We start from the raw sequence: 72,089 nt of genomic DNA, 5'->3' as shown, positions 1-72,089 counted from the left end.
ACTCAGATTCAAATAAGCACAGCTTCAGATGTGCAGATCAAAAAGCTACCCCAGCTAGTGACACACAGTAGTATCAGGCCATCTGGTAACTTGCATGAACCTCAGATTGGTTTACGAACAGCAGATTGACCCCTCTGCACACATTTGGGAAGTGGGTGGACTCTGCTATTTCCCATGAATGCAACTCTTTTAATAAATCCCCTACACCAAAAGGTTTGCTGTGTTTTAACACATGCAGCTTTTCACTCAGAACAGCGCATTTGCTCCCTGCCAGCACCCAGCTCCCCTCTCCTGAGCAGGTCACGCCTTTTAAGTCCGCACAGCTCCACACAGCCAATGTACACAGGAGGAATCTCCTTTGTAGCCATTGGAAACTGTGAATTTTGTCAGTGCTACATCTGAGTGTTGCAGCAGTACCCAGAGGTCCAGCCCGGTCACCATCACGCTAAGTATAGTTGCTGCCTCCTAAGAGCTAATTCACAATGAATAATTTAGCTGACAAACTTAGTCTGCTTGAGAAATACCCAGGAGCAGATTTCAATTTCTTCAACTGTAATCATTAGTCAAAATAAGCGAGAATGAAGGCAGGCCAAAAGAGGTTGCAAGGATGAAAGAAGAGTTAAAAATAAAGGGGATCACACCTCCATTTCTGAATAGCATAGCATGACTCCATGCTCCTAATTTCTATTCCTCGCATCCAACATGTGAAATCAGTTTGGGCAGAAGAGAAAGTAAAAGCTATTCAGGTAAGTGATGCAAATTTAGATGCATGTTGAGCCAGCTACAAACTGGAGACAGCTCGCACTGGGCAAACCTGTTGACACAGCGCACCACATCCAGGCCTGGGGATGCTCAGGTGGAGCCTACCCTTATGTGCTCTGCATCCATAATGCCTCAGATTTAATGTGAAACAAGGAAAAAGTACCTGTGACGAGAGCTACCAGACCATCGGTGGAGCGGGACAGACTTTAGAAGAAGCAGAGTAGAACCAACAGATGCTGAAATACCTGCTGCACTCCCAAAATTAATATACTTTCCAAACGCATGGGACTTGTCATGTTGTAACAAATGCAAATATACATTAAGGAAGACTCGCTGATTCTGCAGAACATGAGCAGAGCTAGAACAAAACCTAACCCTGGGCTCATTCCATCTCTGTTGGAGCGACTATACGCTGACTGCCACTGGGCTAACACAGAATTACACCGATATGTTTTACAATATAATATTGCCCCAAACACTAAATGTGAAAATATTTAATTGCTGATTTATCCATCACCAGGTAACTTAAGTGCTGCAGGTTTATGGCCTTAAGAATATATATGTCACTTCTCAAGTCTAATGCCTGATCTGAAATCTGAATTTCTTTAAGAAAGCAAAAGATACTAAGCTGTATATGTTTTTACTGTTAACTGGGGGTTTGATTTGGTTCAAGTAAAGCATTGCTTTGATTAAAAATGAGCAAATGGTGCTTGCAATATTGTATGAATGAAGAGGTTCCCCAACTCGCAACGATCAGATGCACTCTTTAAGGCTGTATATTGAAGTATACAATCTCTACCTCCCCCTGAGTCCTTCAACATAGAATAGAAATTTTGAATTAAGTAAAGTCAGCCCACTTCCCTCCCTTCCTCCCATTCAGCAAGTCTGGCAGCAAGATTACTGCCACAGAAGTGAGCATGTGAGAGCTCTGTGCCATATTAGCAGATTTTTTTTGACAGGCTTCTTAATGTGGGAGATAGATATTTGTTATATTTCTCATACATTGCAGTGAATGGTGAATAGCAGACACAGCGATCGGTCAGAATTAGAAATGTAATTTACGGATTCGAATTCTACACGCTCCTTTCAGAAATATGATGTTTGGGGGTAAATAATTGCTCAGGAATGTCTAGGAGAAAGCCTATCAACCCAAGTACTTCCCAGGCAGGCAGCAGTTCGGTCTGCTATGGACAGAACTCTGCACAGAGTGACTTCAAAGACTGAAAAGATAACTAGACAGATCTGCCTTGGAGGCAGGTCATCAGCAAGGGGACGGGCTCCTAGACAGGTAGCAGCTCTCTGCCTGCCTGCAAGCGAGTTATAAGCCTTTGTACAGCACCTTTCAGGAAAGCAGCTCATTGAGGTCTGTCTAGAAGGCAGGTCGGCATGCAGATATGCCTAACAGGCACAGAACTATGCAGGCCTGCCTCTCCATACCTTCAAAGATCTCAAGACAAGTCAAGGATTTCATTTTAATGATTCCTGCAGAAGGCTTTTATTTCCTGCAAGAAATCACTGTATGAAATCCAGTATAGTTGCTGGATATGTCAGGCTGCAGTTTCTTTAACTACTCACTCTTAACGCCAGATACAAGAAAAGAATTCCTTTTTACAAGGGTCTTGTAGTATTCCTAATACAAAAGGAAATGTTTCATAGGATTTGGCAGTAGGTTACTACAGAGAGCAAAATGTCCAAAAGAACAGTCAGGTACAACAGGAAAAAGGAAAGCCGAGAAAAGCTGATTATATGTGCTGTGTCCATACAAACATGGGTGCTGGCATACTGTTTGCTCTCACAACAGCGTGAGTAACATCATCATCTGCACAGGAGGTTTAGATGGCATTGCCAAAAACAAAACAATGAACTTTAAATATCATTCATATTAAAAAGACTCTAAAAATCTCCAGTCAGCAAGGACTTGAGAAGAACCATGACTTCAATCACTCGACTTGACTGCTTTTTAATAAAGATGAAGTGCTTGCTTTGTATATAACAGGTATGGTTTCAACATAGTTTTCAATTCAAACGGCTCTCCCTTAGGTATGCTCAATTCAGGACTTCAGGTACTCATCAACACAGTGCTGTCTGCATGTTTGCTTTCCACATGAAAGCTAAGATTGAGTACAGACTGAATTGGCACCTGGAATGCTGTGACAGTACGTCCTGGCCCAATATGGACCCCAGAAATTTTGGACAGTGAACGTATTCTGAAGTAAGGATGAAAAACCTGGCATGCTGATCAGCAGCTGTTTTTTTAATGAATCTCTCTCTCAAAGAATCATTCATCAGCATCCACCGAGAAGGATGAGCACCACTATCAAATGGAGACCTGCAATGGCCATCCCAAATCTTCCAGAGCCCCACAAGGCTACTCAAAAGCTGCAGTCATTCTCAAAATAAAAGCAGAAAAGAGGAGATCCAAAGTGCTCCGAAATGTGCTCTGTAATATACATAAAGATACTGGGCACATCTGGAAGGGAAACAGCACTAGCTGTTGAACTGCAGGTTGCACAAAGACAGAAAAGGCAGCACTAACCAGTATTGCTGTTACTGAATTTAATACTCTGTTCTGACCAATACACGTAGCAATCAGTAAGCTGTAAAACACTGTGGCACTGAGTTCTCAAAATATAACATCCTAAGACATGTCATATTATTGATGGTGCCTTTGAGGATAATACCAAGCACAGCAAAGGCACCTGTCCTGCGGGGTATATTCAGGAAACATAAGGCAAACAGCAATTTTTAAGCTAAAAAAAAAGTCAGTTTGGTTTAACTCAGAGTATCAATAAGCCACTCTTCCTACCTGCACAATCTTTGAAGACTCGGGATGTGAGACCCTGCACTTGTGTTATGTGGGACCACCTGGCCTGCCGACTGCCAGCAGGAATCTTAATGAGAGTGGCTGCTTTTTTCAGAGTGATATTCCCACCAGCACCTGCAGAAAGGTCAACTCGTCTTTGTAGAGGGCTCTCTGTGTCTACACACAGAAGATCAAGCTTTCAATCTGTATCATATGTAAAAGACTTCCCACATAACCGAACCAAGAAAAAATGTCTATTGGTACAACCCCAGAAAAACATGACTCATACTTGCAGTACACAAGATCATTAGTCTACACAGCCCCCCAATAGAGATTGCTTAGCCAAATTTATATTGATAAAGCTGGAAGTTCACACTAAAAGCATAATGCTGGTATCATTTCCTACTTGTCTGGCACTACAGCACACCCTTTTAAGCCTCCAGACTGTGAACTCTTAGTTTGTCATAATTCAAGTGTTATTCAATAAACTGCACTATCCCAGCTCCACAGAACCACCAAGCAGAAATAGTCTTCCACAGCTGTGGCTTCAGCTCTCTGAAACGCTCTTCAACTGAAGGACATGTTTTTTTTAATACAAAGTTGTATTTTAATCAGACAGATCACTGTGTTTTTATTTATTTATTCCAATTTGCAAAACCTTCTGCCTTTCTGTTTAGGCAGCAATTGACTAAGGGAACTTTCTAAGAGAACTCTCCACATATCCCTACCAAAGAAAGATAAAAAGCAGTATATGCCTGAAAGCCCCACTGCCTCTAATACGAGTAGGTCAGGGATGAGAGCATTTTATTCTGAACTGCCTTTCCCACACTTCTGTTCTGAGGACCAAAGGAGATCCTAAAGCACCTCAGAGATACCCAGGGGCTGATTTGTTCAAACTGAAATAGCCCCTTAAGAGGTCCTCTCCAGCTGAGGATCAGCTGATCAATCTGTCTTGCTAGATGCTACCACACATCCTGTGCATCCTATTCTTCACTGGGATAGCCTGCTTAAATCCCTTTTAAATCTCTCCGGCTTCTTGCAGATGTTGAACTGGATTCACACATCTCAGAAGTTTAGTTTTGAATCTTACACAGCACTTTTATATCTGCTGGAGGAGAGGTGGGAGGAATGCCAGCACCGTGTGACCATGCCTGGGCACACAACCACATGTTGGCACCTCCCGAGGCTGTCGGGCTGCAACACTCATTTCTCTGCTTGGCACAGAAATACTGAACTGTCTTCCTGATAACACAGGTTGGAAATTAAAATAGTTTCACATTTCTATGTTCCTCTTCAACTTCTGTTCTGTTGAAGAACATAAAGGCATTTACCTTCGTGCCCTCAGTGTGATACTGCCAACTGCACGCTCCCAGTGATGCCAGCTTGGAACCAAAGGGATGACTAACCAGTGAGGACCAACTGTTGTAATCTGCTTTCGAAACACTGAGCAGTTATAAAATTAACCTCAAAGTTTTGCCTACAATTCAGCAGTTGGTTATCATTCTGATTATGCCATCAGTTACACTTGTGCATAGATCCACTCAAATGACAACAATGAAGTCAGCTCTGACACGAACCCGAGTCACCAATATTGAATTTGTCCCCTAATCTAATTTGAAACACAGAATCACAGTCACAGACTTCTTTATTAACTGAAGCTTAAGTGTTCAATTGAAGGACTAAGGAGAAAAAAAGTGGACTATCTGAAGAATGTCAGATTTTGAGCATCATCATAGAAGGACACTCAAGAAGCGAAGAGGAGGGAAAGAAACCATGCAAACAACTTCAGCTGAACTTACACTGCAGAAGCTCCAATAATTACACGCTGGATTATATTTCCTCCATGGGTTTGGGTTTTTTTGGTTTTGTATTTGTCAGCTCTAAGCACTTAAAAGAACTATTGAAAATGCATTCTTTAAGAAGTACCTACAAAATCTTGTGCTCATCATAAATGGAGATGGTAAAACTACAAAGTATGAGAACAAGGCTTTCTTACCAAGATCTAGCAATCGTGGGGAGTGGAGGAGAACAAATCTAAAGGCAATGAGCATTCTGAAGTGTTTGCAATAGTTGTTCCACACAAGTGGATGATTCGCATCTCACTCTCATTATTACAGCAGCCAAGTATTTATAAAAACTGAAACTCAGCTGCATTTCTACAATATCATTCTACCATTATAGCACTGTAGAATCATTAATGTTGGAAAAGCCCACTAAGATCACCAGCCAATTATTAAGAACAATCAAAATAACAACCCACCCTACTCTGTATGACAACTCTATGCCTTTCTAGTACTGTAAGTTCTACTCTTACAGGTTTGGTGACTCAGATGACTCCAGGGAAGCTAGAAAAATCTAGATTCTTTATCAGCAATGCTAACTGCTAAGGGTGGACAATAAAACACTGCAAATCACACTTAGCAAGTCATTTGCTTCTGAAGGCAAAATGGGAAACGCAGGCTAAGAGAGACAGTCCACAAACTGACCATCACTACAGATAGCACCTGAAAGTGAACTAAATGAGAAGTTGCTGGTATTTGTTCATATGAAAAGGTTGTAGGGTCTGTGGCATGTTGCTGCCCGGTGCTTAGAATCCCTTTTCTTGCAGAACACAAAGAAAACACATTCTGACAGCTGCACATTGGAGACAACACAGCAAAGTACAGGAGAGTGGAAGAACTCCCTCAGCAGCCAGGATAGGTCAAGGTGGATTTCAACAGAATCATAGAATGGCCTGGGTTGAAAAAGACCACAGTACTCATCTGGTTTCAGCCTCCTGCTATACGCAGGGTCACCAACCAGCAGACCAGGCTGCCCAGAGCCACATCCAGCCTGGCCTTGAATGTCTGCAGGGATGGGGCATCCACAGCCTCCTTGGGCAACCTGTGAACAGTGCGTCACCACCCTCTGCGTGAAAAACTTCCTCCTAAGATCCAACCTAAACCTCCTGTCTCAGTTTAAAACCATTCTCCCATTCCTATCACTGTCCACCCTTGTAAATAGTTTAATACTCGATGAAAGAAGGGAGCATGTGGGAACTGCTCCAAACACATCCAGCTTACACGGACAAAGAAAATCTCTGATTGGAAAATGCTTTGTTTCTGAGGGGAAATATACTGTCCTTACATTGTTCCAGTTTGACAGAGGAAAGAATATGCCTTGTCATCATCATTCTGCAGAATACAACCACAATCAAAAATTACTTTTGAGGCAGTTAATAACAACTTTGGGAGTATCAGCAGAATTGTGTTAAACACCTCTTAGATTTGGCAAGTTTAAATGGGTTTGAAATAACAGGTGAATAATACATTCGGATTTGCTCCGTGGGCAGACAGAGCAGAGAAAATTACTGCAAGACAAATTTTTTGACAAAAACTCGAGATAAACAACTCAGCTCTTCTTTGTCAAGAGTAACAGAGTGGGCGTATAAATAAAATGCAGTAGGCAGAATGTCTCTGGAGTTTAACAAGGCCCCTAGCAAACTACCACACAGAAAACTCATTAACACACTGGAGAATCATGGCACCGATCAATTCAGATGAAGAAGAAAGATTGCAAGTGAAGAGATTGGGAGTGAAGAGATAAGTGTCATGCTAAACCCGACTGGATGGAATATCAAGAAGGGACTGGCGAGATCCCACATTAATCAACTACCAGCAGCCCAGGGCAGAGCTGGGGCCTGCTCCTGCCCTGCCAGGGAAATGACACTGCAGAGCAGGCTTCTGCCTTCCTAAGTTCAAAATATATAGAGGATATTTATTACAATCTGCCCTCCCAAGATTCACCATCCCACCTGACATGACTTAAAACAGGGGAAGCCTCCAATCCACTTCACATTTAATCTTCCATAATTTAACATGCTCCATAGGAGTCCTCCTTCCCCCAAGAACTCTCACGTACCATTCTGTATTGACTACTTCTCCACCTTTTCTCCTGAAAAATCACTCTCTTACAGAACCTCCACAGGGTAAAAATGCCATTAAAAGACTCTTCAATCTACACTTCTCTTTTTTTTGGAAGCCACATATATTAAGAACTGCACCACAAATGACAACTCAATCATCCAGGCTGGCTGTGAAGGACAGCAGCAGTTGTCACAGCCAGACGAAGACACACAGACAGACAAGTAATGAATAGCACTTCATTCTCAGCTACGTGGACACTTCCAGCCATCAATGTCCTTTATTTGTTTCTCTTTGTTAAGATTTCTCAGGTCTCTCACCTGAATCTGTCAAATACAACTGAAATACCTCATGGGTCTGCTTTATCAAGTGCTGCATAAGGAACACCCTGGGCATTAGCATGCAAACAGGAATGTCACTGACTGTTCCACACAAACTTGCCTGCCCAGTCCCTGTGCACGTGGCAAACAGTTTAATTAAGCAGCTTCCACTTACAGCTTACAAACACACTTGCATCATCACCAAAACACAGGGCTGGTCAGTGTTGCTCACCTGGGAGCCTCCCCCAGCCACACTCACACATCTGAGACCCACAGGGCGTTTACCACCAAACCCAGAAGACCAGCGGATGGCAGAGCTCCAGTGATGCTGACATTGGTCCTAGAAGTGCACGGCAAGGCCGAGCTGGGCTTTCAGGCAGCAGTGCAGGCTGCCCAAAGGCCCCAAATGTGAAATGCATGGCAGGCATTGCCACACAGATGGCTGCTCTGTGTCCTCTGTGCTGGCCGTTCTGACACTTGCCAAGGCCAAAATGCAAAGCAGCAGGTCAGACCACTGAGTCAGTGGCTCAGAAATCTGTTCTGCAGACCTCTACCAATCTTTCCTACAGCAGGCCTTCATATAGAAATTAACATATGTGTATGTTTAATGGCTTTGGCAGAGAACACAAACAATAACAGGTATAATCCTCCAAAAACACAACAAGCAGAAATAGAAGCCACCAGAAGGAAGGCTTCCTGGCTGTGACCACAAACATCTTTAGCTACAAATTAGATTTGCCCTTTAGTTATCCTCTGATTAACTTGCTTTTTTACACAGGTGAAGCTTATTTTTTTTCACAGGTAAGCCAAATTCTTTCTGTACTTCTGTTATCACTGTTCTTCCAGTCTTTTGAATACAGATAAATGCTTGTTCTCAATGACCTTCAGATACCCTTCTCTGGGTAGCATAAATGCAAATTTCAGGCTAAATCCTACTGCCACACATAAAATACTGCCCACTGATCTGCCTGACACGCATGCAGCCCCATTCTTACCTGTTATTAGCAACTCAGCAAATTGTAAAGTAACAGCAATTCTGCCTTTCTGCACCTTCCTGGAGGAATACTCTCCTTCTACCACTTGCATAAATGTTATCCCAATCAATAACCTTGTAATTAAAGTCACCATCACTTTGGCCCTTTTGCAAGTCTCCTTACTGGGAGGGGGGGGTGGAGGGGGATGGAGAAAGGGGAAGAAACAACTCCAATTCTTGCTCTGCTCTTCCAAACTGCCTTGAAAACATCACAGGAATCATTCAGCCACCCCTTTGTCCTTAACCCTTGGATTACTTATTGCTGTGATGCCAGTGAAAATCATTTTGTTTTTGTCTGCAGACACCGCATTGTTTTCTTCCTGAGCTCTGCTTATTGCAGTCCATTCTGCCAGTTTACCAATAAGCCATACATTCTGGTTGTGTTAATATCAGCAGTAGCTTTATCTCAGGCTTCTGAAACTGCTGAGGATTTTTTTTTTTATTGTTGAGAGGTTTTCTGCATCCTTTTGTTTTACTTGCAGCAATAATAACAAAAGCAAATAAACAGATTAAAAAGAAAGAAGCAGAAATACTGAGGACAGGAAAACACCGGTAAGCAAATGTCTGAGTCTGACAAACAATCAATTACCTACACTGCTCAGCTGCAAGAACATATCAAGGGTGAAATCCTGCCTCCATTAAAGTCAATGGCAGTTTTGTCATTGAGCACAACAGAGCCAGTATTTCACTCTAGAAATACTGTATGCAACAAAACTGGAGAAACCTGTGGGGAAAACAATGCAGGCTTGAATGGGGGCATCTCTTCTATGGAAATTAACACTGCTGTTGTAAGCACTGAAAATCAGTTTCTAATATCCAAGATCGTTCACCTTGCAAAAGGTAAACTAGAGCCTGCAGTGCTATGGAAGTCCAACAGCTATATTTATGCCTCTAGGGAAAGCTTCTGCTTTTCCCAGCATCAGCTGGTGAAGGGTCTCATCCTTGCTCTGCACCCCAACACAACTCCTTTGGGTCAAGAGCACTGCAGTCCAGCTCTGCCCTTCTACACCCTGTGCTGGATGTTAAGGGAGTGTTTTATATATATGACATAAATAAAAACCTGCATTTGGTCAGTTGTGCTCATTGATACGCTATGGTAAGGCCATGGTACAACACGCTACTCATGCCCACAGCCTGTGTCCCAGGGAGGTGACACCCAGCACACAGAGCCCCTGGTGCAGCAGCTGCCTCACCCAACTGTGTGCCTGTGATTAACATCAAATGGCTGCTCATCCAGTCCTGCTTTGGGGAGGACCTGTGTTTAGACAACACCACTGCCACAAACAGGCTTATGGGACAGCATTAAGCAGTCCATTGAGGATGCTTAATCAGCTAGAGATGATTCATCCCAGCAAACCTGCAGCGTGACCTTTGCCGAGTTGGTGAGCGTAGACAGGCTTGTCAAACTTCTATGGAAAAGAGAGGTGTAATAAACTAGCGCTCACGGTGACCTTTTAATAAGTAAATGGCTGAGAGAGGCACACGTTTGGAACAGAATAAGAAATTGGATTTGCGTGTAGGCGCTGTGGCTGCTGGTGAAGGGGCCCTTTATCGGCTGTGCCTACACGTGTAATGCGGCACACGGCACGGGGCGCAGACCGGGTATCACCCCGTCGGCTCCGGGGAGCGGCGCAGTGTCGCTTTCTCAACCCGGGAGCCGCAGCCGGGTCGCGGTGACAGGTGCGGCAGCCCCCGGCCGCGGGCAGCAGTAACACGCGGGGCGAGCATAAAAGTCATGGGGCGGCAGGTTGGAGGCAGGCAGCATGAAGGCCAACGAAGGGGCGGAGGGCGCCGGGCAGCACCGGGCGAGAGACGGCGGCGGAGCAGCGGGGCGACCCCCGGCCGGTAACTGCGGGAGGCGACGGAGGCGGAGGGAGGGCGGCGGCAGGCAGCGGGCGGCGGCCAACGCTAGAGAGCGGGACCGGACCCACAGCGTCAACACCGCCTTCACGGCCCTGCGGACCCTCATCCCCACCGAACCCGTGGATCGGAAGCTGTCCAAGATCGAAACGCTGCGCCTGGCCTCCAGCTACATCTCGCACCTGGCCAACGTGCTGCGCCTGCAGAGCCCCGCCGCCCCGCAGCCCTGCCCGCAGCGCCCCATCTGCACCTTCTGTCTCAGCGAGCAGCGCAAGAGGGTGAGGGTCGGGGGGGGATGCGCGGGGGGCAGCGGGCAGACGGGCTCTTAATGGGGAGGGGTGGCCGCCTCTAATCTGCGCCGCTTTCCCTTCCGCAGCACCGAAAACCCGAGGGGTCGCTGGCGGTGTGAGCTGCGGGACGAGAAGCTCGCGGAGGAGGGAAGCAAACTTGTATACGGCCCTGCAACAGTTACTTCTTCAGCCCTCGTGCTCCGGTTTGCGCTGCACGCAATGAAACCGAACCCTGCGGACACGCTTGCACCTGGCACGGCTGCTATTTTAGCACAAGAAACGTTAAACCTGAGCATCCCGGACTCCATGCCTCCCCAACCTGTGTCACATGGTGGAACCCGACCCGCCCCACTCACCGCCGGCAGGGGCTGACACGAGGCCGCCCACTCCTCTTCTGCCTGACCCCATCAGCAGCCCCAGGGAAGGTTGCTTTGGGGTATGGGAAGCTCCCACTGCCAGCACTTCGTGTCCCAGCCCGGCAGCACGTGATGCTTTTTCCCTTCTTAACAGAGCAGCTCGCCCCAGCCCTCCAAACAGCAGCAGGTGTTTCTATGGCCGGTAGCAACTGTGCAGTAAAGGGGGGCTCCCAAGGGCTCTCTAAAATTACCCGTCACCCAGGCCGTTCCTATGTTATGCCCATTCAACACTGATGTCACCTGTCTCCCTGCCAGTTATTAACTTATATACTGTGTGCTTGCTTTTTAACCAGACTAAAAAGCAGACGTGCATGGGATGGTTTTTGTCCTTGAATAAAGTGACAAACTAGACATATAAGGCCCACTAGTGGTGGATTTAAAATATAGCTGCTGTCTTTTACATAGTTATATAAGCAATCATAGAATCCTTAGAGTTGAAAAGGACCTCTGAAAGCCATCTAATCCAACTACTTACTATGAACAGGGACACCACAGCTAGAGCAGGTTGCCCAAGGCCTTATATATTTAGTTAGCCCTTTATTATCCTTTTTACTTTATGAAGTACTTTCTGTTCTTTATAAGCCTTCTAACTGCACCACTGAGAAGCGCTCCAAAAACAACTGCCCTTTTCGCCTCCCCAGTGCCAGCTGTTCAGTTCTTCCCCCACAGCCAAATTAGAGGGCTGAAAGAGTAAGCACTCATCACTCACTTTCTCTGCCACCCCACACTGGTGAGGCTGCACCTCAATTACTGTGGTCAGCTTTGGGCCCCCTCGCTACAAGGAAGACATTGAGGCCCTACAGCACAACCAGATAAGGGCAACAGAGCTGTGAAGGGTGCAAAGCAGAGACCTATGGGGAGCAGCTGAAGGAGCTGGGGTTGTTCAGTCTGGAGGAGGCTCGGGAGATTCAAAGCACAAAGCCAGTTCTGGCATATATGACAAAGAACTATTATCATTAGCAAGAGCAATATCTTGGTGTATTGCTTGTACAACAGTACAGTTTTGGCTTCCTTTCTCACCTCCCCAGCACACACTAACTGCCTTATTTTCACACTTGGAAAACACAAACATGATACCTAGAAAACCTGCACTACATTTCCTGCTTAAAATCCAAGATGAGAAAAATACTGAAGCCAAGTCACAGCGACCCACACCCTCCTCACTCACCAAAAGCCACATGCCGTATATTTTGCTAGATTGAGAAGAGCTCATTGGCTTCATAAGTTTTCCATCCTTTTCTTTCAAATTGCTGCCAGGTTGTAATCTTTGTTTTGCTTTGGCATTGATTGTACCTTCCTACTTATACAGTGCTTCCTCATTTTTGGCATTGTGTCAGTGTATGCATGCAGGTATAGATTTCTATAAACACATCTTCCAAACGTGACTTTCCTTCTGTAGGTTTGAAAAACTTTGTCTGTTAAAAGCTTCCTTACTTTATAATTGAACCTGATCGTAAAGCAAGTTCCACATCCATTAAACCAAAGCATCTGAGCTGCTTTACAGCCAATGCTATTCATTTAGTTGTATAATTCAATGTAATACACTGAAATGAAAGAAGTAATGCAATTTCAAACAATTCTGGGTAAATTCTGTATTGATTATGCTCCGAGTTTCGCAGTGTTGTGATGTCACTGCTGTTAGAGAAGTGGCTCTTAGCCTATTAAAATACATTGCATTTGCCATCTCTGGAGCTATTGAAGTGAGCATAAGGAAAGTGAGGCTCACCTTTTCACTGTAGTATTAGCTGTGAGCTCACTGCTTGAAATTTTTGAATCATTTGCACAATTCCACAGGAACTGGACTTTTTCCACTGTAAATGAGAATTCATCTCTCTAGTTTTACATGGAACTTATACAGAATATTTTTTCAATAGCAAAAGCAGGAGCAGGCTGGTGGAATTTGGCTTTATCTCCTGCTTAGAGCAGCTCTGTACAGCTTTAAATTCTTTTCTCTCTCTACTCAGGATGAACAGTTGAGTTCAAATGAGCTTGAAGATCTCAGTATTGTGCTCAGGGTTTCAATTACTAAATAACATTGGAATTTCAGTAACGCTGATTGAGTGTGGCAGAAATTGGGTCCATGAGCACTGTGGCCCAAATATTCATGGTATAGACAGATAATACTTATTCAAAACAATAATTCTAATTTCTATGATTCTAATTTCTCTGAGGAACAGACTTTAAGCCCACACATATACAGATTGAGCACTATGTATTTGTACATAAATAGGGACAGATCCTCACCTTTGCTGAAATTTATTTATAATTTAAAACTTCTCTGCCCCCAGGAGCTAGAAGCAGTAGAGAAGTAAGCTGTTACACAACATAAATCCTATATGTCCCTAATAAACCCAGGGAAAGTGTTTAATTTCTAGAGACAGATGAACTGAGTTCTCAGAGTTCACCTCTGAAGAGTGTAAGCACTAGGTCACTCATCATTGATTTGTGTGTTTTTATTGTATGAATTCATATATCCTAGCTATTATTGTAATCATTTGGTAGAGAAGCATCGTTCATAGCATGCACAAACATGCATTTATGAGGCAAAGTTGTGAAACTCAGGAGTTTTAACAGCAAGTACTTTACTGGATGTTCAGGCACTGGAATGACAGGAGCTTCTCCAGACCTGCTGAGCATCCTCTTGTTTTACCCAAGAGATTGGTTCTCCCATCTGTTTGTAGGTACATTGTTAGAACAGAAACATGCCTAATGCCACTTCTGTCTCTGTTTTCTCATATACACTTGGCCATTCAGATTACATGCTACGTGGGTGAAGTAAAAATGCTAAGATATACACCATTTGATCTGAGATCCTTTAAAGTGATTTAAAATATTCCAAGTATAGTACTTTGCATAAGTCATCGTACTTAGTCTGCTGTGTTACAGTACAAGAAGAGCATCAAGCAAAATGGATAAAGCACACATGATTGTACTGGTTAAGTTTAAATAACTACTTGAACATAGTACTTGGTTATCTATGGATTAATCTTAACAAAAGGCAATATGTTTTACTGTTTGCTACCATTTTCAGTTCTATACTTCAAAACAGAATTTTCCTTTCTAGTAACTTCTTGAGAAGTTTGCTTCTTTAAAATTACCTATTTGTGTGTGCAAAATGTGCTCAAATTTGCTGAAATAAATGGTATTTTTCTTACTAATTTAGCTAAATATGACTATTACAGTGATAGTTCTCTTCTACACCCATCTCAGTAAGGCTTTGAGTATTATCTTTGTTTTTCAGATTCATCCCAATGATAATTTTAGCAACATACAGATGTAACAGCAAAACTTCTTACAGGCCCAGCAGAATTTTAACCCACTAACCATGGACCAATTGTGATTTGGAGACAGCATTCCTGCCCTGTAACATTTCCCAATACTTAGCACTGAGAGTCCATGCTGTCACCGAGCTACCCAACAAACACACAGCCACTTTTCCTACCTGTATCCACTCTCCCTACCAGAGTTCTGCACATTCCGCTTTGGGTTTCTAACATAGCCTTAAAGTTACATCCTAGATGCTTTAACTAAACTGTAGGGATTGGTTTGCAAGCTAAAGTTCTTTATCTCTACCCTTGGCATGCATTTGCAGTGGAGAAGGAAAGTATGTCAACAGCATAGAAAAAGGAACAAGCCCAGGGACTGCACAACATCTTAAATGCCAAATACAAGGGGAGTTTCTTGAGGGAGAGGAAAAAAGGTGAAGTACTACAGACAGGATAGAAAGAGGTAACAGGGAGAGGTCAATTCACCCATGAAAATTCACTAGTTTCCAGTACGAGGCCAAGCAACAGTCAGTATTTAAGCTAGAGTCCATAGCAAGCAGTTGGGGTGCACCAAGTGCTATGCTTCCCTGTTAGCACTTTTCTTGGGATGTTGCATGCTTGTGTGCTTGCTAAGGAAGCAATAGGATGCCATTGCAAACAGCAAACCTCCCCAGTCAAATGACCGCCTTAACAGTGCTGAATTTACCCTTTGAATAAAGAACTTATCAAAGCAATTCCCACAAATAACGCCACCAACATGTGGCCATTTCTGATAGCAAATAGCAATAATAAACCTTTAATCATCACACTTGATCTTATGTCATCATGTATTCCTTCCTTATATATACACACCATATGAGCAGATCTGAGCCCTTTCACAGAAGCCACCAGAAGAGCAAATAAGCATCTACTGAGAATTTGAGACACAAGTCTTTGATGCTGTGGGCCATCAGGTCTTACAAATGCATTGGAAGAAGACAAAGCAGACCTTCAAATAAATCCCACAATATATATATGTATTCTGTGTTTTTGGCCTGTTGCATTATGAGATGGTATGCTGAGAGAATGTCACAAAAAAGATACAAAGCCTAAACCAGTTACCTAAATATCACTCCCCAAAAGAGAGAAGTACTACCTCAGTGGTAGCCAGAGGTAGGGGATAATATAAGGCTAATATACAACAATTAGCTAACTAGCAGACAGCATACTGCCAAGGCAAAGGATCTGGGATACATATAATACTTGGAGTCTTTTGAAGGTTAAAGAAATGCGTTTCTAAAGAGTCGGCATGGGAAGTTGTGGAGGAGGAAGAGAAATTTAATAGCAGAGGGAAAAAATAAAAAGCAGAGTTCTGGGAAATCTAAGGAAAAAAATAACATGACAATGCCGAGAAGAACTGAATTGGCGGCTCTGAATGTATTTCTTCAAAAACCATTTTCAAAATTTGGGTATACATAGGCAGCCAGACAGCACACTATCATATTTCAAATGAAATCCTTTAACTGTTGGAACATAATGCAGAAACCTTGAAAATTCTCACCAGTTTTGAAGTTACATGGTAATGAATAGAAGCTTTCTCAGGAGGGGAAAGAGGAGAAAGACAGGGCATAGATGAAGAAGAGTTGCCCGCTGAGTAGGATATTCAGTGCAGTGCCCAGAGAAATCCCAGTTCTAGTCCGGGTCAAGATCTACCCTTACTAATGCTCTAATCATTGAAAGGCTATACCTCCCCCTCATTCTGCTAGGAGGGCATATGAAACATATTTGGTGTCTATCTTGAGACTCCCAAAGACTCCCTGGTGAGAGGCAGGTATCTAGGTACTGAGCTCTGCAAGGACTGAGACACATCAAAAGAGGGGTGGCAAGCAAGGCAAGGGAGGTGATTGTGCTCCCCTTCTCCCTCCAAATCTACTTCGCCCTAGTAAGGCCTCATCTGAAGTACTGCACCCACACTTAGGACCCCCAACACAGCAACAGCGCAGAATGCTCAGATCAGGTCCAGAGGAGGCCATGAAGATGATCAAAGGGCTGGAGAACCTCCTCTCAGAAGAAAGGTTAGGGAGCTGGGTTTAGCTTGCAGAAGAGAAGGCTCTAGGGAGACCTAATTCAGATATTCCATTACTTGAAGGGAATTCTTTACACAGAAGGTGGTAAGGCACTGGAACAGCTTGCTCAGATAGGCAGCATGTGTCCCATCCCTGGAGATGCTCAAGATCAGGTTGGATGGAGCCCTGGACAGACTGAGCTGGTGGGAGGCAACCACTCATGGCAGGAAGTTAGATCTGTATGATCTCTGAAGTCCCTTCCAACCCAAGACATCCGATTATTCTGTGGCTGCAGAGAAGCTGGACACAAGTCAGTCAGCCAAGGATTTTTTTCTTTGTGGTGGCAGTTTTAATGAATGTTTAGGTATTTATTGTCCTAGTGCTTTGAAATTAAGTACCTAAACTATGCCTAATTGAACGTTAGGATGGATGTGTGTGCTTTCCCCAGCAACACACCCATCTAAGGCAGGTGCTTCTCCAAAGCATCACTGGGAATTTTTGTGTACCCTCCCTGAATCCAAGTGAGGTAAATCATGATTTGTGTTTAAAACAAACAAAAAAGCCTAATCTAGCTCTGCTTCCTGATACAGACTAACCATAAGGCAACAAAGAGGAGCATCCCCAGCTTCAGTGCTAGTTAAAACAAGAATAACAAAACACTTAGACACCAATTGTTTGGAAGGGCCTTATCTTCTCTCACTCATACACTATGTTACATCACACTAGCGTTGTTAGGTTTTAATTAAACATTTGGAAATTGCTATGCTTTCTTCCAATGGAGAAGCCAGTATAAATAAGACAATTACACTGAAATGGGTGATGAAGTAAGTAAGTGATAAAAGTCGTTCCGTTTGTAATGGCAACTCTAACATCTGATTGCCTTTCCTTCACCTTGTTAAAATAAACCCTACTTTACAAACGTATGTATGCAGATCATTTTTTAACTGCAAGGATTACAGAAGGTGGTATTTCTTTCAAGAAGAGAACTGTGCTTGGCAGAAAGGGTTGGCATCTGTCTACCTCAGATAAGATCAGACAGCTGTGCTCTATCCTGAAAGGGTATTGTGAAGCTACATTTTCCTAGGGAAATAACGTCTTTAGTATGAAAAGCAGCAAAATGTAATGAAGTCTCTAAATAAGTAAGCTGAGAAAACACAGTCACAGAGGTCATTTTTATCTAAAACACAAAACCTGTATCAGGAGAAAAAGAGCAGAAAGAGAGGAAGATAACATCTTCACCAAACAGTAAAATAAAAATGAGGAGGATCATCTCGCTGTATATTCTCAATTAAATTAATCCTTTAGATTAAAAGACAAAAGCAAGAGTCAGCAGAGAACTGCTGGACAACACCAGAATAAGAAAAAGCTTCATAGATGCAGTGATTTCAAAGGGAAAAAATATCTACCATGCTTCTGGGCAGTGCCAGGGTCTGTTTCTCCTGATGAAAACAAGGGGCATTCTAGGCATGCACGTCAGCAGGACAGCAACTGAGATTCTCAGAGAAAGGAGGAACACACAGCTAAAAGAGACTTCCAGGAATAGGTAGGGCACTAATTGTACAGTTCAGTCTTATCAGACCTATTTTGGGCTTTAAAGGTCTTGTTTGGATAATGGGTTAAGATACAAATCTACAGGAAAGAAATTAGCAGGGTAGGATCCCAATTTATTTTTCATTTTATCATAAAAATAAAAGGAGAAATGTTCTTTAAAGGGTGCAGATTAATGAGGAAACATATGCACTACTACACAACAAGGAATAACCAATTGCACAAAGAAATGATGGAGAGTGGCAAGCAGAAAGGATTTTCTTAGGTGTTGCATATCACAAACATCATGACAAACCTTTCCAAGGAAAGTAAACCTATACAGGATGCATATTTCATCAAGACCCCTTTGGGTGCATGACTATTGGAATGTTGACAAGCTCCATCTAAAGTGTCTGAGTGGGTGGATGGAAAAATCTATTCCAAACGTAACTTGAAGGAGTACAACCATAACTACTGCAGGTGAAACTATGGGACTTGAGCCAGTCAACACCAAACTAGATCGCAGTGAGCCAGAAACACAGAAGATCTGTAACTTGCTTACAAGAGACCAAAGACATCCTATTCTATGCAGAAACTCCATTTTTCCTCTACCACCTCAGTGTGTTTGCACATACACAGGTAGCACAGCTTTCCCCAGTACAGAAAATAAAGAGCAGTGATAACTTAAGTCAGTACTTCCAGGAAAACACCCCCCTCCTTCACAATGCCTTAATAAAGCTGGTTAAGCTGTTTAGTTAAAACTACTTAAAAGGCACACTCATTTCTACTGTGGACTTAAGAAGTAATACAACCTCAAAGAGCATATAGGGTCCAAAAGTAGCTATGGTGTAAATAAGAATCACCAGCATTATATTTTCAGTGGCATTTCTCACAGCGAGTGATCTCATCCTGTGGTTTAATTACCACCCGCTTCCAAAAGGCTAAAAGCTTCATTTTGTTACCCTGTTCTCTTTCATAAGGCTGTTGAAATATAAGATTGGCCAATTCCTGCACCAGTGATTTAAAGATTGTTGCCCGCTGGCTCCAATTGCTGGAAGTTTCTGTATCTGCCATCAAAATGAGACAAACTGGGGAGATTCCTGGAGTGATGCACAATCTCACACAAGATTAACAGCAGTTTCTGACTGCTGGTTGTGGTGGTAAGAATCCAATTACTTATGCCAGCTCTGCTACCACTTAGTAACTATTGCCACAAACTTAGAATTGGGTCATCAGCTTCTAAAACCAGAACTCATCTGCCAGTACCCAAATCCATTTGAATTTCAATAAGATCAATGTCCATAAAGATGAGAAAAATGCCAGTATGCAGCCACTGGTTTAAAGTGACAATGTGTAGAAACATACAACATGTACATACACCCAAACACAGTCCATGTGTATTTCTAGACCTGCAGTTAAATGAAACTCACTACAATCGCCCAATGCAGAGATGAATAGGAGCATGAGAAACCATCTCTGCATACTCCAAACTGAGAAAGTAATCAAACTAAGGCAAACAGAAAGGACGAACACATGCAAAGAAACAAATCCCTGACAAGCCAGTCTGCTGTGCAGAATTGAGTATTACATCAGAAAACATCCAAGTCCTATTTCTTTTGGGGCTGGTACTCCCTTTTGCCCACTGTGCTCCTATTTTAAGCAGCAGCAAGGATGCTCACAGCTCAGTTTGCCTCCACGTTTACATACAGGTTTCAATTTCTAGCAACTCCACATCACCTTGGAAAAATTAAAGTACAGCTCTTGTTTTGATATTATATAAAGGTATGGCTAAAATAATTCTCATGGCTCTGATCAAGTACTGCGTTCACTAAGCTTTAGAATCCCATTATGGACATTCTCATAGTGATGTTTGCATATGCTGCACAGTGAGTACAAAAAAAAAAAAATCAAACTTTAGGTGCTTACAAGCATGACAAATAAGCACAGAAGTGGCCTTGAGCACTGTAATGCGGTAACTGAGAGGAAATTGAACAATTCAATATTCTGAGGTGCCTGAGCCCCCTGCAGATGAGTTTTGAATACTTGCTATTAATCTAGCCAAAAGAAAATGCCTCCAGGTCTGTTGTTCATTGCCTTTTTTCTGTGGCAGTGGGCTTTTCATTTTAAACACTGGCAAAAGAAACAATTTTAGCGTTGATAATACAGATACTCTTAAGCTGTAGATTCTTTATGTTCATCTCTAAATGAAATTAATGCAAGATTTAGCTGAAATCCTTTGTATGATAACAAACCTCCAGCTACATTTCTTTATTAATTAGGAGCTTTGCCTAATTTAAAGTGAGGTTGCTGACAGAATGGCTTATGATGTGTGTATTTTAAACTTGTGACTGACAGTAACAGCAGTGCTACAGCCCAGGCTATAGTTGGATTGTGTGTTCTGCTCATCTTCATACCCTCACATCTCTAAATAATTAGGTGGTTAATAATTCATTTAAAATGTACATATATTCATGTATGTTCAGCTTTGTTTTACAGCTGTGTTTGATAAGAGGGTATAGAATTAAAATGCAGAAATTACATTGTATTCTCTTATTTTCATATCTTTTTCCATATGGGAAGAAACATACAGAAATAGATGACCTGAAAGCACTTCTATATTACATACAATGTGTTCAGCCATTCACTTCGGGTGATTAAATCCCACTCCAACAGGTACCTGATAATTAGGTGACATTAGCCCATGCATAAATTGTAAGCTGTTCTACTGCACTGAAATCATGAAGGCTTAATACTTTTAATTTAAGAGCTTTCCTGGATTAGATTCTCATATATAGGTAGAAATTGTACCATTCTGAAGTGTAACTGTTATAAAAGGCTCAAGAGATTAGAACAGTAATATTTAGGCTGACTTTTTGTTAGACGCTTGAGAATCATTGCAATGGTTTACCATTTCTCAACACAAACCTGCCTAATCTTCCAGTAAGCGTACTTCTATATCTTTAAATAAAATTAACTTGGATTACTGGGGTTGTAGGCCCAATCAGAAACACAGAGCACCGAGCAGGCTAGAACAACAAATTGGCTATTAGTCAGTAATGCACACAGGCAAGACCCAGCAGAGGTCAATAGCCAAGCAATTTGTTGAAGTATGGAACGTTATAAATAGACTGTGCAAATATAGTTTATATAAATAGGTGATGTATTGGCCATAGAAGGCTACAGTACAAGTGTATTTATTACCTAAAATTAAACTGACCTGCACAAGAAGAAAATATGAAAAACCCAGCAGCTTTATGAAAGAAATGAAATGGTACTTTATGAGATTATTAGAACTTCTATTGATTTTGTGAATAATTGTGTCCTTGATTATGTTATCTGTCTTCCCACACATTAAACCGCCCCTTACAAATGAAGTTTAATTATTGTTTAAACAGGATCTGAGCACATCCTCAAGCACAGCAATATCACTCGTGATAGCACAACTCGGCAGCTCCCTGCAGCAATACACAGAACCCATCCAAAATTAGATTGCATCCCAAAGCACTGCAAAGCTACACTTTGCTGGCTCTGCCAGTGTTATCAGGCAAAGCCACACCACCCAGGGGGCAATAATCAGGTAACTGGTGCTTCTGTTGCTGATTGTCCCCTAGAGCAGACATTCTCACACCTACAGTTCCATATGGATGAGCCTATGGTCTGTAGTAGCGGTCTCTACCAACAGCCCTGCCCTTCAGGGGGTCACAGAGAAGAAGGCAGACTGGCTTCTTCCTCACTTTGGAAGAAATGAGTTGAAACACTGGAAAAAACAAAGCCCACAATTGTTAGCTTGGTGGCAACCAGGAAAGCACTGAGGAGCTGTTTCAGACTGTCCGAAGACTTGAACAGGCATCACAGCCTGGATCCAACCTAAAGTAGTAAATTCAGCTTCATTAAGAGATATTCACACCTCCTTTCAGGGAAAGAAGGGGTCTATGAAATTTTAACCTCAGTGTAAACATGGTCAGACCCCATCTCCAACCATGACACTCCCACAAAGGCTGCAGAGTCAGGAACTAGAGGTGGGCTCAGCAGCCGTCTACCAGCGGTGCCAATCAGAGATGCCAATGTAAAAGAACAACTCAAAATTCCATAATTTGACTATTTAAAATGTACATTTAAAAAAAAACACCAAAATACATCTCAATCATCACTAATTCATTTTATACATGCATCTCGGCACATTTTCCATGCAGTTTTAACCCCTTGAAAGTACAATCTGCTATTGGGCTGAAGACATCTTTTGGGTCTAGAAGGTCTTACAATTCAAAACATATTTGCTACTTATATTTCAAGTGAAGATGAAAAGCTCGTTTCACACTGAGCTAAACCCACACCAGAATGGTGTTATAAATATGCAGAGGCTATCAGGAATAAAAACACCACCAAAAAAAATGACTGTTCAGCAAAGAAAGCTGCTTCTTTTTCTATTCAGGATCAAATGCAATCTCCAGATTCAAGAGAAGAAAAAAAACTATCAAAAACCATACAGAATGAGAATCCGCAGCAAAACTCAGAATGGACATACTCTTTAGTGATATGTATGAGAACAAGGAGATGGGCAGGAGCAGTGCCATAAACAGTGGTTAAGTATGAATTAAGGCTGATCTGACCATGACTAAAATTGGCAAAGATATTAAAATGTCTGGTTTTAGGTGTTCGATCTACATAACTCAAAAGGGAGTCTTTTAGCTCCTGCCTCTACTGTCCCAAGTTACCCTCCTAGATGGAAACATTCCAGACAGTCTCCATGGTTGCTCACCAAGATGACCACCCTCAAACTGCCAATGAAGATGGGATGACAAAATACATCCAGTAATCACCCTTACTGGATAGGAAGAGTCTGATTGTTTTGTTAGGCTTTTTTTTCTTATTTTTTCTATCAAATTCTTTTCAATTAAGGCTCGGCAAAAGAAAATACACTGTTTATGCTTTAAAGGGCTGTATAGAAGAACTCAGAAACCACAAATTCATTTGTATTTAAATGGGGTCATACAAATCTTGAGAACACTTTGAAGGATTCTATTTGTTACAAATAAATGGAAACAAAACTAATGGCCTCATGCAGCAAAACGGATGTTATCACGCTAGCACACTTTCTCAAGTAAAAGAGCGAGGGGAGGGGGGGGAAGAGAACCAAAAAAAGACTCTGCATCTATTTGTAGGCAAATGAGCATATGCAAGGCAAACACGGAGCCATCATGCTTTCTGTAATATTCCACGTGCAGCTGTGAATGCTTGCATTAATGCCAGTTAATCTGCAGAGCTATGAAGGGAGAGAAGGGAGTGTTGGCCACAGTGCTGGAGTTATCCACTACTTTGCTAGCACTGTAACAGAATCCTACACAAGCTCCTGGACTCTACCAGAGCTGAGCAGATGGAGCTTAACTAAGCTGCTCATACAAACACAATACATAATGAAACAATAAACATTAGGGCTTTGACATGACAGAAAAGCAGAGCAATAGGACTTGTTTTACTGAAAGTATTTCTCACTTAAATCTTTCTGTGGTGCTTCCATGGACTAACAGCATACAGCCAAGTCCCAATAAATCTTGTTTACATTAAAAAACAATCAATTAAACCACCTAAAAGATGGACTGCTTCTATGTGATGTGATGCCTCTATTTCAAGCAGCACTGCATTTTTCTAAGGTTTTGCATGCTTGTAATTAAGGAAGGACTTTCTCCTTATTGAATAAGTAGGGCTGCAAATGTCCTTGTATCAGTTGCTTTGATTTTAGGAATGTTTTCACACAACACATAGCCTTACAGATTGTATCCCCCTACCTAAGGCCTTCTGTCAGGATCCATTCCCATTTCATTTTATTAAACTCTCAAGAACAGGATTAGTTGTAACAGCTAGGTAAGGAAGCAATGCAGTTTTAATTCTGAATTCCCCAACCAACATCGTTGTTCAAATGGAAATAGAGTAAGGAAGAAAACCAAACATGAGAAGGCAGAACACAGTTTTCTTTGAATAAGCAGAGGATAACGATGTCCTAAGGGAACCAGTGAGAGAAAATGCAATTGTACAAAGGATACCTCCAGTACATCTAGTAAATCTTATAGGAAAAAACAACAACAAAAATCAATAATAAAAAAAACTATTCACAAGTACGCTAAATAAAGCAAGCTAGGGATAAAGTATTTTGAAATGCATATATTGTTTTCTGGGTTCGAAGACCTCAAAAATCGTTGTTCATAACCCAGGCTGAAATTCAACAAAGATATTTACCCAGTGTTTACCTCTTGTTTTATGAACCTGAGTTACCACAGAAAGAGAAAACACAGCAAACCTCTTCAGCACAGCGCACACCACATAGTTTCTGCTCAAAACTTTCTGCATTCAACCAAATAGATGTATTTTTGAACAAGGTGCTAGTCTGCTGTTTGCATAGTTGGTTACTTCTAAAGTCGGTTGATTTTTATGCAAGGGAAACAACAAACCAAAAGTGCAAGTTCACACGCAGAAAGCAGCATGCTGTTCTACCCCACAGACACACCAGCAACTGAGCAAGGTGCAAAGAGCATTCTGAAAATCAACCTGACTATCCCACAGCGCATGCTTAATATAGTGTATTTTCCATATTCTACCCTATTAAAAGGAACAGTCAGACTCTCATCCAAATTACGACCTGTTTCCCTTGAAACTAAACACAACAGAACAGCCTGAAGTGATTTTGCTTAAGTTTGTAAACAGAGGGAGGCGTGGGTGGGGAAAGCCACTAAGTGAAGTGAGATAGCACTTGAGAGAACGGCAAGAATTAATCTTCAGATTAATTATATACACAAATAGATACTCAATTTAAAAAGCACATACATTGCTAGCCCAATACTTTGATGCATAAAATAATGTGTCTATTAATGATGATATAGTACACCTCTGTTTTGAGCTATGTTCCTATACGTAGGCACTGGAAGATCTGTTTTGGAACAGAATTGCTCTAAATGGCACGTGGAGACCCGGACAGTACCTTTCCTTCAGCTAATCCAGAATTTGCCTTTAAGTTCCAAGAGTATTAAGACAAAGCATTGGCATATCAAACAGTCAGCTCAATCTGTTGAATGATACTTCTTAAGGAAAAAAATCCAGCCAAAGCCTGGTTTTAGTCTATTTCAGATCCGGCAATGCCAGTGTATCAATATTAAGTAAGCTTAGCAAGCAGAGTGGTTTTGAAACTTGTATTAATACTGCACTAGATACCAATGAAGTCTTTCAGGTTCACTAGGAGCATTGCGAAAGATTTTAACTACAAAAGCACTAGTGCTTCTGCAAGGCTTCTCTGCTCTGTGTCCACACTGAGCCCAGAAGAGCTTCCCACACACTGTATTGAAAATGAATGGAAACACGGGAGATAAGTCTGACAATAAAAGGTGTGGGTTTTTTTCAGTACTGCAATTAGCATGGCATTCACACTTCAGGAACCGCTGAAGGATGGCAACGATAACCAAGCTTGCTGCAATCAAACTTAACACTAAAAATCACTCTTGAGCACTGCATATTTTAGAATAAAGCACAAGAAAGGTGTAATGAAAAAGTCCTGGGTACTTCTTAATCATATTTCATAGCTTAAAGACTAACTGTATCAAAGTTTCAGAACATCTAACCCTTACATGTCCACCTTCCGTTTTACCTCTGAGCTGTGCTTTATCGCGTGGGTTCACAAATAAGTAGGGATGGTCTGACTGACCTCTCCTCTTAAAAACCCAAGATGAATTCCCACTTACTATAAATGACCAAAGTTTTATGGACTAAAGACAGTTTAAAACACTTATTTCCCCACTTTTACAGCAATACTGTCATTAAGACTAACAATCTAAAGAAGCTAAAAGAACGAGTAAGCAAAATGATTTACACAGATGATAGTGTAGTGGTAAATATTGGGGAAAGATTCTTTGAATTCTTTTTTTGTGGCTAAACCATTAAAAAGATTTACACCAAGGTCTTTAAGTGAAAAGAGAGCATTGCCAAGGAGGTCTAGCAAGCTCTTCTATCAATAACTTTCTCTGCCACATAATTCAGCCAAACCATCAGCTTAAAACCTGATTATTAAAAGCTAGGTGGAACTTGTTTTGTTACCAGATAGATTCTACAAAGCTAGCATCCAAAGAGACTGCTTATAAAGATCAGTAAGGATGTGGGCATTTTTATAAGATGTTTCCACCATCATTGCATCATCTTTGTTTTTTTTCCAAGAGCAAATATACAAAAAAAAAAAAAATAAATAAAATTAAATACAATAATACTTAGAATGAGAGAGAGCAGAGGATCTAACCTGGAAAAAGTTGTATTGAAATTACTTAGGACTGGGGAACACCATTTAAACCACATGTTTCTGTAGCTGGCCAACTGAGATTTATAGAAGACTTAAAATGTATCCTTATTATGTTTTGTATTTAACTTCTTTTTTAATATTCTTTAGTTAAATTTAGTACAAACTTGTATGTTTCTCCCATCCATCCTCCTACCACTTCTGTCATTACAGGTGGTCTCAGGAGGCTGTCAGATCTGGCTTTGGGTGTAGGGCAGGCTCAGAGTAGAGAGTTGATTTTGTGCTTGTACCAGAGCATAAACTCTGGATCTGAAAGCAGCAGCAGCATTTGATAAGGTTTCAACAAAACATCAACACTGAGCAACAGAAAGGAAACAGGTTTTCTGCTGCTCAGTGTACCAGAACATTATTATTTGTTCTGTGCTAAGAATGGGATTAAGGCTGTAAAACAAGTGCCTTGACAGTCCTTGCTTCAAGATCAGCTGTTCGTGACATTTCCATCAGCTTGGACTGCTGCCCATCTAGATCCAGAAAACAGGTGCTTTCCAGTTCTGGCCTTCACGCAAAACCAAAACGGTGGGGGGATAGACACTCACATGCCCTCATCCACACCCTGAGGGTCTGAATGAAGCTCATCTCTTTATGCAGCACACACCAACAGTAGACGCATTTGATGGGGATGAAAAACAGGAGCCAAAGTGGTATCCTGATGAGAAGCCATTGTCAGCTACTTGGTCTTTTTATACTGCAGAAGTTTAAGCATCTGTGCTGTCAGAAGGCAGCAGTTAACAGCCATTTAGATATACATGAGCCAAATTCTTTAACTGTCCGTTAAAGAACAAAACCTTCTTTGGCTGAAAGGAAATCTATAGGAAGAAGTCCATGGGGATTACAGGCAGGGGAGTTAACCCACTCACGATGATTACAAACACGAAGAACAACTCTGGGTCACATCCCAGAAAGAAGGTAAATCGCTCTCTCTCCTCTTTCTTTTAGCACATAGTTTGTACACATTTAAGGATGATCCCAGAACAAGGGCTCACATCAGACTGCTATTGTCATTTATCTCCTTGAGAGCCAATACTTGTATCGAAAAGCTAATTGGCTCCTAGGCATATCTGCAGTTTGGGGATGTTTCTTCTCTAAGCATTAAGGCACCAGGTTAGTAACAGCAGATGATCAGATGAGCCATAAGCAAAGTGATTTTTATCTTCTGGTCAAAATAAAACAACAAGTATGTTCCTTTTTTCTGTATGCACAAAGGAAGAACTGTAATTATTTCCCCATACATGTAAAAAAGAAAATACTTCACAACATTCAGCATCTAACTTGCACAGAAGTACAGTAACTTTTCTCCTTCTTCCTCACACGCTGTGCAGCACTCTGGGAAAGCAGATCATGCATTTAAAAACAGGTCTCAGAGTGATTTGTTAAAAGCACTGAGAAAAGCATTCTTCCTTATACTTTCTCCCCAGCTGATGCATTGGCTGCGTATACATAAGCCCTCACCCCCAACAGACCTTGCCCTGAGAGAACAAGAGCATTAGAAGCAATAACACATTTGAATCAAGCGACGTCAAGTTCAACAGGTTCAGAGGGGATTACAGACATCATTTTTCCACTACATCCCTTTCATACTGAGCACTGCTCACTGCACACATTCACACAACACCCCCCCCCTTGGCCACAGCATTGGTTGCTTTCTGATTTGTAGAACAATTTCTATCTCATGTAACTTCCTTAGGGGAAATGCTGCATCTTTCTCCCATTCTCAGCACACCAGCAAAGAGATGAAAGATTAATAAAGATCTCACCCCCCACACACATTTCCTCCCTAGTGTAAGAATTGTGTTTTGCATATCCCGTGTTGACTTGCGTACTGCTGTGATTTCTAGCACTTGTTTCACTCATTGCAGGTCTTTACTCCAATCAATTAATCCGGTGGCATTTACTGCTGTTGGAGTGTGTTCGTTTGGTCAGCAGATGGCAGCATGCAGCTGTGCAGGTGATGAGAGCTCTGCAAAACGCCTACAGGGGAAGCTTCCCGACGGGAACTATTGCGTGCTGCTTGTGGTGAGCTTTTGTGCGATCGTTAATCCACATTTCTATACATCCTCCCATAGCAAAGCACTGTATTTCCGCTCCTTGCAACCCCTCCTGGAGTTGAAGCAAAATATGACGATTTCCCCTCAGGTTTTTTTTATTATTATTTTTATGTTTAAAAAGAATTAAAAACACGAACATTTGAGAAATTGAAAAGATTTCTGGGAAGCAGAGATAAGCTGGACAGAGCCTCTCGGTCCAGATACTCAGAAAGGTTTTTACATTTAGAATTCCAGCTCTGTATCTGCAGCTTCGGACATCATTTCTCACAACAAAAAACAGCTGTTCACTTTCTTCCTACCTCTTCAGAGTTTTTGACCATGAAAGGTGGTGTTATTGAACAATATACAAACATATATAGCAATGCCCCCCTTTCCCACTGATAACAAGCAGCAGCAGGATGGCTCAGTGTAACCCTAAAAACTTTCAGCATTCTAGGCTCCAAAATTTTACTGCTGTTAAACGTTTTCCATATTAGGACTTTAAAAGTAATTTGTAATATCAGTCATTCTAAATTCCTAATCTTTGTGCTTTCAAAATCAAAAAACCCTAGTGATCTTTGCTATTTGATCTTGTAACATGCAGTGCGCTCCTATGTAAGTATTCACCTCTAGCTGTTACATGCTGTTCTGTTGACCACAAGAGTGCATTCTTCTTTCCAGCCTATACAAAGCTGATTTCAATTTGTAGGGTGTGGATATCTCAGGATTGGAAGCTCAGGTTGTATCTGTTACACAGTGAACAGGCAGCCTTCTCTCATATCCTCTTGCAACCTATTAAGGGATGCTAGATGCATCCCATTCACTTGCTGCAGCAAAGTACATGTAACTTCTATAAAAGCACAAAGAATCAAGGGACCAGCTGGCACATCCCTTGCGCCACAGTGCTGCTACAGCTGGAATAACATGGCCATTTCAAAACAGACATTAAGGGACAAATAACCTATCCATATTCTTAATGTTTTTGTCTCCCCCCATACTTCCATATCTGAAGCAATCTCCTTAGCCCTCCCCATCCTTCCAAAGAGGACAAAACATCACATTTTCCATATAGCAAGGAGCAGCTCCTTCAGCACTGTAGCAAAAGACAGATCCTTCTGTCTACAATATAGTGCTTTAATACAACATACTACATGCACACATGAAACCATAATAAAGCAAAGCCTCAGGAGGGCCCACCTGCACATGAAAATCATTTTGTTTGGGCTTGTAAGGGCAGTTTGCTTGGCTGCCACAACAGAGCTGGCTGTGAAAGTCCAGATGGATTTATGTCTGAGTGCCCACATCAGGGCTCATCCTCTGCTCCCCAGGGCTGGAGGGAGCACCATGCGTTTCCCCCAGGCTTTTTCTTACAGCTGCTCAAACCATTTAGCCTCTAGAAGTCCATCTACTATGGAGCTGAATTTGAAACCACCTGCTTGTTCATGGGGAGCATTAGCAGGCAGTTACCGCCATGGTCTATCTCAAAAAAGTTCAACTTGCCTTTGAAATTCATTGTGCTTTGAGTTGAAAAAAGATGAACTGAAAAGGTACAAAAATTCATCATATTGCTAAGCAGTAATAATGGAGTAAATTAACTTCTTTGCATCTTAATAAGACTGATGTATCATAACACAGGAAGGGAAGAATGAATCTTTCTAAGGTAATATTTAACAAAGGCAAGGTTAAAAAGGGGTCATCAGGATCTAATGTCAATATATATTTAAATAGCAATAATATTGCATGAGCAGGCATGCCAGAATCCACCAGCTGCTCCCAATGGTACAGGCCAGCTTTCCATCTCCTCACATCATGCCCAGTTTAACATCTGCTGTAACATATCTTAGGACAAATAGTGGAATCTCGTCCATTAGAAATGGAGTTCTAATTTATCTGCTTTCTGAAATATGAAGATTACCTACAGTGTTACAGATAAGAAGTTCAATGGTATTTGTTAAAGCAGAGTGGATTAGTTCACATAAAAAGATCCTTCAGAGGTGACTTCATATATGTATATAGAGAAAATGATGGATTACTTCGTGTACAGATGAACAATAATAGGAAAAAAACAACTTCACTTAATTTTGAGTTATGTATGGAAAATAGCTTTGGTGTAGAAACATGCTAGAAGTTAAACCACAGCCTAACAGAGGCAGGAGGATGATTGCACTGTCTCTGACAAAGAGAACAGCCATTAAACTGCCCCAGTAATATCTGATATGGACAACTTCAAATGCATAGGTTAAATGGCACCTAGGTTGACTTAGAAAATACATCAAAATTTATTAAAAAGCCAACTTTTTGCCCTCTGCCTCCACAATTAGGATGCAAAAATAAGGTCTAAACATTAGAAAAAGAAGAATTTCTAGGTGTGCAGATGCAAAGAACCTGGATACTTGGCTCTGGTTATCTTATATAAATATTTTTTCTTGATTGATTCTGTATCTGAAAAGTATTTAGTCTTGTCTTCCGTATCCATCTGGGACAGGATAGTCCATGGGTGTCTGCTAGGCCTGTTTTGCTTCAGGCTTCCAGAAAAAGCTATTCTACAATGTAGAACGGTGCTCTGAAATTCTTAGACCAATCAGCATTCCATTACGAATTTTTCACCCAAGAGATGATGCAATTGCTTGCTTACAAGAAAACTTCAGCTCCAGTGCTGTTGTAATATTTATAGACTAATACCATCTATAGTTTACCACTTCAGCAAACTTCCACACCTGTGCCTGATACCATCAGTGAACGATTATGACTTTGAAGTAGACTTGAGCTCAACAATCTGCCACATTCAATAGCAAGCAATGTTCTGATGAAGTCTCTGGTCAAAAACCAGAAGCCTCAAGCAGCCATTACCTTCAAAAATTACTGGAAGTCTGGTTTATCTGGCAGGCTACCAGAGATAGAAGCATGTTTCACACATCATGCAGGCAATTAACATCACTAAAGCTAGAAGTTTAGAAGCATTCCTCATTAATACTTCAATCATCTTTTTAATCCTTCCTAAGGTTGCTGGTAAACAAAATGCCTCAGGTTATTGCCCAGTACAGAGATGATTTGGGGGATTAATGAGCAACCATTCTAATCGTTCAGAAGGTCACTGCTCCAGAGATGACATCCAACCAATGTTCACCAACCAGACAAATCACATGAGAAGGGTTTTCCTCCATTGCTTTCAACGCTGCAGCACTGCCATCCTCTGACCCTTTATGTTCTTACAGCTGTGTAACAGTTCGTGTTTGTTTTTCTTTAGAGTCCTTGAGCTGCTGTCTATACAACTCTCACCAGCCTTATCTCTGTAGTTTCACCTTTCCTGTTTGGCAGGCTATATTCCCTGTACTTCTATACGGTGCTTTCTATCAGCATCACAGATTTCTCAGAAGTCTAAGCTGCGTTTACATGGACCCACTGTGTGCAAGCTGGAGCTTGGATCACAGACAGCTGAGCCCTTAGGAAAAGGGTTACAGGTATGACAGGCTGTTCTGGTAAGAAAAACACAGCTACTGACATTACCTGATGAAGAGCTATCTCAGTTACTGTCAAATCCTGCAGCTGGGAGGAAGCAGAGAGCAACAACACACTTAATGAAATAAAAGGACCTCTCTGCACCTCATTCAACTCTGACTCAACAGTGATAGCAGCAGAAAAAATCATTGTTTAGGAGCACCCGATCACACAAAAGCAGACGGAGTACATAACAGACCCCTCCGTTTGTACTAAGTTAAGCAACAGTAAGCCTACTTATGCCTGCAGACGCTTCAGTGCTTATAATGTTTAGTTTGGCTCTTAAAGCAGGAATATCAGAAACTGCTCGTGGCAATCTTGAGTGACCTCTCCTCACTACAGTCAATGATTTTCTTTTGCGACTAAATGCTTACTACAGAGTGACTGATCATATTTGGAGTCTCGTTAAGCAGTCATGAGAGGAAGCAAGAGAGAATGTGAGTAACTGCCTCTGCCCTGAGGATTAACTGCAGGGCTGATGGTTTAAGAACTTGCATGCTCTAGAAATGCATCAGCACAGGAGAGGTTGCTGTGTATAACCTGCAAGTATAACCACCTCACTATAATGCTTTTTCTATTCTCAACATCCTAGCATCTTTCCACTCCTTACAGTAGGCTTTACATTGCCTCATACATTATGTTAAGCACTGGTACCAACAGATCTTAAATATCAGTTTCCCTATAACATTAATAGTGCTATTTTGAGGGAACTTAGGAATGTTGTAGGTCTGTGGAACTGCAATTACTAAGTGATGTTTCCTGGTATGCTTTTATGAAGCAGCATTGAAAGAGTCCATCCATTCCTGCTTTGCAAGAAGAAACATCCAAATGCTTTTTCTGTCCCCAGTGAATTGATAATCTATGGTTCCATTTTTGTCTTAATAACAGAAAACATACTAGCCATACAATTTGATCTCTAATGCATTGTTAGCGCAGCATGAAATGTAAACTATAGGGTTTATTGGTCAAAATCCCCTGGTGTGCAAGATCTGCACAATGCATCCTAAATTTATGTCTACCATTGCTTTGCACTGGCTGGAAAGGTCACTGCTGATGACAGGACATGGAGCACTATCTATTCACAGCAATCATTTTCACTCCTGAAATGAATGTTGACCTGTAGGCATTCAATCATTGAGCTCTTCTGTTTCTATAAGGAAGGTTTCTACTCACAACACTTACATAGACAACCAGGCTACAACATGCCTTCTGTGATCTGATTAATAAGGACAGAACTGCATGACTGCACAAAATCCCAGGCTGTCTTTCATGATTTATTTAATCCTACAAAGCATATGTCCCCTGCTTCATTACTTTATTGATGATATTTGCTGATTGAAAAGTTACAGTAGTACTTGCTTCCACTAATCATCAGATCAAAGAAGTCTGTTTTTCTTTTTAGTTTTATAACACTTTAGAGGAGTTTCTACTGATTCAAGAAGCCCAGCTCTTCTAATCCAGCTGGGCACACCCTTATTTTTTTCTACCTTCCTCTCAATTGCACCCTCAGAATTATGAAATAATAGTTTATTAATCTGCCAGTTCTTTCTTTCTCCAATTCAGAGTTTTAAAGATGAGTCTTATGTGGTTCTTTCAAGCCCAGTCTTAAAAAACACAAAAAACTGACAGAACTCTGCAAGTGAGGACAGAAAAATTACTGTGACAGATATTTCAAAGACTTCGTATATCAAAATGAAAGCAACAGGACATATATATGCCTCCTTCCTCCATGTGGGGAAGAAAATCTCTCCAGAGATACCAGCTGGAACACTCCCCCTTCTAAGCACCCAGTCACACCAGGTTTATGGCTTTGTGTCCCTGAAGCAGAGGCACCCTCCCAGGCAGGCCAAAAGCATCAGACCCAATACAATCCTGAACTCCCATAACCTCAAAGCCATCATAGACTAATTGCTACCACACCTCTGAAGACAGGGACACCTTAATCTGGTCCAGACCTTTCAAATAAGTATGGCATCGTTGCTTTATTTCAACCTTCACACACACTCCTACCCCTCAAGATTCACAGTAGGGTAAAACCAAAGCTCAACACAGAACAACCCGCAGCACGAACTCACATGCAAATACCTCAACACAGCACGGTCAGGCAGATTGCTCTTGTTAAGACAAGTTTTTTTGCAGCAAATAGCAAAGCTGAATAGTGTTGACTGCAGTATGGGGCAAACTTACAAACCCATACCTGTGCTCTTAGGCTCCTTGTCCAAACAACAAACAATTCCCCCAGCCATGATTCTTTACTCCCACCTTTGCTCCAACTCCAAACATCCAGTCTCCAGAATTCACAGACTTTTCAAACCAAGTCCCAGCAAATACAAAATGAAAAGGTACAAAACCAAAGCCAAACAACAGCAGAGAAAGAAAAAGAACCATCTCCTACCTTGCTTCAGGAAGGCCTCCGCATCCTCTCCAATGTATTCCAGAACTCTTTGTGCTCATAATGAACCAAGCACCTCCCAAGGAGGTATGTCAGATCTCACAAACAGCTGTTCTAGAAGGCACGATCTGCCTCCCTTCACCCACAGTGGGAAGCTGCATCTCTGGAGAATCCAAAGCACTGCTCGACCCAAATCTCTTCAGTGTTTCAGGTCTGAAATCTAAACAAAAATAACAGATTCACATTGACTTCCAACAATCCTCAGCCACCTTCCCAAAACATTTCCTCCCACCTTCAGCCACCCTGTACCCAGCTGAGTCACTAATTTTAGCAATTGCAGCAGGCTGATGTTTGTACCAGGTGCACCTTCATTAAATGGCCAACAACCACAAACCCAAGAACAAACAGAAGAAAAGGAACTGATATGCAAAATATAGGAAAGAGACCACAGGAGAGTGAAGTAAGAAGACAGAGGAAGAGGCAGTAATCATTGCCTAAACTAAGATGCCAAAGAGGACAGCCACCTTTACAGTGAAAAACTGTCCTTGTTAAAAGCTAGGGATATTAGTTGTTGGGGGTTGGGGGGGTTCATTTTGTTTTGCTTTGGTTTTCCTTGTCGCTTAAACTTCAAAAATTTAAGTTGAATAGCAAAGAATACTTTGGAGTTCTGAAGCAGAAAAAAACAATACATTTTTGAGTCTCAACTGGCAGAGGGATGAGTAACTAACTTGAAGCTGCACTGTTCTGCACCACCTATAAGAAGTCACATCAGGGCTTACATTACAGGCTCCAATTCTTTATCTCATCTCTGAGGCACTGAGTATAGGAAATCAGTAGTGTGTATTGCATTTACTCTTCACTTCAGCTGTATAACTGACAAGCTTGACACCAGGGCCTGGGAGGCATAAACACTGCTACAAGGTACTGCCACCACTAGCCAGCACTGACACTACAAAAACACGACAGATTCTAGGTTTCCTTTAAGTACAAATAATCATCTAGTGAATAATCACCACGGTATTGTGGAAGACAGTGAAGAAAACATACAATTTGTGCTAACACTCAGGAGCAACTAAATACATATTCAGTAGTAGCAATTGGATGAATACAATGGGAAAGGCATTACAACAAAGGTGTGATGACAGAAGGACCAGCACAACAGAAAGGTGATATAAAGGAAAGGAAGATTACTCAGCATATCAGAAGATTCCAGGTTTGCAGAGGAAAGCTTTACCAAGGAAGGATCCCCAGGAAAGGAACCCACCCTTGTGGCAGTCAGCCCTTAAATGAGGTCTAAGAAAGGTGCAGCCAGGCTACACTCCTGGTCACACCCATGAATTGCCTTCACCTGTGCTCCCAGGGCTGACCAGGTCCTTTCCCCAGGTGTTCAATCAGTGGTTCAAGCCATGACCCAGCAGTTCCCATACATTAGTCCAGTATCTGCGTCATTTGTCAAACTGCTCTAACTATTCTGATAACATAATGCACATTCTCAATGTTTCATGAAGCATTTTACCTCGCAAGGTGCCAAAGGCTGCAGCACTATGCATGTGAAGTACCCACTTTGTATATTGCTTGTCTAGAAGTTACCCATGAATCTCATGCAAGGGACAGAGTAATGCCATCTGACAAATGAGGATAAATAATATGAAGGTAAACGTAGGCCGCAACGTCCAAATCATATCATATCTTGGCACATCACAAAATGGCCTGGGTTGAAAAGGACCACAGTGACCATCCAGTTCCAACCCCCTGCCATGTGCAGGGCAGCAGACCAGGCTGCCCAGAGCCACATCCAGCCTGGCCTTGAATGCCTGCAGGGATGGGGCATCCACAGCCTCCTTGGGCAGCATGTTCCAGTGAGTCACCACCCTCTGGGTGAAAAACTTCCTCCTAGTACCTACCTAAACCTCCACTGTCTCCGTTTAAAAGCATTCAAATTGCTGTTTGTGCTTGAAATGATGTAAACAAAGAGATTACCACTTTGGTCAAACAGGTCAGGAAAGCGGTGATTTAAAAAAACACGCATGACCCCCTTATTAATATATAAAAAATGAATATTTTACTCTACCTTTGAAAAAGTTCACTTGGGCACATTTCTGCATTCCTGACTGGCTAAAGCTCTAAAAACATTTAAATATTGGAGCTGCTTTACCCAGAGTTCACCTTGATACTCAGCAATGACACGTGTCCCATGCAGATTTTTATAATCACTCCCCATATGAAAGTTGACAGTGGGAAAAAATTGCTTCTTTTTATGTAAGAGATTATGACTTAGGACTGTAATAAAGGTGAAAGTGAAGTGGATTTGGAAGCATTCACTGAACCAAAGATCACATTATATTTTCAATGCTAGATGAATGCAATAGCAAATTCTAATCTCCAGTCACAGCCTTCATTTTAGCAAGGCTCTCTGATGTTTTTTTCATAATGTTAAGCAAGAAATTTTTTTAGCAGAATTACACTGCATGTATTTTTGTCATAATGCAGGTGTGCTTATTTTGGCTCGCGGTCCAAACATAAGCAACTTGGTATGGTTTGAACGATACTATTTATTCGTATTAGCTGGGGGGCAGAGGGGGGGGATGGAGAAAAGTAGTTAAAGCATTAAAACTCCCACATGCAAAAAACCCTTCAAAAATAGAGACATTTTAGAACTGCCATAGATTGGACAGCTGCAACAGAAACTCCCTTCTATATTATAAAACACTCCTTTGTAAGAAACTGACTGGTGAAAAGATAGATCCATTTCCGATGATTGCATTAATGATAGTGAAGGTGAAAAAAAGTCTGAGACTATTCATGCCGGGACACCGTGCCCTCAGATGCTATGGTTGCTCTATGTGTACATTTAGCACTACCGTAACTCTGGCTAATACAACTTCTAAAGCCAGTTTTATTGAGTAGCTGTTTTTAACCAGTTACAGACAAGTCACTTGCCTTTAAAACAACATCTTCAGCAGTATTTTTTTCTCAGCATGACGTCTTATACAGTACTTCCCATGATCCTATTTTATACATGTCTAACTGTAGTGTATAAATTATGGAAACTTAACTATTTTACCAATTTTGCCTTCTAGATCCCTTCATATCAGTTCCTTTAATATTTGCTCAAGTGTTTGGTCTCTCATTATATTTTAACCAACTACTGCTCATTTCCTGGATTTCCCTTTTTATTCTTTCTTTTATGTTCATCAAAAGGTTTAAATGTACTGATTAGCATTACAACCTGCCTCTCATATTTAATAGGCTATCTGTTCTCACTGATCTTCTGGTTGTGTCAGCATCTACATTGAAAGCACATACGTGTATACTGTAGAAATTCAGAAGGAGGCAGTGGGTACTGGTGACTCTTTCAAGATCCAAAATGGTGTTAGAGTGTACAGAGGAACGACAGCTCTATACTGCGATCGCTCGGAGCCCTCTGAAACCAAGCTCTAAATCTGAATGTGTAATAAACTCCTTTGAGCAGCTGAACTAGAATTTGTCAGCACTGCTGCACGGATCCATTAACTGAGTTAGAGCAGCAGCAGTAAATAGCAGAAGCAGACTATTATTCTCTATTTAGACTGCTCATGACAGAGAGACCCAGTACGCTAGTTGCACTGAGAAAAAGAGTTAACTGATGGGATACAAAATTCCAGTGGAAAGGCAATCTCTGTTTCAAGCAAAGCTTACAGCTCTACGTAAAGACAGCTGAGCACCTCAGATAAATGAGGGAACCACGAATGAAGAAAAATCGAGAGGTAAATGGATGGGTAGAAAAGGAAGAGGAAATGCTGCTGTTAATGCAGCCATAGAGAAAAAGTGGTAAAATTAAGATTTAGAAACTAAGATGATCAGAGGGCTGAAGCACCTCTCCTATGAAGAAAGGATGAGGGAACAGGGCTTGTCTAGCTTGGAGAAGAGAAGGGTCTGGGGAGACTTCATTGTGGCCTCCCAGTACTTGAAGGGAGAGTAGTAAAAGGAAGGGGAATGACTGTTTACAAGGGTGGACAGTGATAGGACAGAGGGGAATGGTTTTAAGCTGAGACAGTGGAGGTTTAGGTTGGATATTAGGAGGAAGTTTTCCACCCAGAGAGGGGGAAGCAACGGGAACAGGTTGCCCAAGGAGGCTGTGGATGCCCCATCCCTGCAGGCATTCAAGGCCAGGCTGGATGTGGCTCTGGGCAGCCTGGGCTGCTGGTTGGTGACCCTGCACACAGCAGGGGGTTGAAACTTGATGATCATTGTGGTCTTCTCTACCCAGGCTATTCTGTGATTCTATGATTCTGTTAAACTGAAAAGAAATTTTACTCAGCCTGATTTTCTTCCAGCATGGCTAAGACATTTAAACAGCTTGCAATGATTTCTAAAAAGAACTTTAATATTGCCCAAATTCAATGAATAGAAACATAAAAATAGGTTGGCAACTAACATTCTTAATGTCACAGTGTCAGGAGTGCTGGGCCTAGCCAGATAAAATATAAAAGATAAGCACAGGCCACAAAAATGACAAAAAGGATTGATAATGAAAGCTAATGTGTTTATTAGAGGTCAGGAAGTGTAATAAAGTGAGAATCGTAAAAATTCAAATGGAAAAGTAGCCAACATTCTTCAGCCTCATAAAAGAGTACATGGGAAGAAAAAAAAACGCAATGCTCTATTTCTTTAAGATGAAGAAAGAACTGAAAATGGCCCGAGATGTGTCCTAAAATGAGTCTATGGCTTCAGTTTTCAATATAAATGAAGAATCTGGATATTAGGCAAAAATAGATAGTACAAAGGGCAGGAGATGTGCTGAAGAAAGTGATAAGAAGTTATGTAGAGAGTAAGGTATGATTTAACACTTTGTATCAAAAGTCTGGGATGAATAACTAATGAAGTTCATCAAGGATTGATCCTGGGATCACTATTACTCAATAAGTTAATTAGTAATTCCTGGTTAAAACTTAAGAGCTTACTGCTAAAACATGCTGGTGACACAGAACTGATAGGCTGTCAGCAGTGTGGAGGATCTGGATAACATTACTGGAACAACTGAAACAGAAGAAAGAAGGAAGATAGAATCCCACAACATACCCAGTCACGCAGCTCAGGGGCCACAAGAATTCTAATGGAACACTGAATTTATTGCTTAAAGCAAAGCAAAGGAGATGCGCTACAGTCCAATACGTGACATATTCTTGAAACTGAAAATAGGATAACACCGTGTATCACTGAATGCATTTGCAAGAGAGCCAGAAAAAAACATTAATAATGTTCCACAAGACCACTAGTATCTAAATTTGGATGCTTGCCCTGATTTGAGGAGTTTTTTTATTTCACAGGGAACCTGTTCACACCTTATAGAGAACCAAGAGCAATGGTCAAAGCCAGTGTTTTAAATCAGTGTGGAGGACATGAGAATTGAGTTAGGGTCGAATGACAGATGATGAGTTCAGTGTTAACTACAGGCTGAACTTGTGCTTATAAACAACCTGACAAAGGAACACACATCCCTATTGACTTTGTGCATGAGCATTACAGAACATGTGTTAAACAGGTATTTTTCGCTGTCTCAAAAGAGACGAAGGAGGACCGTAAGCTCTTATTTCACTTTTTCCAGTGGTATCATCAATTAATTCATGGAACAGCGGGATTAATTCCTGCAAATATTATTTCCTGTGATTAAGCAACTGTTTGTTACTGTGCCTTAAAATTAGACCAGAAAATTTTCACTTCCCCATTCAAATGATGTTTGAAACCAAAGCCAGGCAGGGAATGCAGAGCTCAGCCTTACATCCCATTCTTAACCAACACTGCTGTGACTTTTCTGGGAAGCAGTACAAATAACAATACTTATCACTTACTGTGCATGGTACTTTTCATCTTCAAAGAGCTTTACAAACATTTGCGGCTGGTTAATCTGGAAAAAGTATGATTTAGGGCCAGCTTCTGATAGCTTGTGTGACAAAGTTAATGTCATTTAAATCGAGTCTGTTTGTACTTAATAGGATAGAACTACAGTACTTCAGTTTAAACGCTATTGTTCCATTAAAAGCCAATTACAGAAATTCCGCTTCCCTTGAATTTGTAGAGCCCAACTTTTCATTAAAATAATAAAAAAAGAATAAAATCTATCTAAATACTTCATCCGACTTCAGTCTCCGTAAGTCTGTCTAATTGCATAATACTCTTTTCACCCCGCTGCATAATTCAATTCGTCACGAGGAAACGAAGCCCTCGCAGCGGCTCTGCGGGCAGTGAGGCACTGCGAGCAGCAGAGAGCGCCCGAGGAGTTTGCATGGGCTGCGGGGAGCCGAGACCGGCCACGGGACGCAGGGAGAGCTGAGTGTGCAGCCAGGGATCCTTCCAGTCACACACACTATTGAACTTTTCGATAGCGTTAAAAAAAGTCGATGTGTATAACTATGTTAAAGTGCGCAGGTCCCTCCAAAAGCAATGTCTCCTGTTTAATTCCACGGAAACCACTCCAGACACAAAGAGCACAATATCACTGTTTGATAGAGCAAATCTTCAGCTACAAAACACTACTTTGCTCCATAGCCACCACCATTAGCTATGCAGCATTCTTGCCAATGTTGAACGAGAGCCTGCATGACAAGCTCGTAACAACCTGCCACAGTGAAGGTGACCTACTGCCACAGTTGTCACTGCTGAAACACACCAAGCACCCCTCACTGTACTTACATCCACAGGTTGGTTTCCATAAACATTCAGCAGTCATTCATTGAATGTCACTGGGTGCCATTTTTTCCACTTGGAAGAACTCAGTGGTATAACTTCGCTCCATACACACTTGCATGTCAGACACCATACTGTCATCTGCCCCTTTTGCTGCCATCTGTGGCACAGCAACAAAAACGCTATTTATAGAATAGTTGGGTGGGAAGGTTCAACCTCTACTGCTACACCCCCAACATCTGCTGCCATAGCCACAGGCCAGGTCAGAAATAGGAGGCATTACTTTTGGAGCAGCCTTCAATGTACTGATTGGGCGAAGCATCGCTGGTTTGGGTATTTTCTCTCAGTCTCATCGTTGTATACGCCATGCACGATTACCCGTCTTCTGGGTACGTTACATTTCCGATGTTCGATCTTCCTATTTTTAGAGCTGCACCAATTTTTTTAATTATTCTCCTCGATTTAAATAGAGGAATTAGAAAAGTCATCTCGAAAGAGCAGCGGATGCCAGGTGGGCAGGGGCGTGTCCCTGGTTTAGGATGGCAGACGTTCAGCCATGCCCTTGGAGGGTATTCAGAAGCTGTGGCCTGAGGGGGAATAGCTGGGGTGTGGGTCTGAGGAAATGGACTCAGGATCTGAGAAGGTCTATTTCCAACCTCTTAAACACCGCCGAGCGTTTAAAACCTGAAGACACAGGGCTGTTGGAAGTGTAAGCTGAACACGGGTGTGGTAGACAAGATAGGACGGAGCCTCAAGGATGATGGAATACTAACCTGTGAATAGACAGGCAGGGTTGAAAACCTGAAAATCTCTCGGCTCCAGTGCGGCTCCACATCGCACGGCTGGGGGGTCTGATCCACACATCCATCGGGTGGGACGCTTTGCAAGCCTCTCCTTCCACCCCAGCGTGGGGTGCGAGGTCAGGGCGGGCTGCGGGGACACGGACCGCCCCGGCAACTCGGAGGGATGGAGGGGGCGGCCGCTGCGCCTCGGCTTTAAACTTGCCGGGAAGGACCGTCCCCTCCCGGGGCAGCGGGGCCACCTCAACGCCCGGCCCCACCCCACCCCGCCCGCCCCGCTCCGGTTCTCCGCCCGGACTCAGAGCGGGGCTCCGCAACCCGGACTCTGCGTTGCGGCCGCCTCCTTCCCTCCTCCTCCCTCTCCCCCCACCCCCCCATTCCCACCCGCCCGCCATGGCCGCACGCGGAGCCGAGCGGTGCGGTGCGGAGCGGCGGGGCAGTGCTGGGGGCTCTCCGCCGCCCGCCCGAGCCCTGTGAAGGGACAGCGCGTCCCCCCGCTCCGTCCTGCCTCCCCCCTCCTCCCTCTCCCCCCCTCCCCGGAGCGGAGATGCGCGAGGCCGGCGCGAAGGGATTCGCCTCGTAGACGGCAGCCAGCATGGTGCACCTGCAGCCGCTGCCGCTCGTCGTGCTCCAGGGCGTCCTTCGGATCGTAAGTGCCCCGAGCACCGAGACCAACTTTGGGGGTCGGGCGGCGTTGCCCGGAGGGGTGGGAGCAGTTGGGGCCGTGGGTCGGTGCGCGCCGGCGGGGCTCGATGGGTTTTAGGCTAATTCGGGTTCTGCGGGATGCGGGGAGGGCGGCTGGAGGGGTTGGGAGCGAGAAGGGGGAGAAGGAACCGCTCGGAGCCGTGCGGGCAGCGGAACGCTCTCCGTTCTGTTAATTCTCATGCCCAATGTTACAAACAGCGATGTCGTGTTAGCGGGAGTTCGAGATCTTCATTGTCAGAAGGTGTAACATCGTTTCAAAGTTATTTATTTCAGGCGCTGGCTCAGCGCACCCGTCCTTGCACAACTTGTGCCTCTTTTTACCTTCATCTGAAAGTTTGCGGCTGTGTGTAATAAACCTTGAAGGGATTAAACAGCCGGATTCTAACCTTACGGTGTGAGCGGGTGGGATTCGTTTCTAGGGGAGCCGCTGCCCGGTCCCGCACCGGTTTGGCATCGCTCTGTGCGCCCACAGCGGCGCGGTGCTGGCGCAGCAGGATGGAGCGGTGAACGGCGTGCGGGCAGAGGGGGGCTCGGTAACGGCACCCTATCAAACACCGCACGTTTATGAAACGTCTGTCAAAGGGATTCATTCAAACTCTCGGCGACAGCGTTTGGTGTCGTGGCACGGCGTTAGGAAGTCGCCGCGCTCTCGAAGTGAAGGCAGAGAGCGGTGCAGAAGTTGCTGTCTCAATAGACATGGCACATCTCCCGGGAGCCTTCTTCCCTTTCTGCCGCCTTCAGCCGCAAAGTTCCAGAGCCACTTTTATTGCCCGTGTTGGGTTAGTTGTGAACGTAAAATCTCATTCTCGTTTTGCTTTGCGAGACGTTTTAGGGTCTGCTTTTTAATGGTCATCTCTTATGGAAAACTGGTGTGAATACGTTTCAGCACGCTGTTACCAGAACATCGGGGCAACCTCTGGTTAAATCTACAGCTCCTTATAAATTGAGGGTGAACAGTGGTGTGTAATGCACAGAACGCGGGTCTCGGTGTGTTCTTTGTTCTCTGCACTGCGCTCAGGGTGCTGATGGCTCCAGGGGGCTGCTCAGCCCTCGCAGCAGGCAGGCAGTGGTGATGCTCATCCCTGACACTGGCTTTTAACCCGACAATGTGCTTAATATTAATGCAGTGCAGGAAGCCCCGTATTACAGCCAATGGAGAAAACAAAACTGCTTTCCATCTTGTAATACAGCAGCGCTACAATAACCTAGAACTGCTACCATCACATGCTCACTGGTTCACAATCTTGTTCTTTAAATGCGAAGAGATGCTATGATGCAAAGTAGTTTGGTGTCCCTACTTTTAAGCATTAACGAATCCAGAAGTACTTTATTTTTTTTCTAATTAAGCTTCACACTTGCTTGGCTTTCAAACACAGAAGGGTTTTATTTACGTATCCACTTTCTAAAGACACGCAGCTGCAGAGTACAACTTCTCAGATGTGAGAGATGCTGTAGGTGATGGCAGATGATCTCCTGCAAATCTGAACACAGAGTTAGGTGACTCCAGGTGCACAATAACCAGTATAGTTCAATCAGAAGTCGACATTTCATACTCTTAACATGGGTTGGGTTGCGTACCAACATTGGGTACATTTTTGTGTACTCAATTTTGCTTTCCTGGGTTACTTTTTAACTAATAGACAATGTGCCAACATGCAAATGAGCACATATGTGTGTATTTCTTTTAACTACTTTGCATACTGGGATACACTAAGTCGTGGGGATGCATGTTGTTGTGTTAGTTGGCGGTGCCAACTGTACAAAAGCATTCAGTTTAAGACAGATTTACCTTGTGCTGGCTGCATAGGGCGCAACAGTAACTTGCAGTGCTCAGTCAGTGTATGCATTATTGATAGAACATCAAAAATTGTTATCATGTGTTGTCACCAGTAGGTATTTTACCATTAATTGTCATCAAACTTCATTTGTCCATAATTGCTCGATGCTCTGTTAATTATCTCTGTATAAATGAAGGAGTTCTGTATATTGGAGACTGAAAAGACCGAGGTATTAGGTAATTTTCATTTTGAAGAGTTCTTGTTAGGAATAGGCTGTTAGTAATTGGTGTTTTCTTCCCGCTTTATTAATTTGCACAGTTAAAATATCATGTTTCTATATTTACACAGCTTTTATATGGGGTCACAGAAAAAAAAATGGAAAAAAAAAAAAAGGGAAAAAAATCACAGAATAGACCGCGATTGGAAGAGACCTCAAGGATCTTGTAGTTCCAATCCCACCTGCCGGCAGTAGGGCCACCAAACATACACCGTTCTATAGATCAGGTTTGCACAGGGCCGCCGTCCAACGCTGGCCTTGAACACCTCAAAGGACGGGGCATCCACAACCTCCGCTGGGCAGCCTGTTCAGAGTCTAACCACTCTCCCTAGTAAAGAAACTTCCCCCTCACATGCCAACCTAAATCTTTTCTCCTTCACTTGGATCCATTTCCCGCTAGTTCCCTGCTAATTGTCAGCCCCTTTCAAAAGAGTTTTACTCCCCCTCCTGGTGTATGTTCCCTTCAGGTATTGAGAACTTGAAAGATGTACGAGACTTCTCCCTTTGAGAAAGAGAGGAAGATGTGTGTGGGGGTGGACGTAAGAGAGGCTGTATGCAGGCTTGACATCCAGTCTGCTGCATCTCCAGACAGCTGTCATGGCGAGGCACACACTGACATCAGGACCTGTGCTTCTGTGGGGTGATCAGACACCCCCAATGATTATGTATTCCTGTGGCCATGCAGCTTCAAATTAACAAAGGATTACAGCAGCGTGTTCCAGTGCCCACAGCTGAAGGTGTGTCAGCAGTCCTAGCAAGTATCCTCTCCCATCTGTCGGTGGGCAGAGCTGTTGCCACGTTATAAACCTAGGAAGGTGATTATTTTACAAGCATTTTGTTTGTATAGGTAACAAAACAACATCAACAAAGTTGATTATCTTAAGATTTTTCTCCACCTTCGAATGAAGTACAGCATCACATTTATGTGAAATTCGGTGACGCTTTGTTTTGGACTTTTAAAAGGATGCCATTTTTACATGTGATGAAAATCATTTTGTTTCTCAATAAAGCCAAACATTTTTACAGAGTACTTAGCAGTTAAAAGCTCTCAACAACTGCAGTAGAACATTCGTACTGTGCTGTAGTACCAGACAACACTTCATAAGCAGAAATAGCTTGAAAAGTGAGATAAACATGCACGTCCATCTAAAATACATCTGCGATGTGAGGAACACAGGTGTCTTCCTGGCTGTTTGTATTTTGCCCCCATCGCCTTGCAGACTGGCTGTGTATTACATGCCCTTGTAGTGACAATCAGAAATAGCCACCACATAAATGCCCAAACTCCGTTTCCTAAATGTGAACATTCCCCTCCTGTCATCTTAAAGCACACAGATGAAATTTCAGCCCTCTTAATTTGTCAAGAAATCCATTTGGCCCCACATTTCATTTGGTGCATTTTGCCATTTCCCTCAGTGCAGTAGGCACTGCATACCCACATCCTGTTGTTCTGTAACAAAGCACTAGAAGTAATGTAAGGAGTGAAGTGGAGGAATCTAAGTTTGAAGCTGAAGATAGCTTGAGAAGTACTGAACGAGATGTGGTCATTCTTGGGCACTTCAGGGAAATAGTAGTGATAAGGAAAGGGTCTGTGCTATTTGATGTTCAGTGGCTTATGGCCAAATATAGAGTTCCAAAAGTAAAGGCTGTTGCTTTGGCAGAAACCAAGCAAGCTGTTCTGGTGCTTAGGGCAGATAGCTGTGTGTGAAACCGAATGCAGCAAGGAGAAGGGAAGGGTCTGTTGCCTTTATCACTGCACTGCTGTGATAAGTGACTATCTAAAAGAGAGCGTGCTTCACAGGGCAGTGCATTTGCTCTGCAACTGTCTCTAGTTCTGACTTTTGCCTGCTTGTTTCTAATTCACTGCTTTGATATGCCCTGATACAAAGCAAAAATGTTGCCCTTGAGTTTTTCACAAGACCACAAGGAAAGTTCCCATTTACATGAGTACTGTGCATCCATCCTGATCTTGATTTAACAGCCTTTACTTCAGACCTTAAAAATGTGTTGTGTTCTGCTTCCAGCAGAGCATCACTTGTGCTGAGTAAATCAATGAAAGATACATTTCACCCTATTAGAAGCCCTTTTCCATAGTTTAATATTTCTCACGCAGGTTTTCTCTGATACTCCTCAAGTTCATCCAGTGTTGCATCGTGGTTCATACTTCAGAAAGTGGAAGGGCAAGGGAACAAGTATGTACTGAAAGAGGAAATAAAGATCTGTGAAGGTGACTGTTCTAGAGGTTCTCCTGGAGACAAGAAGCAGCAGGACTCAGCTGTGGAGATGAATACGAGAGAGAAAGACAACCTGAACAATTACTGCAGGAGGCGAGGGACAGACAGTCACAAAGCTCTGCAGTGAGAGCAGTGATGCTGCTGTTCTGCTGCTGTTCTTCCCTTGGAGAAGCTGTGGGAGTGTGGGTTGCTTCCAGAGGCCTTTCAGTAGGGGCCAAGCAGGGAAGGAAGGTTTGAGCTCTCTGGCTTGGTCTGTGTCTTTGATTGCATATGTGTGAGGACCTGTTGGTTTCCATGAGCAGCTGTGGGTGCTGTTGCTGCTTGTTTCTCTTGAAAACAGAGTGGGAACCACAAAGCTTAGCAACCCCAGGATGCTAAAAATATGGGACCCTGTGTCCTTTTTCCTCTAAAACCGATTGCTTGGTTTCTTTTCTGCTTTCAAGCATCTACTGAATGCTTATGTTTCTCATTGTGTGCAATGGGAAACATAGCACTGCTGTTCCCCGTGAGGCTTAGGGGGTCTTATGGCCAGTGATGTCCCAGAGGCCTACAGATGTAGCTATTACTACTGAGTGTGTTGCTCAGCCTTAACCATAGAAGGCAGAAACCACTGCTTCTGTTTTTGTTTGTTGTCCCTTGGTTTATTTTTAAAGGAGAAAGTAGCACAGCAGCTGAAAAGAGATGCTGAATTTGACTCAATTGGCTAGAGATGGGAACATCTGGGGAGGGGTATCATGTGAAGTAAGGGAGGAGTAAAACCCAGTTCTTCAGTTTCTTGGGCTAACAGTGTGTCGGGGAGAAGGCTGAAGCCTGTGTTGTTTTCCACTCATTACACTAACAAAATGCCAGTCAGCTTTGTGGATAGATTCATAGTAGATTATGTTACCTTTGTAGCCTCTGAAGGGTTATCTGGTGTGTTAGGCTGGTCCTCTTTAATTTAGATTATTGAAACAGTTATATACAATAATCACTAACTAAATTGCATGTTGCATTCTTTAAAAATAGATGGATTTTTTGCCATTGGCTACTCTCAATATTATAACTGCTCAAAGCATGAAAAAGGCTGATGATAAACTTGTTGGGCTGAGATGGATGCTGTGGTACCACTGGAGCTGCATGCAAGACCTCACTGCTGAACCTTTATGTAGCTTACAGTAGTCATGGAATTAGTTTTCCCTTCCTTGACGTGTACAATATTCTTCCAATGAACAACAGATTGTTTTTTTCTGGTGGAGTAACAAGATTAATGTTATTAATGTGGCAAAATCGCTATGTAACAGTTTTCATATCTTTAGTTTTGATGAATTAGATTGCCTTGCCCAGTTCCAGCCAACAACTAGACTCCTTTTCATGGATGCCAATTAGCTGATAAATGTAAAGGAAATGTAGCTTTGTACTATTTAGAAAGTAAAACTGTAGTCCTGAAAATGCAAACATGTTGTCACTTTAACTGGCCTGTCCTATACCAGTGATACTCCCTAAATGCCCTGAAGGATGTCGGTGTTGAGATAAACTGGTCTGTGAACAGGTATTAATAAGCCTCTTCTACAAAGAATGTGCACTATGTCCAGATTTGTCTTACCCACTACAGCTATTAAATAGAAATCTAATTATCTTGGAGGTCAGCAAGTCTTTTGGATCTAGCTGAAGTGCACAGAATGGATGAACAGTTATTAGAGAGAGACTGACATATAGCTGACAGGCAACGGCATCATAGTCAGCTTGATTTCCATAGGAAATGGCTTAAAATAACACTCAAAAGAGAAATGAGCCTAAAAGCCAGAGCAAACCTGCTTTGGACTTTGTGGGTTAGCTGCACTTCAGAGTTTTGGTTGTTACTGTAGAGGCTACAAGACATTTTAATCTTTCCTCGCCTTTGATGAAAACGCAGACTGCTGCATAATTCATCTGGTTCAGGTTCCTCTTCAAAATACTCAACTGAAAAAGAAGTAATCAATTTTAGTGGGGCAAGGAAACCTAGACAAATAAAGGATTTTTTTGCTCACTTTCTCAGTTTGAGAATAACTAAGTGATCAGGTGTTTCCTTACATTTCTGGAAAAATCCAGGTAACATAAAGATAGCACAGTGATGATCTATATCTCAGCTTTGAATTGAACACCTGCGGGTTGCATATGGTGCCTGAGATGGGATTCAAGGGTGCACAGAAGGAAGTCTAATACCTGATGAGACACCCCAAGAAGGGAGCGTGTCTTTTAGAAACTTGGAAGCCCTTCTTTAGGCGTCAAGGAATGTTTCCTTTCACTCTAGTCCAGCAGCCTTGTTATACGAAGCTGTTTGGCTTAAAACACAGCAGCACACAGGGCTCAGTGGTACCAGGACATGGCAGCAGAATCATTGCAAGAATCATTGCAAGTTTTTTTTCCTCTTTGACCTTAGCTCAAGGTGTGTGAAAACTACAGTGTGGACTGGATCCTTGATGGAAAAAAGCCTCGTCTGAGCAAGAATGTGGACCGGGGGCTGCTCAGTGAGGCATGCTCCAAAACAACCTGAAGGGAATTCTCATCCTTAAAACATAAGGACTGCTTGAGTCATTGTTCTTACAGGGTGTTTTTAAAAATGACAGGTTTAGGACCCTTATGGACCTCTGAAAAACTTGTTTGCTGCCTCAGGCTCTCCCTGATCTTTTCTCATTTACCTTAAAAGACAGACAGATGCCAGGATAAGGTACCCCATATCTTCCTGTAATGCAGGATTGCTGCTGTGGAATGTTTCCCAGTATTCTACCTCCATTTGTTTAGAAAGATCTTGCAACAGCCCCTAGGAAGCTTCACAACTGATGGCACTGTATTTGTTAGTAAGTTTTTCCTAACATTCTGCATAGAGTTTTCTTAATTCCTGCCTGTTCTGCTTAGCTGTTTTCTACCACTACTGATATGTATTTTGCTTAAGGCTGCATTATTTGCCTATTCCTAGGGATCTTTTCCTCAAAGAACTGTGAGTCACACCAAGTTTTACTTCCCTATTGATCTTTTGTTTACCAATCATGTGGGTTTGAAGTGAATTATGTCTTCTTTTTCCTTATTGCTTCCCCATTGGCGTTCACAGAACAACTTAATGTACAAATATCTTCAGTGCTGACCTAGTCTATGTTAACACAGCTTGTTGGTGTTAAAAGGTGCCATCAGAGCACAGGGGATTGTTAGAGAATCTGGCAATTCTGCAAACTAAGAAAATGGGCAGATATAGATTCAGGAAGAAGACATTCTCTGAATTCTCTTCACCAACTTTTCTTTTGAGTAATAACAGTCTGAACATGGTGAAATTAAATAACTCATACTTTTCTCCCATCTCCTTTCCTGATCTATTGATAGAATACTTTTTTTCTGCTTCAAACAGTGATGCTTTTCCTACCACATGTTCTCATCCATCTCTGGACACTGTGTCTAGGCCGTGTTACTGTGGACATCGGCAGTGAGCCTGTTAGAATGGGGCACTGTACACTGTGTGTCTGTTCTGAAGATGTGAGCTATGTGACAGCACTGTGTGCAAGTGAACAGAACAATAGCAAAAGGTAGGAGGAGTACAGTCACTTTGATCAGCTTAGAGCTCAGAGAGAACGATCTCATTTCCAGACAATACCATTAGCAATCTCCCTAACATTACTTCCACTGCAAGCTCTTCACGAGAGCCTTCTGCTTTATGGACCAGATTGAATACACATCAGTGCTCAGAGAAAATACGGTGGTGGCTGAAAAGTAACAGCAGGAATTACACGTCAACAGATTGCATACCTAAATATTTTGCTCGGTCTCTTAATTTCTGGTTAAGGAAATATGCCACAAGCTCCCAAGGGACACATTTCTTTGTAACCAGCGCCAATTCTCATAGCTGTCAATATGTAAAAACAGCTTCTGCTAAAAGATGCTGTAAAAATTCATCAGGTGTTTTGTTGATATACACCTGATAATACTTCAAATTTCCTATTCCTGAAAGAAATGTATCTGTCAAATAGCCCTCTTACCTGGCACCACAATCTGTTTCTCATACAAGTCATCATCTTTAATAGATAAACTTTCTATTAGGAGCTAGACAAGGTGCTATTTCTTTCTTTGGGTAGTCAGAAATAACAATAAATGTGTGGGAGAAATTCATCAATTTTGTTGGAACATCAAGGTGCATGCCCATCTGAAATATAGACTGTATGGAAACACAAATCAGTTCAGAGAAGGCTTCAAGTATAGAATTATTGACCCTGGAGGATAAGACACAGAATAACCTTTCTAAGGCTGAGCTTTGTCAATTTTAAGCAGTGTCTGCAAGAGTATTTAAGCATTTTAACAGTCTCTTTCCTCTCAGCAAGGGCTTAATAGTTAATGCATTACAGCTTTAACTAAATTGTGTTCTTTTTATAAATTACACTCCTATAAATATGTATTAAAAGTCTTTGCACTTACTGCTGTTCTCTGTATAAACCAGTGCAGCTGATTGATGCGAGTCAGTGAAGCATATACGTCTCTGTTCTTCCAATCTGATTGTAATCCCAATCTCAGGACCAGCTGGTTGGGTCTTCTCTGCAGCACATCACAGTGCTGGAAGGGATGGGGTCTGCAATGCTGCATTGATGTGTAGGATGATAGATGAAGACAGTCGATCACAATGAATCCTTTTCCAGCCTTGTGAAATATAAATGCAGTTCTCAAAAGTTAGCTTTTAAGATAAATTCTTCTCTCACATGGCGTTAATCGTGTCTGTAGTGGGAGATTTTGAAGTCTATCAGCTCCTCCCAAAAATGGAAAAGCCTGAGACCTTTGTTTTCTTCAAAATGCTTTTGAGCACTGGCCTTAGCCATATATTCAAGAAGTGCACTTCATTCCAGACAACTTAAATGTGAAACAATCTGTGCCTCGCTATATTACTGAACAAGGACAAACCTCCTATGACACAAAGTGTGTATGTATGTGCATATGCACAAGTGTCCTTGTCCAAGGCAATGTCCTTGGATGTTAGAAGATGAAAGCTATCCTTTAAGTCTACCACATAGTTCGTATTGTTATTTGTTTCAAGGGATGTATAAATTAATTTATATACTGCCATTCTAAGCCTATACATGACAAAATCAACTGCAAGTCACCATGTTTAAGAAATAAAGCTGCTAGGAAAATGTGTTTTCTAAATGGGCCATATGCAGCATTCTAGCACAGGCATTTCTCCAGTGAAGTCTGAGTGGGAGGATGAGGTGACAGAACCTCTTCTGCTGGCCATGCTTATTTAACCTACTGAAGGAAGCCCATCCTTCCAGTTTTATTTCATCACTGGCGTGGATGCAGACACTATGAATGTGAACAGAGTGAAGTCAACATACACACTCAGCATCCATCAGTGTCTGTCAGACTGAAATCCCTCCTTCAGATTCTTCCATTTTGACATCTTCAATCAGCGTAGTTTGAGAGTAACTTTATAAATAAGTTTGAAGCAAAAAACATCATTTATCTTATTTGGTAATTCTGATTTTTTTTTTGTTTATACCGTGCTTTATGACAAACTATCTCAGAATTTTCCAGTAACAATAACTATTAGGAAAGCTGAAACCTAGAAAATACCTCTGTGAATACTGTGTCCAGTCTTACAGGAGACTGGGACTCCATTCGTTACTGACCTCCAGTACAAGTAAGACCTACTAGTCACTACTTCTGAGCCCAAGGACAGACACTCTCTCAATCCAAGGGGCAGCCTGCTCACCTAGGCTGTGACATCCTTTGCTACTCAAAGCAGAGGGCATTCCTCTGCTCCCCCTGCACCCACAGATCAAGTCTTCTGATAAATGTTTGACAGTCAGTTTAGTCAAGCACGGTAAATTTAGAAAATCCATGGTAAATCTGACTGGCTATTCCCAGTCATCATCTTCCCCTTCATGTACCCAGATAGGACTTTTGAGAGGATTTGCTCCCTGATTTCTCCAGGGGCTGAATGGAGTCTTAGCAGCTGGTAATCCCCCATATTGCCCTTAGCCTTTTTTGAAAGCAGTAACTACATTTGCTTTTCTCTGCATCTGGGGACCTCTCTCAGTCTCCAAACCCTTTCAAAGTTGATAGAGAACAGTCTTGTAGGAACATCAGCCAGCTTGCTCAGCATGAGCTCACCCATCCAACCTCACAGTCTGCTTGTGCTGAGATTGCTTAGGGGATCCCTGGCTCTGTTCTCCTCTACTGATGGTAACAGTTTTGTAGGGAATAGAATGAATGTTTCAGGAGACTTGAATTACTTAGATGTAACTATGCTCAAAGTATATTACCTAAGATGCTCTTAGATTTAGAAGAATCAAATTAATCTACTGCCCTGCCTACACTGTATCACACTATATTCAGTGTATCACTGATACTTGCACCACTGCTCTTGTTTAGTGGTGAATACTAAATGATCATTGAGCCAAAATTTAAAGAATCTGCTGTGAAGGAACAGTTGCTGTTCATCTTTCTTTTCTCCAGTTGAGCTAGAAGAACAAGATGATCCCACTGAAAGTTTCTCTAGGGAGACCTAAGACTTCCAAGACTCAAATTCAGTCTTCCAACGTTGCTGCAGCAGATAGGCATGCAGAGTTAGAAGCACGTCTGCTTCTGAGCATCAGGTATGCCACTATAGGAGGAGGATGATCCAGGGAGAAACTGTACTCTTGTGACTCTAGAGTCCTCCCTTTTTTCCCTCTGTCGCTGTATAGTTTCAACACAGTACACCTTTCTCTAAAGCCTTCATCAGCAAAGATTCAACAAAAAAATTAAAGATCAACATTAGCGTGGGTCAGACACCTTTTGGAGTAGAAACTTAGGACCAGCTTGCCTAAAGCACTGATTATTGCATTCTTAGCTGTATTACATGTAACTATACCCACAGGTAGAAATACAATGGCTGCTTAAGGCAGACACAGGGAGGTGATTTGTGATTATCCATAGATCTCGTCTTTCTGAAATCAGCTGGTGTATTATGGATAGCAAGCTCAGAGGTAAAACTGCCAGCTGATGCTTTGAGTCAGACTAACAACTTTTGCTCCTTCAAAAATGATTTGCATTTTTAATCACGTTAGTGTCCTACATATTAAGGGCTTGTAGATAAATTATTAAATTGAGCCATTCTAGAGAGACAAATGAACCTCAAAGCAATTATAACACCTGAAAATTGATCAAGTGTAGTGACACTGATGGAAAGGAATTATAGTTAACCACTATGAAGTTTTCTACCATACGGGAACTTCATTCCCCCCTTAGTTTGTTAGCTGATGTAGTGACAGGCTGCTGAGAGATGACAGATTTAGCGAAGGATTTGGAATCTGAACACCTGTGCAGTGTCATGCATTTAAAAATAGAACGTGACAGCAAAACACATCAACCCTCTAATGTCCAAATGGAAACCGCAGGGGTTTTTCCTTCAGCTTCTTTCCGGAGAGGTAGCTCTCAATCATCCCCGCTCAAGTAAACATATACAGCTAAGGCTATTTTGTTGAGGTCCTAAATAAACAGGAACAAACTTTGATGGTAGGCAGAGGAGCAACAAAAAGCATCCTTGCCTCCAAATGTTGTTCTTCTGGAGTTCATCTTTCAGGGGTAAAGGTTATTCCTGGCTAGAGGGAACCTGCGTCACTGACAGTATTTGAAGGGATCATCTCCACTTCCCATCTCTTCTAATAGTATCCTTGAAGCTTTAATCAAAACTAAAGCACATCATCTTGTTCTGCTTTCCTGCTCTGCCACTAAGCCCAGCACAGCCTCACTCGCCCCTGGAGTGCTGAGCTCTGGGAGCAAGGCAGAAAACCTAGCTCATCCCCATCCCATTGTGGAGAGGTAACATTCCTGCACATCTTTTCTTCAGCAAAACAGTTCTTTCTGAAGGTCAAGTATTTTTTCTAAGCATTGGATGCAGTAATTCTGAGAGGGTATTTTTGCCTTCCTTTTCTGTTGTGATCCTATTAATTGCCTTAAAAGAAGCAATCTCAGCAAAGCCATTTATTCGATGTTTTGGACATGAGTTCTGTGTGATTTTGTGATGGGGAATTAAATAAGGTCCGTATTTAGCTCATCTGTGTTCTCATTTACGTATGAGATACTTTAAACTGAGATAACAGCTATCACACATGAATGGGCTGTTTCTTGAAATCAATGATATAAATTAGACTCCCTGTTCAGGAGCATCTGGCACCCTTAAAACCTACTTCATATAATGATATCTCTGTTTATTAAAAAGAATTGTGTAACAATATGGTTGATTCATTTCAGTGTGATTGGCTTAGCAACTTAATTGGACTACGCAGTATACCAGGGCAAAAAATAATAATAATAATAATAATTAGCTCATTCATCTGTGGATGACTGGAAGTGCTGCTTAGCATGCTCAGCTTCTTTAAAGGTGTGCAGCCATTTGATCCTGCAAGGAACTGAACCTTTTCAACACTCAAAGAAGCCTCCTCCGCATTTTACGGTGCTGCTCAGCACCACGCTGATGTTCAGACTCCGAGCCCCAGTCAAAGCCCACAGAAACCAGCAAGAAGTTTCCTTTGAACTCAAAAAGCACTCGATGACTTCGTGCAGATAAAGGAACCTTCCTTGAGAAACAGCAGGACAAAATGTGCCTTGAAGAATAAAGCAGGTTTTCCCCTACTGTGGTCTCACTTTTCCCTTGAGCTGAAACTCCCACTTTCCAACTCCCAAATGCTATTAACATACCAGAAAATTAGCATGAAGCATCTAAGTTTTCATATTCAGCCCGGTGCTAAGTTTTATTTCCTCTCCTGCCACTGCTTACACATGAGAAACATGCTCTCGCAACACCGTCTGATTGCTTTATGAGGTTACCACTGCTCAGCTGTGAGAGAGCAGTAATTGTTTTTGTTATCGATGCACCTCTTAGTAACACAAAAACAAGTGAGCTATTTATGTTCAGATTACTTACTATCCAAATAGTATTTTCAGAGTATCGTTTAACGGCAATTCAAGTAACTTTTGGGATCCCCCGCTTTACTTTAGTTCCAAATGGAGTATGTTGTGTTAGCCAAGAGACTGCTGTCTTGGGGCCAAATTCCCCTTAAGTGGAATTAATCACATCAGCGTAAGTTGTTTCTGTCCTCTAGTTTTACACCAATTTAAATAAAACAAGAGGTTTGGATGTGGATTTCTCCTGTGTTTTTAACTCAAGTTACTCTCTGTGCCAGATGATTATTCTTATTCCATTCCTGTAATTGAACGCCAAATTCCCTATTACTCTCCCACCCCACCCCCAAAAAAAACCCCACACAAAAAAACTAAATTAAAATCAGAGTAAGGATTTGACTTGAAGCATAAAAGAAGAAATAAGGCTGAAATTCCATACTTATCGCACCCTGTTGCACCTAGATACTGCTGCACATCTGGCGTGTGAGATAATGCTCTGTTTAGAGAATGTGCTACGAGCACAGAAAATTGGAAATGAGTTTCAAGTCTTAACGCTACATTTCTTTACTACTGGGAGCAAGCGAGGCTCTGTTTTTCACTCTTTTTGTAGGCTGTGCGATTTGATTCCCTCTGTCTGCTATATGAATAATGTAAACATGAAGGGAACGAGAAAAGGAATGGTTCTGTAAGAAGTACTTCGTGCAGCACAGCTCAGAAGACTTAAAAAATTCCCAAAGCGTATACCAAGGTTTAATTACAATATCAGCCATACAGCAAAAATATAAGAGCTGCACGGTTGAAGCCATGTGTGTAGCAATAAATGCATATATTTCTTGTTCAGTCATTTATCACATAACATAAATAATATAAATAGAAATAATTAAAACCAAGGGCATGCTTGGCCTTCTGCAGCAGAGTACTACCTGGTGTTATAATTTGCCCTTGAAATGATCACACATCTCTAAATGTAGAGCTACAAACTTTGACTTTCCAGTACCTATGTTCTTCCAAACCATCTGCTTTCTCTGTGTTGTGTGTACATGGCTGAACACTTTCACTCACAACGTGCAGTGAGGGAATTCCCACAACACAGTGTTTAAAATGCCACTTTACAAACCTCCAAGTCTTCGCGCTCAGGTCAATAAACCATACTACATCAAATAAAGTTACAAGTCCTGATCTTGCTGAAGTATCAGCTGGCAGTGATGAACCCTTTCAGGAATGGCCAGGAAAGCTGCAGTCCCATTTAGAGAGAACACCTGTGAGCTCTCTTCCTGCCTCCCATCCAGACTGGGTTTGCAATTTATTCACTCTATGCAGGCAGACAGACAAAGCAGCCATTCCTGAAAGGGTTCATTGCTGCCAGCCAGCACATCACAGAGATCAGGACTTGTAATGTTATTTGATGTAGCAGTTTATTGACCCGAGCACGGAGACTCAGAGATTTGTAGAGTCACGTTTTTATTACTGGTTCAGTCATGCACATACATATTTATAGACTTTAAAAAAAAATCTTTGTAATTGATCAACTAAGGCAGCACATTCAATTTTAATACAAGGGATTACTCGTAGTCCCTGTAGAACCACCTTTTGTACGCAGTAGAAGCTATTTAAAACATTTACACGAGTTGCTTTTTTGGCTGTCTTATGCTTATCACCAGCTTTGGTTTAGGCAGCAGTTAGATTTCTTTCCTTCTCTGATCTCCATAATGTGTATGAAAAGATGCATTAAAAACAAGAAGTAACACGTGCCTCTGTAAAGCCTGGCTACTTAAACATCAGCTCTTCTACCTTGTGCTGATCAGATCTCATATCCTCCTTTAAAAGCTGGCCTTCCCAGCCATAGTTTGTTCAGTTTTTGAGTGTGAATAGTCTCAGTCCCAAACACATTCATAAATTTTGGTAAGGCTTTGTATACAGATTCAGAATATGGCTACTAAATGTGAAAGGCTTTGTTTCACATTGAACCCTTTTACTCAGGAACTGAACTAAGCTGTGACCTGCAAGGCTTGTTTGTACTTATGGATTCTGGAAAGCAAATTGGAGGCAAACTCATTATCTGCCCAAGAGAGCAAGGCTACAATCAACCAGAAAAGTAAAATCCCTAAAGAAATTTAAACACTGATTTGCCAAAGAGGTACTTGGTTACTATGTACTGTCAAGACCAGGATAAGTTAGGAGAACGGCAGGAGTTTTAACATGGAATCATGGATAATGCAGACATCATCTAAACTTTTTGGGCAAAATAATAATGCTGCTGAGTGGAGTCAACAAAGTCAACAGAGGCGAGATTGCTCACTGAATGTTTATCCAAACTGAATTCATATTCAGGCCTGCTGAGGTTCTACAGTCAAAGGTTCGGGAAACAGCGCATATAGAAACATTGATTTTTAGAACACATCCACTGAAATACGCATTCTTATTTGCATTATTCATGGTAAAACGGGAAGACTTTTTAAGGTTATGCGTTTTTATAGCCTTACCTCAAAACACCCTTAGTATGCATATGAAGAGAATGCTTCCTGCTGGCTTCTTTCTGGGATTGTACATTTTCTAGTCTATACATTTTAGATGTGTGTGCCTTGAAAGCTCTGTGCTAGAGTCCTATCTCCCCCAGCCCCACTCTGCCAGCGGGGGTTTTGTCTGCCTTTACTACTTGCTTCACCAACTGAAAGCACCCTGCCAGCCTTGTTCTTTTATTCAACCTGGAAGTGTTATTCCACGTACGCTAATAGAAATACTTTGATTGCATCTTGTGATGAGGCCAAATTAATGTTTGGGGTTGTATGCACAATAATTGACAGTAAAAGAAAGACTGGAAGATGTAAAGACGCACCAAAAGTATTCCCTTTCTGTTTGATACAGATATACATGGAGTGAACAGGTTGGAACTTACATTTTTATATGCAAATTGAATCACTTTGTATTAACACCTATTGCAGTAGAACCTAACTTTATCTCTGATGTAGGCTGTCCTCTCTTCAGATCCTTTCTGTGTTCTGACAGGGCACGCACAAAGATCCGAGCCATTCAGCCCCTCTGTAAATCCCTGAGCAGCAGTGAGCTACATGTGCGCTGAGAGATTCTTCCAGTCAAACTGGGTATCAACCTCAGCTCTTCTCTGTTTGGTGAGCATGAATTGGTTACCTCCAGGCACAGGGCAGATAATAAAAGCACTTCTAGTGAAACCCCATTAAAAAAAATAATAATAATCACTTGGCAACCTGGCTTTCACATTTGGACCACACCATGCTTTAAGAGTCTCAAAACATCCATTTCCTTTTGGAATTAACTTCTCATGTACTTGCAGTGATCTCAAATGGAAGCAATTCTTTGTTTTCAAAATTAATCCATAAAGTTGAGTTGTTAGATCGATCAGTAGCTACAGAAAAAAAAGCTTAAGGAGAACATTTCTGTTTTAGGAAGGTTTTCATTTAGAAAGGATTTGACCAACTAATCCCTAACTGTTCCCCAAGTCTCCAAAGCACAGACAATTTCAGGCTGAAAGGAATTCTGTATTTCCTTCTCTTAGGGACACAAAAGATGCCTGCCTAAATTAAAAGGGGTTAACACTGGGTTTAAACAGGACCTTATAATGTAAGTTGGTATTTCCATCCCGCTGCGTGGAGAACAGTGGCTGCAGACTGGTCTGACTGCTGTTGGCCAAAGGGCAATATTGTTTCACCTTCAGACTTAATAAAGAGGCAGAGACAGTCTGTGATTTTCTCATCTTTGAGAGAGTAAGCCATTTAGGAAAGCAGCATGCATGCCTGTGTGTAGGCAGCAGTAAAATACCTGGAAGTGCCCCTGCGTGCTACCTCATGCTAAGTGGTTTCAAAAGGGAAAAGATTTTAATTTAATTTACAGAGCCCCCATGGTCTCTCACACGCCGGGGCTGTGCCCACATCCAGGAGCTCAGACCGCAGGCCCCTGCAACCTGAAGACTGCAGTAAATCTGCCACACAGCACGGCTTAAGAGCCTCCTGGCATCCAGGCAGCCCCATCCTGCTGTGGGAAGCCAGTGCCTGGCATCAGGAGAGCACCTGGCTTGCATCCTCTGAATAGGACATTCCCTCTCTAATGTGTCAGAGAGTTAAGTAACCTCTGATGAGAGGCACACAACAGTGAAAGCTGAAATCAAGTTCAGAAACTTTGATTTTTGGAGCTCTGCTCTCCCTATAGTTGTCTCCCATGAAAGGCAGCAGAGTTTGTAAGCACACAGTACTCTGACGGACCTTATAAGCAAGAGAGGGGCCAACTTAGTACGTGGCCTGATAATGACAGGACAAGGGGGAATGGCTTTAAACTAAAAGGCAGGAGATTTAGGTTAGATGATAAATTCCTTACTCAGAGGGTAGTGAGGCCCTGCACTGCTGCCCAGAGCTGCGTGTGCCCCATCCCTGGAGCTGCCTGAGACCAGGCTGGAGGAGCCCTGGGCAGCCTGAGCTGCTGGGGGCAACGAGCCCATGGGCAGGGGGGTGAACTGGATGATCTCTAGGGTCCCTTCCAACCCAAGCCATTCTGTGATGAACCCTTTTCATGATCTCCATCACTTCAGTGACAGCTTGTTAGGAAATCCAGCCTGCAGTGAAGCAACTGAAAAATCGTATTCCTTATTTAAATAATGGTGTTCACTGCCCATTAAAATGCAACTTCGTGCTTTAAAATAGGATTAATTAAAATGTACAAGAATGCAATTCAGTTACATTTTATGCTTCAGCCCAGCGCACGCTGTTCATAACTCATTCCCAGAAGTAATATTCATGGCAGCACAGCGTTCTCAGCCCTGCCATTAAAAGCGCAAATGAATATAAAACCTGTTCTTTTCAAAAACTTGGCTCCAGTATTGCCATTGTTAGGTTTTTCATAACGTATTACTTTGGCCATTACTGTGTTGCGAGATAATTGTATCAGCGATCTAACTTTCGACAGTATCCAGAGTGGCTGAAAATAGTTTGCTGCAGCACCTTTGTCTTTTAAAGGCCATTTGGGGCTTGTTATTTTAATCCTTGCGCAGCCTGATTTATCACTTCAAACATCTGTCAGCTGTGCTTTGTCTTGAAATTGATAGTGATAGTGCTCCTGATTTTTCAACAGCAGCTGTTGGAGGTTCATTAGTTAGGCTCTCAAAGGGAGTAGATAACTGTAATATTTTTCTTTGTTAATCATCTCTTATGCGCTGTTATAATACGGAGTTTGAAATCTGCTAGAAATCAGCTTCCCCCTGTTTCTGAGTTGTCGGGAGCGTGCTTTTATTCCTTTAATCTGTCCAGATTATTAAAACTCTTCCTCACAATGCAGTAAAACATTTGAATCTAGCACATGAGTGGTGAGATAGAAAATCACTGTTTTCTGTGCCGTGCTCAGCATGGAGGAGGTCAGCTGGGTTTCAGAGTTCTCATCCAAAAATAAATCAACTCCAAAGAGGAGATTAAGGGCTGTTCTGTAATTGATTTTTAATTTAAAATTTATAAGGCATACAAAACCTAGATGACAACTTGAGTACAATCGGGTTGCTTTCTAACAGGCACAGCACTTTTCCATTTATGTACTTTCCCCACTGCATAAAATAGTCTTACTGGGTGACTATGACTCTTGAAACACTTCCCCCCAAGCATCCTTAACACACCTACCTCTATCCAGGTGCCTTGGAACCTCCTCCTTCAGGGGGACTGGAACATCTGCGGGTCTTCCTGCAGCCAGAAACATAGTAGTGGTACTGCTGGTTCAACAAGCAGTACTCATCAATGCATATTGGTATCTGAATGAACTGATCTCAGCAAAGGTAAAGAGAAATCTCCCAGGCATTAAAGAAATCAGCAGGAAAAAGAATTATTAACTGTTAAAGTTCAACAGATGACCAGCCAGCAAGTGCTGTGTTAGCAAAGGAGCTGTTAGAGCATTCCCACTTTAGCATGGTTTAAGGGGAACCTTTTTATAGGTTTTAGTCCTGTGAGCAGTCAAGCAGCAGCATCTGGTGTGATGGTGGAGATTGGAAGCACCTGGGACACCTCACAGGCTCACCAGGTGAAAGAGATGCCTTCTAAAAACAGCTACATATTGGTTGGGACTCTAGATTCATCCTAAAGCACAAGCCTCAGTCCTAAAAGCTGTTACATGCATCTGTAGCACCAGGGAAACTCAGCACTGAAGAGATTGCAGGAGTACAGCTGGAATTTTAAGCAACTGTGCCTGTCCAGTGTTGGTGGTGTTCTCTTCTTAACATTGGCCTGGTCCTTAGTGCTGTTTGCTTCAAGCATGTTACCAGGCCAGTTCAGAGAGAGGGCTGTGTAGGGGCAAGAGGCTGGCAGCATCTGCTGGAAGATACCTGCTCAAAGAAACATCCCTGGCACACATGGGGATGGCCACAAGACAACCCATTGAGGCTGAAACCTGCATGTCCAGGTCACCTTTCATCTTCTCCCTTACCAGGATTAGAGACTCCTCTTGAAAAAAGTACACTTTGATTTTTCAAGTCAAATTTTCAGCTTTTAGCCATCTAACTTCAGAAGTTCCTCAGAAGGCCCATCTGGCGAGATTATCCCATTAGTATTTCAGATACTTAATGACCTTTTTACTTGATTTGCTGAAGGACAGTTCAGCTCTAACACAGTTGAGGCCACTGCCGAGTAGGTCAGGTTGCTCAGAGCAGTACCACAGCATTTCCTTCTTTGACCCGGGATCAGCTACACATTCTTCTTGACCATTTCATGTCTCTGTGTATGTATATATCTCAACTAAGATCTCTATATCTTATTGAAACTGAATTAGATATTTTGGTACAGCACCGCTTTTCAGATCATTCATTTAATGACCTGCATTGCTATTACTTCTCCACCCTTCAAAAAGAGCTGGGTGCCTCCTAGATGGCAAAAACTGTTTAGAAATACCTATATCAGCATCTAATCAATGCCAGACAAAATTAGGAGCCTTCTTTTAGAATCATAGAATCACAAAGGACTTACAAGATATTATCTTCATCTAATCCAACTGTCCTCCTATCACCATTACTACCCACTAAACCATATCTCATAGCACCTCATCCAGATGCCTCTTGAACTCCAGATGCCTTTTCCTACAGACAAATAATGTACCTGGTTTCTTTAATCTCAAAAACCTGTATGTTAACCCTATGAGGAAAAAGGCCCATGTAGAACAACATGAATTCTTCAACAGCGGAATTTGTGCTCATTTGTTGAGAAGAAGCAATTCTGAGAGCAAGTTTTCTGTTGTTTCAGCATAAAGGTACATCAATGCGATACAGATATATGGGCCATTTCTTCAACTGAGGCTGGAGGGAACACTTAAGCTAAAACTACTGGTAGGACTTGTGAGAAAAAATGGCAAATACTTTCCCCAAATCAATTATAGGAAAAGGAATTATTAATTGTAGGCTTCAAATTGTAGGCTTCAGATTTTCAGTCTTTGCTTCTGCTTCTTCCTCCTCGTAAATTCATTTCCTTATTGAAGTGCTGTTTTAAGTGAAATATTGTTTTGCTGCCTCACAAAAAGCGGAAAATTTTCAAGTGATTTTTTTTTTTCCTCTGTAAAACATGATACTGAAGTTGGAGTATCTGTTTGGTTGAAAAATATGCAGTGGAATCATAGACTGAATTGGAAGAGCTCCCAGTACGGCCATTTGTTTTAGACTGATTTGTTTGTCAGTAGGTTATTTGGATGTTGGCTCATATTCTTATTAAAGACTTCTATCTGTTACTTTCTCCAGCCTTCAGGGGCACAAAGGTGTAGAGAGATTTTTTCTTTCAGATCCTGGGAGGAAAAACAGCAAAGCACATTCAGGTGGTGCTCGGGAAAGCAGCTTCATTCAGTCCCTGTATTTCTGCAGCGAGAATGAAAGAGGAACTTGCCATAAAAGCAGCTTGTCAGTTTGGTGTTAACTACAGGAGACAGGGCACAATTATTAAAGCAATCCAATTTTATTCGCTACTGAACAGGGGATTTCTGTCCCCATTTCCTTAGTGGAAGAAAGTAACCATAGCTGCACCAGTCTTTAAGACTTATCAAATTGCAACCCCCTGACATGGCCCTGGGTGTCACAGGGAGCAGAGCTCAGTGCTGTCCCTCCACACCAAGAGGTGCTGTACTGCCATGAGGGCTCTCCTCAGCTACTCTGCTCTGAGCCCAATGAACCTGGGGACCTCAGCTCCTCACACAGCTTGTCCTCTAGGCCTTCCCTATCTTCACAGCCCTCCTCTGGACTCTTCCAGTTTCATGTCCCACTCCCTACATACACACAGGGCTGCCCTATCCCAGGTGCAGCATGCCATGAAGAAACCCCAGGTTAAGCCAGATTAAGGGCCTTGTTTCAGCTTTCCTTGATCTCAAAGTCAAAGTACAATTGCAGCACAAATGCCTATAACATCCTGCAAAATGAGGCCGTGACGAGACAGAACAAACACATCTCTTTCATGTAGTCCTGCTAAAAGAAGACATTGTTGCTTAATTCCTAAATTCCTTGAAGCATTCCTGACAGCAGTCACATCTGCTGCCATAAAACTCATCACGGCCTCTGCCTTTGGGAAAAACGTGTTTAATAATCAGAAAAGTTCAAACTCAGCTTGTTGTGATGAATTATTAGAACCCGTCAGAAAAAAAAGGCCATAATGGAACACAATTTTATGTTTTTTTCCATTTAATTGATGATGGTCTGAGTTTTTATTAATCTTTCTGGGCTCTGGTGTAAGATGCTGAAAAAGCTAATATGAGATCATTGTATCTGGTTAATGCGTGTGCTTTGCAAAATTGATAAGGCCCGTCAAGGCATAAATTATTTAAAATTTGATAAATGTGTTGAAATCCTTGAATTTTCAAACAGATAAAGCAGAGCTATCTCTCTTCCTTCTCTCCCCCCATTCAAAGGGAGGTTTTTTGTGAAGCTGCTCAGTGACTCTGTGCTATTGTTGCAGCGAGATGCTGAAATTAGCAGGAGGAAGCCAAAGTGGTCAGCATCCTATGCAGCTATGGCAGTGGCATGAGTCTGAACCCTTGTGATGCATCATCAGGGCTGGGACCAGTGGAGAGCTCAGAGTCTGCTGTAACTCTCCAGGATGAGATTTCCTCACAGGTGAAACCCAGGACAGGTGACCATTGCTGCGTCCCACCTCCCTCCTACCACCCCTTCCTCTTCTTCTGCAGGATAAACACTCAGTGCAACACCAGCCAGTGGCCAACTAGGGACTTGAGCTCTGCTTATCCCAACAGACCCATTTATTTCAACTAATGGCTGACAGTTTTTAAATGATTTCTGGCAGGGTTGAAGCCATAGAAATGATTGCTGCTGAGTGATGACCTGGCTAAAATCCCCAAGGCATTGAAACAATTAACTCTAGCATGGCTACTCTTTCATTTAGTGTCTTGCCCACAGAGAAAGGTGTGGGAGCAAATTCCAGATAAAGGAGCATGAGTTTAACTGTGCAAATACAGAAACATGGCCTTTGTTAACACCAGCATCTCTTCCACACAGCCTGATTTCTCAAAAATGGTTCACGAGAACATTATTTAATCCCAAGCCTCTCTACCATGATCAGAATCATATAGTCATAGAATAGCCTGGGTTGAAAAGGACCACAATGATCATCTAGTTCCAACCCCCTGCTATGTGCAGGGTTGCCAACCAGCAGACCAGGCTGCCCAGAGCCACATCCAGCCTGGCCTTGAATGCCTGCAGGGATGGAGCATCCACAGCCTCCTTGGGCAACCTGTTCCAATGCATCACCACCCTCTGGGTGAAAGAAATCATCCTTGGATGAGAAAGGTCTTTGAAGAGCAATCATAATCAGTCAGAGAAGTGCACAGGAAGAAACAACGGTTTGAAGTTTGAAATACTGACAGTGTTATGCTTTGGTTTGAACTGTTCTTGTGTTTAAGGTACCAAAATGTAGGAGCAAGGCATGTCATGGATTCAGTATGTCTCAATGGGTCCAGGCAACAGCCCTCACTGGGAAATATCTATAGTCTTAACAGAAATTTTGGGGTAACTGGGTGACATTTTACAGCTTTTATACTACAGAAAATAGATTAGATTATTTCCTCTGCTTGGAAATTGATGGTTTGGAGGGAATGGGAAAATGCAGGTGCAGCAGAGAACTACAGCAATAGCCATCTATTTAAATGTATATACTCACTTCCCTAAGCTAGTATTTTTTTTCAAATACCCTACCAGCAATATTTTCTACAATAGAGAAGCATTATTGTGAAACGGGAAGATGCTGAGGAAGCCATTTTTCCAGCATGCACTGCATTCTTTTAATACATTCTTTTATTTCCCGGAAATTGCTAACCAAAGGGAATAAAGTGGGCATGGGCCCAGCCTTGCTAATAGCAAAAAGCTGTCATCGAGTGAAGAGCCTTTGCAGTGCCTAGAAGAAAATGATGTGTTAAGCGTTCGATTCTCTCACTGCAAGAAGCTTATTTAAAATAGAGAAAGTTCTGCACATGCACAAAAATAAGGTTTTACGTTCAAAAGGTTAAAAATATTATTCACATTTCTGAACAGCGCACCTTCATTCCTGCTCCAGCACTAAGCAGTGAGCAAAAGCAGGCTCTTCTTTGTTAGCCACCAAGAACTGAACATGTGCAAAACAACACATGTACCATTGGGTGCTTGCAAAGTCCCCTTTCCTCCAACTGATTGTGCTGACAGTTCAGCCCCGTCCCTACAACCAAATGAGTGAAATAAAGCAGCTGCAGGGCAGAGTCAAGAAATAAGGCTGCACAAGACTGGAGTCCTGCAATCTGTTGGAGAAAGGAGGAAAAACTGCTCGTTTTGAGTAAGGCACAAATTGTAGCCATGTTTATTTGGTGCTATGCATGCCTTAAACAGGAACAGTGCATCGCTGTGATTCAACATCTGAACCATCGTGTGTTCACGTATGATGAAAGCTATTTAATTGCCACCATGTCACCTCAGCTGAAGCAGCTTGTTTGCTGTGAGCATGCCAGCTGCTCATGCACTGTAACACACACGTAATTAAAAGCAGTGGCAGTGGTTTAGCATGGTGCCACTCTGCAGTTCCACCATTTGAAATCATTTTGCCCTCATACCTCACTGATGCGACAAACCTAACCTGTCTGAGCATGCATCACTGCTTCCCATCCTGCAGCCGCTCTGAACCTCATAGCACATTTTTCATCTTTTTATATCAGAGCCTGCTGCAAAAAGCACTTGAGAAAGCAATGCTCTGCTATCTCATTTGGAGTGAGAGCCCCCAGAAGAGACATAGGCTGAGCATTACCAGTAGCACATGACTCGGTGCCCTGTAGCTCTCTGTGAAAGGAAGGAGAGAAAAGCCAAAGAGCCATAGCGCAGCTTTCAGTAAGCGCTGCAGAAGAAAAGTAGCCCAGGAGGACAAATGTGGTGTTCCTGTGCCCTTGCCAAAGGACAGGCACAGCTGAGCGCAGACACAAGTGAAGTTAGAACTGTCTGTGTGCTGTATTTCTCCTTCAGATTTCCAGCTGCTCCTGGCTCACTTGCAAGCAGTGACACAGACTACAGGTGCCCACATCTTCGCATGGCTATGGGCATTTCATGCAGGAGGCCATTTAGCCATGCAAACACTGAGAAAGGTTTTGTCAGCTCTATCAGGGCCCTGTCTCTGCTGGAATCTGGAAGTGCAGCAGTACAGCTTCTCTTAGAGCTCTGAGAGGCCTCGGGTTGGGATGGGGTGAAGGACAGGTGAATGTGTATCTTGGCTGCTGCTGCTCCGAACCCAGCCCTGGCTGCAGCTGGGAGCTCTCCCTGGCCAGCTGCTGCAGCTTCACCCAGCTGATTTTGAGCATGTGGACTGGCTCAGAAGTGGCTGAAGATCCATGCATAAACATGACATTGCTTCACTGAGAACTTTTCATCACCGTGACAGCTTCCCTCGGCATCGTTATGACAGCTATTTGTGCTGGTGCAGATAAGCATCTGTCACTGCTTCCATTAGGATCTCCTATTTTCCCAAGTTCATAGCTTAGCCATAAAAAACATTGTGTGGTGGCAGAAACTTGACATACAAGGTCTCAGGCCGAGAGTGATCATTGGTGCCTTTTTTCTCCCTCTCTGATCTGAAGAAGAAAATAATTTACTTATGTGAGCCACACCTGACCTCAAAGGATAGATCCAGCCACAGATTTATTTAGCGATGGCTGCCTCTCAGTATGTGAGTAAGGTAAAGCCTATCTTGAGTACTGCATTAGGGAAGGTAGGAAGAATATGTTTTGGCTGCTTTAAGCAACCTTCCACCGCACAGTTGGTGAAAGAAAGATGTGCTCTTCTAGTGGAGATGCTCAGCCCGTCTTGCAGGCTTGGCCTTGCCATACACAAGCAGTTTTGCACCTGCCTCCAGCACACCAAAAACCACGAATACTTCAGGATCTGCTGCAAATTTGGGTAATAACAAAAATACAAATGTATCACTCAGCAAGTGAAAAGGATGGCATTAATTCCCTGTTTTGGCTGCTTTAAGCAACCTTCCACTGCACAGTTGGTGAAAGAAAGATGCGCTCTTCTAGTGGAGATGCTCAGCCCGTCTTGCAGGCTTGGCCTTGCCATACACAAGCAGTTTTGCACCTGCCTCCAGCACACCAAAAACCACAGGATCTGCTGCCAAATTTGGAGTAATAACAAAAATACAAATGTATAATAAGCAATTTTAGTACACATAGATAACAGGATTTTAAGCCTAAAGCATTTGTTAGGTGAAGTAAGGAGAATAACAAAGCAGAATGGAAGAGTTCTGCCTTTCTCTCTTACTGTCTTTTAGCAGAGGTTCTACTTTGCTGTTTCCAGTTTTCTTGCATCCTTAGGCATGTTTTTATCTAACACAACTGTGAGAAAAGCATGCTTGCCTTGTTTGATGCGTGACGGCCCTCAACCCATCCAGAGATTTATGCATTCTTTCCGCTGGATGGCTCCTACTGAGTTTTTTTTGCATCTTCTGTAAGCTATTGAATAAAATCTGTGAGATTTCACGGGGCTGCAGAAGTTACTCATTACTGTAGTCCAGTGGAGTGATAAAAAAGTGAATATTAATGGCTCCTGTGGTAGCTTATTTTTCTTTTCACAGTTCATACAGTTCTTTTTCTGTTTTGGAACAGGTATTTTGTGATGGTAATCAAGTCGTACAAGCTACAGATGTGCTGGACTGGGAAGACAAGGATGCTGCAGAGACATTGGTGGACAACGTGGTGCACTCCAGGATCATCAACCCGCTACGCCTGTTTGTTAAGCCATCCCCAGTACTGAAACACGGCCAGGTGTCCTACTCGGACAGCATAGAAAACTTTTGGGATTGGTTGTCCAACATCACGGAGGTTCAGGAATCTCTCGCACGAACTAAACGCAGACCTATAGTAAAAACTGGGAAATTCAAGAAGATGTTTGGATGGGGCGACTTCCACTCTAACATCAAAACTGTTAAGCTAAATCTGTTAATAACAGGGAAAATCGTTGACCATGGCAATGGGACGTTTAGCGTTTACTTCAGGCATAACTCCACTGGTCAAGGGAATGTATCTGTGAGCCTGGTGCCACCTTCCAAGGTGGTCGAATTCGAATCGTCTCCACAGTCAACTTTGGAGACCAAGGAATCCAAGTCCTTCAATTGCCGCATCGAGTATGAGAAAACAGATCGCGCTAAAAAAACTGCCCTGTGCAACTTCGACCCCTCAAAGATCTGCTACCAAGAGCAGACCCAAAGCCATGTCTCCTGGTTGTGTTCTAAACCATTCAAAGTTATCTGCATCTACATCGCTTTTTACAGTGTAGATTACAAACTGGTGCAAAAGGTCTGTCCCGATTATAATTACCATAGCGAAACTCCATACTTGTCTTCTGGCTGACACAGCCATGACTAACTGTAGAGATCCAGAACCAGTGATAAAAATAAGCATCTCCCATTAACCTTCTGGAGAGGAATATGTTTTTCCTATCAGGTTCAAAAGTCTTTAAAAACTGTAGCTGTGTTTGTGCTGTATCGTAACTAATCAAACTGTTTACGTAACGATCACTTTCATTTGAGGCCGTTGCATTTTAGTATTCTCATCATTCATAAGGGAACTACCAGGCAGATGTGATTAAAAAAACAAAACAAAACAAAACAAAGCCAATTATGTCTGTAATGAGCATTGATCTTGAAAATCAGTCTTTTTGAAGTACACTCCAAGGCAGAGAGGTTATCTTACACTTGAATTGGACAACACTTAGCAGGAAACGATTCTCATTGGGAACCTTTGGAGATGACAATATAAAGAACGAGTTATAAGGACGGCTCTCAGCTGCTTCCATACAAAATCCAAATGAACAGCTCTCCCACTAATTTCATACAGTATCAAGTCCAAATATGAAAAAAAAAAAAAGCATTATTTCTATGGGAGAGGAGAAAGGAAGGAAAGTACTACGAGCTGTGGTAGTTGTATGTATTCATTGAAGCTAAGAGTGAGTAGTTCTTCCTTCAGACTTCTTGTTCATGAATATGCAATGATGTAATTAGATATTGATGAGCTTTTGTTGATTAGACCCACCAGGTGTGCAGGTTTGGTGTACATCTCCCTCCTTCCATCATCACCTGTGGTTCTGACCATTCCCAAGCATTCACACATGCACCAGTATGCACTCTTCAGGATGACTGAGAGTGTACATACCCTGGAAAAAGGTAATCTCTGTTTAAGTCTGCAAACAGTGCCAGCTTCCACTGGAGGCAAGTGACTATCTTGCTTCCTAGGCCTCAACACCATGTTGTGGCAAGGAAAATCCATCAGCAGGAGGAAGACGCCTGAGCAGCACAAATTTTCTGCTTAATGGCACCCGGTTGTCTTCCTTAGTATTCCATATTTAAGATCAGTATATTAATCAATGAAAAAAACAAAGAGGTCAGCACAAATCTATGCACCTTCACCTCATAGAGCAGATTTCAAACAATTGCTGTTGGTATTGAAATACTCACCTGGACCAGCACAGCCACACGGAACAGCATTGCTCTGTCATAGTTGACTGCGATAGCACAGGGCCTGGCTGTGGGTTGGTTCTGTAGGACAGTTAGCTCCAGCAGTGTAGCTCCGAGCACAAATTCCTTGCTGTTTCTTTGGATATTGATTTAGCACTGCTGTCAGTCTGCTATCACAGTCCCATATCACAGGTCCTGTGGAAAAAGCCAGCTGAGGGACTGTTTCCATTACCTGTAGTCAAACTAACACGCAGGGAGCGAGAAGTTACGCATGACTTAAATTAAGTGCTGCTAAAATAATCAGTTCAAGTGCTGTCTGCACCCTGACAGCTCAGAAGGACTCACTCGTGAGGTCAATTCCCATTTCCTTGGTAAATGACTTTACTGTTAAAATATGAAAGTAATGATTAATTTGTTTCTTCTTCATGTGACCAATCTAAACATGTGGTTTTGTTTCGCCAAGAACCTGACTGCTTTGCTTTCCTTTTTTTCATAGAGTCCCCCCCTGTTCTAAATAATGTTCTTCAGTTTGTCTTACTGTCGACTCCTACAAGGTGTTCTACTTTGTATTCTGTATAGCGTGTCCTTGTTCCAGCTGTATATAAGCTCGGATTTATTGCTATGAGTTCAGTGTCTGGTGCTTTTGTAACTTAGCTGTAAGCCATGATTTTATTGCCATGTATTTTTACTCAGCACTGTAGGCAATTAAAAGAAAACCCTACATGCTATTTATTGTAGAGTATGTGGAAACCATGTATGTATATACACTTGAATATGTGTACATATACAGAATATATGTGTACATGTATTTGTATGTAAATAAAGAGAGTTTGCTAAATCTGTCACTCACTCGCTGCATATTTGGTTGTGTTTTTTCCCTTTTCTTCCCAGTTTTACTTGGTGACTTTATGGGGAAAGAAAATAAATGACAAAAGACTCCAACAGCACAATGTATTGCTGAATGTTTGTGCCAAGTGCAATGTGTTCTTCTGTGAATGCAATGGGTAGAATAGGTTCAGTAACATTCATGAGGGTCAATGAAAGAAAGTACATACGTTGCTCAACACAGTCATGAACCACAACAGCAAGTAGCCCCAAGCAGGCCACTGAAATTAGAAGAGCTGTGCTAAACGAGAGGTGCTTTGGAGCCTCAGGGTCTGCCTTACAGCAGCCCAAACAGCTTTCCATGGGGGAGACTTGCCTGCCTGGAGCTCCGGCCCTCAGTGGCAGCATCTCACTGCTTTTTGGGCACCATGCATGATGCTCCAACCACCTCCTCCCCAATCTTTGGCACAAGATGACATCCTGACAGCTACACCAGAAAACACACTGTG

The 72,089-nt window shown here is 42.3% G+C and overlaps 2 protein-coding genes across 2 annotated transcripts; both read left to right on the top strand.

The window, feature by feature from the left end:
* Positions 1–10,247: 10,247 nt before the first annotated feature.
* On the top strand, positions 10,248–15,465 carry LOC107317045 (transcription factor 15-like). The gene is made up of 2 exons (XM_015869246.2): positions 10,248–10,958; positions 11,057–15,465. The coding sequence occupies exons 1-2, from the start codon at positions 10,584–10,586 to the stop codon at positions 11,087–11,089; spliced, it is 408 nt and encodes a 135-aa protein (XP_015724732.1). The 5' UTR covers positions 10,248–10,583; the 3' UTR covers positions 11,090–15,465.
* Positions 15,466–42,308: 26,843 nt separating this feature from the next.
* NXPH2 (neurexophilin 2) lies at positions 42,309–71,604 on the top strand. The gene is made up of 2 exons (XM_015869245.2): positions 42,309–42,585; positions 68,909–71,604. Exons 1-2 carry the CDS (start codon positions 42,532–42,534, stop codon positions 69,650–69,652), a joined length of 798 nt encoding a protein of 265 aa, XP_015724731.1. The 5' UTR covers positions 42,309–42,531; the 3' UTR covers positions 69,653–71,604.
* The last annotated feature ends 485 nt before the right edge of the window (positions 71,605–72,089 follow it).

This window comes from Coturnix japonica, chromosome 7 (genome assembly GCF_001577835.2).
Source record: "Coturnix japonica isolate 7356 chromosome 7, Coturnix japonica 2.1, whole genome shotgun sequence".
Taxonomy (NCBI): domain Eukaryota; kingdom Metazoa; phylum Chordata; class Aves; order Galliformes; family Phasianidae; genus Coturnix; species Coturnix japonica.
This window is presented reverse-complemented; position numbering and strand designations above follow the sequence as displayed.

Excerpts from the sequence above, each read along its gene's own strand:
- LOC107317045 (XM_015869246.2), top strand. The coding sequence starts at position 10,584 with ATGAAGGCCAACGAAGGGGCGGAGGGCGCCGGGCAGCACCGGGCGAGA. Across the intron at positions 10,959-11,056 it reads TCAGCGAGCAGCGCAAGAGG|CACCGAAAACCCGAGGGGTC; the intron begins GTGAGGGTCGGG and ends TCCCTTCCGCAG.
- NXPH2 (XM_015869245.2), top strand. The coding sequence starts at position 42,532 with ATGGTGCACCTGCAGCCGCTGCCGCTCGTCGTGCTCCAGGGCGTCCTT. Across the intron at positions 42,586-68,908 it reads TCCAGGGCGTCCTTCGGATC|GTATTTTGTGATGGTAATCA; the intron begins GTAAGTGCCCCG and ends GTTTTGGAACAG.